The following is a 71459-nucleotide window of genomic DNA, read 5'->3' as shown; positions in this document are numbered from 1 at the left end:
TATCCACATTACTTGTTGTATGTGACTTCTTTTCATCTTCATAACCGCCACGATAAAGTCGATTTATAATCTGTGTTTTCAAATTGAACGTGTCATTGCTTTCTGCAGTCAGTAGGCTATTCTGCAGATTAAAGAGACATGGATATTCTCCAGCTGCTTACATTACTGTTACTGTAAGTCTGTAATGTATGTTTTCTTCTCCTCTTTCTCTGATTATGCTTTAGTTTCTTCATTATAATAAGATCAATTTAATTTTATGCTCAATTTTTAGGGTCATTCATCCAAATTTCCCAATCTTAAGTTACTCATTTCACTCAAATTATTTTTGTAATTAATAGTTTTTGAATTGAATGTATTTAGGGATATATTTGATTATAATGTAGGACCCATATGAGTTTTTACTATGCGGGATTTGTTTTTTCTTTTGCTTAAATGACTTCATTTTTATTTTATGAATATATATACCACTTAAGTAAATTGATCATATATCCTGATTTCAAATTTTTATACATTGCAATCTAATTTTCGTTTGGTCAACAAGCCAGCCACTTGCAAATAGATCTTATTTTATTTTATTTTGGTCCTAAGATGTTCCATGTAGATATTCTATTGGGAGAGGAAGAGTCAAATTAGAAGGTACGCATAACAATAATAATTATATTCATCTATTAATTAATGACATGTAAGAAATTTCTTGACGTATCCTAAAAGAGTCGAAGACTCAACAAAAGAGGAATTATTTTTTAAAGATAATTAAGATAAAAAAAAAAACGTTTAAGCAAGATAACCGAAGCTATAATATTAATATTGGCTGCAAATAGGACGCGTAGAAAGGATCCTTTGTATGATTTCAAGTAGGATGATGGAATATCACCGATTCACAATACTTGTATGTGACTTCTTTTCATCGATATATTTAGAATCTGTGTTTTCAAATTGAACGTGTTATTGCTTTTCGCAGCAGTCAGTAGGCTATTCTGCATATTAAAGCCACATAGATATTCTCCAGCTGCTTACATTACTTGAACCAGAGGCTGGAATTGCTTCAGAAGGTGATTGATTCTTCAATATTCAATCAACTTGTTTTCATCTTATTTCTTGTTTTCGTAATATGGTACGTATGTATATATGTATGTATTATCAAACTAACAGGAGAACATGGATCTGTTGGAAAAGGGTTGAAACACTGAAAAAAGAACTCGAAGGGGAGAAGCTTAAATGCAACTAAATAAATCGTTAAAGGCTTGTACACAATATTCATTCTTTTTTTTATCCCTAGAACAAAGGCGAGATGATTCATACGGACCCTAGTTATGTTGTGTTTTCATTCGAAGTAGATATCAAAGACGAGGAATCGGAGTCAATTAGAAGGTACTATAGGTATAAAGATATTCATCGATTAATTGCATCTTTTATTAACAATTAGAAGAGTCTGAAATGATGTCCCTGGTAACAATTTCAGGAAGGAGTCACAGGAAGTGATAATCAACGAATGGTAGTCTGGAGGGAATCTCGATCGACATGTAATGAAAAAGAATCATTTTCTACGTAACACTAATCCTCCTTTGAGCTGCACAATTATTTATATTTAAATGCAATATATTTAGTGTCCGATGTTTAATATTCTTAGCTATCTATTGTGTAGTTCAAACAAAACACAGACAAAAAAACCATATAATGCACTCTCTTAATCTAAATAAATCACTTTTAACATAAAATAAGTTTTTTTCCAAAATAAAATAAGAAGTTTTCAAATAAACATCAATTCAAATCAAGAAAGCAAATTTGGAAATATTGAAGAGTAAAAGTTGAGTAGGCAATATCATTCCGTTTTCATCTCATTGTTAGTCCTCTGTTTTCTCCTTTGGCTACTCTCTGCGTTTTCATCTCATTGTTTTATAATGAGAAGTATTTAGTGGAAGCAACGATTGGTTGGTGTGAACAAAAATATGTGAAAATTAATACATATCTGGAGAAGAAAAAGATTATGGATATTCTGGTCAATAATAGATCTGGTGCTTGTGTTGATAAAAAAACTATCTGTTCTACCCATGTCTCTTTCTAGTTGTAATAAAGTATATGGGAGAGATATGGAGAAGAAAAAGATTATTGATATTCTGGTCAATAATACATCTGGTGCTTGTGTTGATAAAAAACTATCTGTTCTACCCATTGTTGGAATTGGGGGTCTTGGTAAAACAACACTTGCCCAAACGGTCTTCAACGACAAGGAGATTGCTAAGCATTTTGAAACCCAAATCTGGGTTTGTGTTTCTAATGAATTTGATATTAAGCTAGTGATCAAAGCAATCTTAGAAGAAAAGGCAGAATCATGCTTAGAAGAATTGCAGAAAAAGGTTAGAAAAATATTGAGCGGAAAAAGATATTTGATTGTATTGGATGATGTTTGGAATGAAGACGTTAATGCATGGGATCAGTTGAGGTCTATTTTGGATTGTGGATCAAATGGTGCATTTGTCCTTACAACGACAAGTAAAAAAAATGTGGCAGAAATCATGGAAACAATTCAACATTTTGAATTATCATCGCTCTCTCAAGATGATTGTTGGTTATTATTCGAAGAGCGCGCATTTGTGCATGGAAAACATAAACCTCTGCACTTTATTAATATTGGTAAAGAAATAAGTAGAAAATGTAAGGGTGTTCCCTTAGTTACCAAAGTCTTGGGAAGTCAATTGCAATCCAATTGTGACGAAAAGGAATGATGCAGAATAAGAGACAGTGAGATATGAGAGATTTCACAAAATGAAAATTTAATCTTGTCTATTCTAAGATTGAGTTATTATGACCTCCCTTATCATTTGAGAAGATGCTTTGTGTTTTGTGCTATATTTCCCAAGGATGCTGAAATTGAAAAGGAGAGATTAATCCAATTGTGGATGGCCCATGATTTACTTCCTACAGTTAAAAACCAAGAAATAGAAGATATTGAGAATACAATTTGGAATGAGTTGTGTCGGAGATCCTTTTTTCAAGACGATCAGTCTGGAAATGAAATATGTAAGATGCACGATCTTTCCGAATCTGTTATGAAAGATGAATGTTATAAGTTGGATGCTAATAGCTCAAGTGATTGTTTAAAACGAAAAATTCGTCATGTAACGGTAATAGATGATGAATTTGTCAAAAACTCAGTTCGTTCCCTTAAGAAAATTGAAGGGTTGCAATCACTAATATTGCTCAATGTCACATCTATTGCTGATATGCAGATGTTTTTTAGGGTCTTGAAGAAACTTCCGACTTTACGTGTCCTTGAACTAACACTAAGATGGAATAATTGGTTTAAACAACTATTATACCAACATTTCGGTAAATACTCCAAAGAGATATTGGACATTAATAGATCTAAAAAGTATCTATATTTGTATAACTTGGAATGTCTAAAACATCTTAGATACTTAAAAATTTCCGGTAATGATCAGAAAACAACATTACCTGATAGTATTTGTAATCTCTTAAACTTACAAACTTTGAAACTCAATGGGTATTCTAAGCTTGAAAGTTTGCCGAGAAATACGAAAGACCTTATTAGTTTGCGGCATCTTTATTTGGAGAAATGTAAAGTATTAAAATATATGCCTAGAGGGATGGGGCAATTGAAACATCTGAAGACATTAAGCTTGTTTGTGATAAGCAACAAGGGAAGAGACTGCCAACTAGATGAATTAAAAGAATTAGATATCAGCGGATCTTTGAAAATTAAGAATATTGGAAGAGTTAGTGATGTATCAATGGAAAGAGGGATAAGTATGGCTAAAAGACGAGTATCAATGAATTGAAGTTGGAATGGAGATCTAATGATGAAGTTGATGATAATGAGAGCGAGAGTACTAGAGATGAGAAAATTGGAGAAGCTCTAGAGGTTTCAACTGAGAGGCTGAAGAAATTGAAAATGAGTGGTTACAAAGGTGTGAATCTCCCTAAATGGGTGGGAAAATCATATCTTTTTCTAACACGCCTTGAGCTTAAGCGCTTGGACAATATGAATACTATTGCTAGTAGTAGCGATGACAATGAAATGATAGTACTATTCCCTTTGTTAGAGGAACTGAATATACTTAGTATGAAGAATTTGAGGGAATTGGTGTCACCTAGATGTTGGAGTATTGGAGCATTCCCTAATCTATGCAAGTTGTTGATAGGTGATTGCCCAAAACTAGGGGCTTTGCCACCGCATCTCAAAACACTCAAAGATGTAAGAGTAGAATGTGAATGTTCGGATGAATTGTTATATATCATCTGGAATCTTAATGGTACTCTCACTATCTCAAAATTTTTAGATTGAATAATGATGTGGACCATGGAATATTCAGTGTCAACAACAACATCAATGGAATTGAAGTAGTGTTATTCCCTTTGTTAGAGGAACTTAAGATTGGTGGCATGAAGAATTTGAGGGAATTGGTGTCTCCTACTATTCCTAGTGTCGGAGCATTCCCTAATCTATGCACGTTGTTGATACATGATTGTCCAAAGCTAGGGGCCTTGCCACCGCATCTCAAATCACTCAAAGATGTAACTGTTTACAGTGAATGTTCGGATGAGTTGTGTTGGAGAAATCGAATAATAGCACCTGTTTAGCAATTCAGAAATAAACAAGCTACAACAAGGCCTAACAATTCTTTTTCCTTTTTGTGTAATCAAATAGGCAGCCAAAACAATTGAGCATCAAACAATCAAAAACAGAGAGCAGGACACCAAGATTTTACGTGGAAAACCCAAATTAGGTAAAAACCACGGGACACTTCGGCCACTTAAATCATCCACTATATCAAATGGGTATACAATGTAGTTCAATACAAGCCTAGAGGTAATATAACAAAAGTTATCAATTGACCTCATCCTAACTTGTCATTCACATACATTATCATCATCATTAAAGATGGCTAACCAAATGGAGAAGAGATAAAGGAAATCAGAAGAAGAACCTGCTGCTTCAATGGAGGAAGAACTGCTGGAAGAGAGAGAGAGAAAAACCAATCTAAAACTGCTGTGTTTTTTTTCCTTAATTAAATATGCCCTAATGGGCTTTATTAATTTGTTAGGCCCAGCTGCCAAATGAGCTGACCCAACAAATCTCCCCCGTCAGCGCAACTTCGCGGGCTCCAATAAACCCGCTCTCTCCCGACAATCTTCAAACTTGTCCTTAGACAAGGATTTTGTAAACATATCGGCACCATTCTCACTTGTATGAATCTTCTCCAAATTCAGCTCTTTTGCCTCAAGCACATCACGTATCCAATGATATCTCACGTCGATGTGTTTGGATCTCGAATGAAAAGCTGAATTCTTTGAGAGATGAATGACACTTTGACTGTCGCAAAACAAAGTAAACTTCTCTTGCTTTTGGCCCAACTCTTGTAGGAACTTCTTCATCCATAACACCTCTTTACATGCCTCAGTTGCTGCAATATACTCAGCTTCTGTAGTAGACAAAGCAACACACTTTTGTAACCTTGACTGCCACGAAACAGCACCGCCTGCAAAAGTAACCAAAAAACCTGATACAGATTTTCTTGAATCAACATCACCCGCCATATCAGAATCTGTAAAGCCTTCCAAAATAGGAGTATCACTTCCGAAACATAAACGTGCTTTCAAAGAGCCTCGAAGATATCTGAGAATCCACTTAACAGCCAACCAATGTTCTTCTCCCGGGTTGGAGAGATACCGACTAACAACACCAACTGCGTGTGCTATGTCCGGTCTTGTACATACCATGGCATACATAAGACTACCAACTGCAGAGGCATAAGGTACATTATTCATTTCATCTTTATCTTTCTCACTTGTAGGACATTGTTTAGAACTTAACTTAAAATGACCTGCAAGTGGAACTGAAACCGGTTTTGCATTTTTCATTGCAAACCTCTCGAGTACCTTCTCAATGTACTTCTCCTGTGATAGCCAAAGTGTTCTGTTCTTTCTGTCTCTTGTGATTTCCATGCCTAGGATCTGTTTCACTGAACCCAAATCCTTCATCGCAAAAGACTTGTTCAACTCTCTTTTGAGCTTCTCAATTTTCGCAATATCTTGCCCAACAATCAGCATATCATCAACATAGAGCAGAAGAATAACATAATCATCAACACCGTATCTCTTGATGAAAACACAATGATCTGAAGTAGTCTTACTGTACCCATTTACTTCCATGAAGGAGTCAAATTTCCTGTACCATTGTCTAGGCGCTTGTTTGAGCCCATACAAGCTTTTCCTCAACCTGCAGACAAGATCTTCTTTACCTTTAACTTTGAAACCCTCAAGTTGTTCCATATAGATCTCTTCCTCCAAGTCACCATGGAGAAATGCAGTCTTCACATCCAGTTGTTCAATTTCCAAATCTTGACTAGCAGCCAATGCTAACACAACTCTGATGGATGACCTCTTCACAACCGGTGAGAAGATCTCTTCAAAATCAATCCCCTTTTTCTGTCCAAAGCCCTTCACAACCAGTCTAGCTTTATATCGAGGTTGTGAGCTATTCTCTTGGTGCTTCAACTTGAATACCCACTTGTTCTTCAAAGTCTTCTTTCCTTTTGAAAGTTTCACCAAGTCATAAGTTTCGTTCTCTTGCAAGGAATTTATCTCTTCTTGCATTGCCACCGACCACTTGTTCTTGTTTTCATGAGACAATGCTTCTTGATAGGTTTCTGGTTCTCCGCCGTCAGTCAACATCACATACTCACTGGGAGGATACCTACTAGAAGGTTGTCGCTGCCTACTAGATCTTCTAATATGCTGATCATCAGGTGGCTCTAGAGAACTATCATCATCTTGTTCAGCTTCCTCTGTTGGCTCAGCATCAACTAAAGAAGTCTCATCAACCTCAACTTGGGCATTCTCCACATCATTGGGTTGTGATTGTGGTGTACGAATCCTACCATTGTCAAGCAATTCATTCTCTGTAGACTTCGGCTTTTCCTTTTTCTCAAAGTCTTCAATGGTCTGATCTTCAAAGAATACCACATCTCTGCTTCTAATGAGTTTCTTGTTAACCGGATCCCAACATCGGTACCCAAATTCTCCGTGGCCATACCCAATAAAGATACACTGTCTCGTCTTGCTATCAAGCTTAGCTCTCTCATCTCGAGGAACATGAACAAACACTTTACAACCAAAAACTCTCAAGTGATCATAAGAGACGTCTTTACCTCTCCAAACTCTTTCTGGAACGTCGCCATCTAAAGGAGTTGAGGGTGAAAGGTTTATCAGATCAACCGCTGTCTTCATTGCTTCTCCCCAAAAGGATTTTGGCAACTTAGCATGAGACAACATACACAAAATTCTCTCATTGATAGACCTGTTCATCCTCTCTGCAACTCCATTCTGTTGAGGTGTTTTTGGCACAGTCTTCATAAGATTGATCCCATGACTTTTACAGTATTCCACAAATGGTCCTCTGTATTCGCCACCATTGTCCGAACGAACACATTTCAACTTCTTCCCAGTTTCTCTCTCCACTTCAGTATGAAACAACTTGAAGTAATCCAATGCTTGATCCTTAGTCTTCAAGCAATATGCCCACACCTTCCTTGAGCAATCATCGATAAAAGCGATGTAATAATGAGCACCACCTAAAGTCAAGGAATCCATAAAACATATGTCTGTGTGAACCATATCTAGGATATTGGGCTTCCTAGATGGAGAGAAACTTTTGAAGGAAACCCTATGTTGCTTACCAACTAAGCAATCTGTGCATGTCTTCAAATCTGTGGACTTTAAGCCCTGGAGATCGATTGTCTTAGAGAGAACTCGCATGCCATTCTGACTTAAGTGACCAAGTCTCTTATGCCAAAGTTGTGCTGAACAATCATTAACTGCATTTGCTTCTCCCCCGTAAGACTTAGTTTCTGTCACATAAAGAGAACCGATCTTCTTTCCTTTAGCTATCACCAAAGATCCCTTAGTGAGTTTCCATTTTCCTTCACCAAAGTAACTATGATAGCCCTCATCATCAAGAATACCAGTAGAGATCAAATTCATCCGAATATCAGGAACATGTCGAACATTCTTCAAAAGTAGCTTGCACGAAGTGTTAGTATCCAAACAGACATCTCCTTTCCAACAATCTTACACGTAACATGGTTTCCCAACGTCACTGAACCAAACTGTCCACTAGTGTAAGAAGCAAATATATCACAACGATTGGTGACATGATAAGAAGCATCTGAGTCTACCACCCATTGTGTATCTTGAGAAACAAGGTTGATACTATCATTGTCGTAAACAATATCGATGTCGTTACCACCCACATCTGCAACCTTACTACTTTCATCTTGCTTATTCTCCTTTTGTTCCCGCTTCAAAGATCTGCACTGATACTTCTTGTGTCCTGGCTTGCCACAATGATAACATGTAATCTCTTTTCTCGAGCTGGATGTTCCCCGTGACCTGTCTGAACTACCACTGCGATTCTTTGGAGTTTTACTTTTACTTCTACCCCTTTTCTCAGTCACGAACACCTGACTTGGAGTCGAGAAGCCCTGTTCTTTTCTTCTAGCCTCTTCATTCAGCACGCTCTCTTTCATCATTTTCAAAGTGAGCTTACCTTGTGGACAGAATTGGTAATTGAAACAACAAGTGTTTCCCAACTATCAGGCAGAGAATTAATCAAACACATAGCATGAAGCTCATCATCAAATTTCATTCCTATCGCAGCCAACTCATTTAGAATCCCCTGAAAAGCATTTAGATGCTCAGACATAGAAGACCCATCTTGATATTTCAACGAGCAAAACTTCCTAAATAGAAATGCTCTGTTTTGAGTGTTGTTCTTCTCATACAGCTCACTCAAAATAGTCCACACCTTATAAGCATTAACTTCAGTAGCCACATGCTGATACACACTGTTGTCAACCCATTGCCTGATTTTACCAACTGCCTTTCTGTTCAGCTTCTTCCAATCTCCATCTGTCATAGCCTCTGGTTTGCCTTTATCACCCAATGTCTACATAATCATAATTACACAATAAGTCCTCCATCCGTGACTTCCAGATTGTGTAATTGGTAGCTGTGAGTTTGATCATCGTTCCATTACTGCTCAACGATTCTTCCATTTGAATTATACAAGAATCACCACCAAACGAACTCAGCTCTGATACCACTTGTTGGAAAAATCGAATAATAGCACCTGTTTAGCAATTCAAAAATAAACAAGCTACAACAAGGCCTAACAATTCTTTTTCCCTTTTGTGTAATCAAATAGGCAGCCAAAACAATTGAGCATCAAACAATCAAAAACAGAGAGTAGGACACCAAGATTTTACGTGGAAAACCCAAATTAGGTAAAAACCACGGGACACTTCGGCCACTTAAATCATCCACTATATCAAATGGGTATACAATGTAGTTCAATACAAGCCTAGAGGTAATCTAACAAAAGTTATCAATTGACCTCATCCTAACTTGTCATTCACATATATTATCATCATCATTAAAGATGACTAACCAAATGGAGAAGAGATAAAGGAAATCAGAAGAAGAACCTGCTGCTTCAATGGAGGAATTGTTGCTTCAATGGAGGAAGAACTGCTGGAAGAGAGAGAGAGAAAAACCAATCTAAAACTGCTGTGTTTTTTTTCTTAATTAAATATGCCCTAATGGGCTTTATTAATTTGTTAGGCCCAGCTGCCAAATGAGCTGACCCAACAAGTTGTTATATAGCATCTCAAATCTTAGTGCTCTCACTCATCTCGATTTACAAGGACTGAACGAAAGAAGTGTTTTATTTGGTGCTGGTTATATGACATTAATGTTTGCGGACAATAATAATGAAGCACAATTAGGAGGAGGAGTACACTCAACTTTCCAATCTCTTCAATATCTAAATATTTGGGTGTGCAAGAAGTTAAGGCGTTTGTTTGATGAGGGAATGAAAGAGATATCAAAGATTAGTGGCTGCCAGAACAAACACTTCATCAACTCTCTCACAGAATTGTGGATTCATGATTGTCCTGAGTTGATGATATGAGTTGAGGAATTTGTTGGAAACCTCAATATTAATAATAATTCACTACAGTATTTGAGTATCTGGGGCTGTCTAAGTTGGTGTCTTCAGAAGAAGCGGACGATGTTATCGCACTCCTGCGTTCCCTTCGAACCAGACTTAAAGTCTTGAAAGTAAATAATCTATTGGAAGAGGAATAGAAGAGTGAATTAGAAGTCACGTATAAAAATAATAATTATATTGCATCTATTATTATTAATTATTTTAATGAATTCTAATTAATATCTTGACATACAGTGATAACCTAATTAATTAAAGGAGGAGTAGAAGACTCAAGAAACAAGGAGCTGGTACGTACCTAAATAATTATATTCATTTCTTATTTACTTGAAGTTCAGAGGAGTAGATAGGTAATCTATTATTTGGTATGCAGAGATCTGTTTCTATGATTCTAACTTTTTATATACTATATGAATATGATAGAAAACTGTTTCAAACAAATTTTAATACAAGAAATAGACCAATTTAATGGCATATACATCTGGTCTTGTGTCAATCCAGTATTTGTTTTAATTTACAGCATTTTGAAGTACTGAAAATATAAAAATTGTAATTAATAATAATTATTATTATTATTATAATTCATCCAACTTTTTTCTATATGAATTATTTCATTTTGATATTTTACTCGTTTTGACAACTAGATGACTGCGAATTTGATAGAGATTTTATTTTTTTTAAATTATTATATATATTTCAATTTCAACTTAAGTCATTATTACAATTTACAATTGTCTTTTTTTTTTTATTATTATTATTATTATTACAATTGTTGTGGTACTAGCTATATTTAAAAATGATTTATAAGGACATTAAAATGTATAGAAAATTATTGAGTCTAGAGTTGGGCCAAAGTTAAAATGGCGGGCACCAAATCTATCTGATAATCCTATCCTTCATTCAGCGCGAAGAAGAAGAAAGTTTGGATTTGGAAGGAGATTTTTGAGTCATCTCGAATCCTAAGGTAAGAATGAAGAAAGAGAGAAGATTACTCTTCCTTTCATTCGCCGTGGTTATGGTTTTCGGTGTCGCCGCCGTCTACTTCAGGCTTTGGTCCGTTGATTACAGAATTTCTTCCGATGAAGCTCAACTTTTAAGGCAGGTTTCATTTTACATCCTCATTTCTCGCTTACACTCCGTTAGGTCTTCGATATTACTTGATTATTGAATCTTGCTGATGAATCTATTATATTTCTTGCTGAACTCTTTGCAGGCGGGAGTTTGATCTTGCTAACAGGGAAGCAATGGATGAATCTGCTGACTGGAGACGAATGTACGACCCAGAACTAGAAAGGCTTATATGTGCATTAAGAACTTAAATGTTGAGTTATGGAACCTACACTTATAATAAACTCTACATTGTTAATTAGAGTTTATTGAATTTTCTTTTTGGTTTTGGGCTTGGGTCCGACCAAAGTTATTTAGGTTTATTACCTGAATGTTTACCCTATAAATATGTAATTATTAAGTGTTTACATTGTTTAGACAGAATTCTAGAGAGATAAAGTGTGAGGCAAAAACTCTGTATTTCTTCTTCATAGTGAAATCTGGTGGTGGTTGAAGTGGATGTAGCTCAATTTGAGTGAATCACTATAAATCTGTGTGTTCTTGTGTTCTTTTTTCTTGTGTTTTTTACAAATTATATCAAGCTGGTTGGATTTGGGAGATACAAATCCTAACATTAAACAATGTGGGAATTAATCTTCTCAACTCCCATTGCTTGTTAGGTTATAATTAGTTAAACATATCATCCATTACTAGAGTATACAAATTCATGTTTTTGGCAGATGAAAAAGAACTCAACTGTTGTTACTTCACAGAGGATGATGGAGGAAAATGATGCAAATAACCTTAAAAACAAGAGGCTGGAATTGCTTCAGAAGGTGATTGATTCTTCAATATTCAATCAACTTGTTTTGATCATATTTGTTGTTTTTGTAATATGGTACGTATGTATGTATTATCAAACTAACAGGAGAACATGGATATGTTGGAAAAGGGTTGAAACACTGAAGAAAGAACTCGAAGGGGAGAAGCTTAAATGCAACTAAATAAACCGTTAAAGGCTTGTACACAATATTCATTCTTTTTTTATCCCTAAAACAAAGGCGAGATGATTCATTCGAACGCTAGTTATGTTATGTTTTCATTCGAAGTTCGATGTAAATATCATAAAGGAGGAATAGAAGAAGAAGAGTCAATTAGAAGGTACTGTATGTATAAAGATATTCATCCATTAATTGCATCTATTATATAATGGTCATACTCACAGCATAACATATGTTATATAATCTTTTTGCATCAGGAAAATTCAGGAATCTTCTGCGTGTAGAAAGTGGGGAAGTTATTGTTGATACGCCAAACTACTAAATATTGCAACATATGATTTGATCTAATATTCTTTGCACTTTTAATTTTATTGAAACTCTTCATTTATGATTGATAGCCATGAATCTCCCTCTTAGAAAATCTAAAAAATAAGACTGTTTATACTGTTAGGTCTTAAACTGTTTATACTGTTAGGTCTTAAGACTTTTAATGAATGAATATATCAGTGTTTCAGATATTCCTCTGGTAACTCAAGATGTTAACTTTCTTAATAATTCTTAGAGCTGTTTGAAATAGGTTTCCTTTTTTTTTAAATCTTTATTTGATGAAAAAAGGTAAATTATTTGGGTAAATGGATAGAGGATCTATTGCGGTATTTTAGTTAACGAAAGATGATATTAAAAGTTTGGATTTAGATCCTGAAACATATATTAAGTGTTTTGAAATAAGTTTGCCGTTTTGAAAATTATGTTATCTATATATATATATAATTATGCTTAATTTTTAAAGTGTCCGGATTGTCGGGTCGAGAGTTGTGGTTAATTTGGATATTTATGTGAGAGTAAATAGATATTTGGGTCGGATTGTGGGTTGACCCGCCCATAAACTTAAAACGGTTAAAAATAAATTTAAAAATTTTATTTTTAGGTTTCGAACTTGCAACCTAACAAAAACAAGTACAACCCTTTAACCAACTAGGCTAACAACACTTTATATTTAAGATTCAACACCAAATTTGATGAACGCGAGATATTTTAACAATAAAAGTTCAAATTTTGAACTAACTAATTTATATATATATATAATAATGCTTAATTTTTAAAGTGTCCAGATTGTCGGGTCGAGAGTTGTGGTTAACTTGGATATTTATGTGAGAGTAAATGAATACTTGGGTCGGATTGTGGGTTGACCCGCCCATAATCTTAAAACGGTTAAAAATAAATTTAAAAATGTTATTTGTAGGTTTCGAACTTGCAACCTAACAAAACAAGTACAACCTTTAACCAAATGTGATTGTGGTGTGGTTTTGATGCAGCATGCGTGGCTAGGATGAACCTTTATCAAGATTCGTTGATTCTTACGAATACCGAAAGTTGATAGATATTGAGGAAACCTCGTTTTTTGATTAATAATCTTTTTCTCTCCTTTTTTAACAAAGTGTTTTAAGATTCTTTAAATACTCAAACCTAGCTTGCAAAAGAAATAAACAACTTTTAATAAATTGCAAAAAACACCCGAAACTAATAAAAATGCGATTTTGAGCCCTTAAACGTCGTCAGATGGCCTTAAACCATCATACCTCATGGCAAAGCCATGACTTCTTCACAGCACCACGTTTCCGCCCGAAAACACTAGGCAATCGTCGAAATCTGACACTTGCGAGATATTTTCGGATGCTGCAACTTTCGCATAAACGCCTCTTCGACTCGCACCGCATCATTCCCCCTAGGGTAGAAAAGATTCGTCCTCGAATCTGGAACCGCATCATCCTCATCAGAAGAAGACTCACCCACAAAAGGAACAAGATGTTTCACATTGAACACATCATAGGTACGCACATGGCTGGGAAGGCGTAAACGATAAGCATTGGGGTTGATCTTCTCCACAATCTCAACAGGACCAATCTTCTTAGCAGCAAGCTTGCTATATTCATGAGCTGGAAAACGATCCTTAGTCAGAATAGCCCACACAAAGTCACCAACTTCAAAATCAACAGCATGCCTTCTCGAATCAGCCTTCTCCTTGTACTTGGCAGTAGCAGCAACCAAGCGGTCATGAGTGGTCTGATGAACCTGAGCCAACTGACCAACAAAATCCGCAGCAGTGGAATGAGGACGCACCTTGCTGGGCAGAGCTAACAAATCAAGAGGAGCACGCGGAGACAGCCCGTAAATCACATGGAAAGGACTGAAACCAGTGGAGCGATTAACAGCATGATTGTGAGCAAACTCGGCCTGAGGCAGCTTCAGATCCCAAGCCTTAGGATGATCCCCAACTAAACTGCGCAGAAGGTTCCCCAAAGACCTATTAACAACTTCAGTTTGGCCATCAGTTTGCGGGTGATAGGCACTACTAAAATTCAGTTGAGTATTAACCAAACGCCAAAGACTCCTCCAAAAGTGACTCACAAAGCGAGTGTCCCGATCAGAAACTATGGAGGCAGGAAGTCCATGAAGGCGATACACATCCCTGAAATAAAGCTGTGCAACAGCCACAGCATCAGAGGTTTTCTTGCAGGGAATGAAATGAACCATCTTCGAGAATCGGTCAACCACCACAAAAATCGAATCAGAACCACGCTGGGTACGTGGCAGCCCAAGGACAAAATCCATACTGACATCAGACCATGGTTGAGTGGGAATAGGAAGAGGCAAGTATAACCCGGCATTAGTCGAAGCGCCCTTAGCCAACTGACAAACACGACAGCGAGCAACAAAACGCCCCACCTCTTTGCGCATCGAAGGCCAGAAATAAGAAGCTGGAAGGTACGATCACGCCCAACATGGCCTTCTTTGTGGAGTTCCTGAATCATCCTCAAACGCAGGCTGCAATCTGGAATGCACAGTTGCACACCGCGGAAAAGGAACCCATCCTCCAAGACAAAGTCCCTTGAATCCCTCTGTTGGATGCGAATGAGGACCTGAGAAAAGAAATGATCATCACGATAGAGGTCCACAAACGAATCAAAGCCGGGTACATGGACACGCATCTCCGCCAACAGCCCATGACGACGACTCAAAGCATCAGCCACGCGATTAGACACACCAGCCTTGTGTTTAATCACAAAAGTAAACTGCTGTAAATAAGAGACCCACGAAGCATGACGATGAGAAATCTTGTCCTGACCACCAAGATGCTTGAGGGAATCATGATCCGTATATAAGACAAACTCCCGCTGAAATAAATAATGACGCCAGTGTTTGACTGCCTAGACAATAGCATAGAACTCAATATCATAGGTACTGAAACGAAGTTTAGCGCTAGACAGTTTCTCACTAAAATAAGCAACAGGACGCCCAGATTGGCTAAGTACAGCCCCAATACCCAATTTCGAAGCATCACAATGTAGTTCAAATGGCTGGGAAAAATCAGGAAGAACCAAAATAGGGGCTGAAGTGAGTCGGTGCTTGATCTCAACAAAGGCAGCCTCGGCATCATCCGTCCAGAAGAACTTAACCCCCTTCATACAATCAGTGATAGGAGCCGTAACACTGCTGAAGTGAGGAATAAAACGCCGATAGAAGGAAGCCAAGCCATGAAAACTGCGAACTTCAGTGATCGAAGAGGGGCGGGGCCACTGATTGACAGCCAGTACCTTACTCGGGTCCACTTTCAGGCCCTCCCGAGACACCACATAACCGAGGAACTGGGTAGAATCAGTAAGAAATGTGCACTTCGAGGAAGCAGCATAGAACTTGTCACGCCGGAGAACAGATAACACCTCACAAAGATGGGAGAGGTGTGCTACCTCGCTGTCACTGTAAATCAAGATGTCGTCGAAGTAAACGACTACAAACTTCCCAATGAAAGGGCGAAGAGCCTGGTTCATCACACGCATAAAGGTGCTAGGAGCATTCGACAGACCAAACGGCATAACCAACCACTCATATAAGCCCTCACGAGTCTTAAAGGCAGTCTTCCACTCATCACCCATGCGAATACGAATCTGATGGTATCCACTCTTGAGATCCAGTTTGCTAAACACAGAAGCACCACCCAACTGATCCAACAAGTCATCCAACCGGGGAATAGGAAACCGATAACGCACTGTAATCTTGTTGATAGCACGACTATCAATGCACATACGCCAAGACCCATCCTTTTTTGGGGTAAGAAGGGCCGGGACAGCACAGGGACTAAGGCTCTCTCGAATGTGTCCCTTAGCCAGCAAGTCCTCCACCTGTCTACGCAACTCTTCATGTTCTTTGGGACTCATGCGGTAATGAGGACGGTTGGGTAGGGCAGTACCTGGAACCAAGTCAATGTGATGCTGGATATCACGCAAAGGAGGCAAGGCACAAGGCAGATTCTCAGGAAAAACATCTGCAAACTCCTGTAACAGCGGCTGCACTGGAATAGGCACCTCAGAACTAGCACCACAGGTAATCAGCGAACAAAATAGAGCAAACACCATGCCAGATTCGACCATGGCGGTCTGAAAAGGACCCCGAGACAACAAGGTGGCAGGGGGGACGCATGATGAGTGGGGGCAGCACCCTTCTTGGGCTGATTTGGCATCAACACAATCTTGGTACCATGAAATAAGAACGTGTAGGTATTAGCACGCCCATCATGTATAACAGAATGATCAAACTGCCAAGGGCGACCAAGTAAAAGGTGAAAAGCATCCATAGGAACCACATCACAATATACAGCATCACGATAATGGGAACCAATGGAAAAATTAACAAGTACGCGCTTGGAAACTGTAACATCCGTACCTTGACTCAGCTAGGACAGGCGATAAGGCTTGGGGTGAGGTTCAGTGGACAGACCCAGCTTCGAAACTGCAACCTCAGAAATCACATTCTCACAACTCCCAGCATCAATGATGAAGGTGCAAACTTTGCCACCGATGGTACAAGTGGAATGGAACAGATTATTGCGTAACCACTCGTTGTCAGGAGCACGAGGGGTTAAACATGATCAACGAATCACCAAAAGGGGGCCAACATCACCAGAAACATACTCCTCCGCTGCCTCATCATCATAAACATCATACACTGGGGCTGAATCTGAAGGAAGAGCAGAGTCAGGATCATCCACCTCAGTAAAAAGACCACGATTGGTGGACTTTGGGTTGCGACACTCTGCTTGGCGATGGCCAACTTCACCACAATTGAAACAACGCAAGCCACCGGGACGTCCCTGCGGGGGGGCTGTAGTGCCGCGAGAGGGGGCTGGGGTGGGATGGGCCGGTTGGGAAGAAGAACCAATGCCACTAGTGGGGACAACCTGTTTTCCAAAGCTACCCGAACCGCACCTGGCTAGCTGTTTCTCAGCCTGTGAAGCACGCTGATGTGCCTCAGAAACAGTCAAGGGATCAAACATATTCAAAATATCCTGCAACTGGAGGCGAAGGCCACCAATATAGCGAGAAACCAACTGGAGAGGGGACTCAGACAGGTCAACACGAGCCACAAAGGTGTAAAACTCAGTGGAATAGTCATCCACGGAACGAGAACCCTGACGAAGATTCTGGAAACGCTGGTACAGGTTACGTTCGTAATTATATGGTAGAAACGCAGCCCTAATATGCTTCCTGAATTTGTCCCAATTCGTGAGCTTTGCCTTACCATGACGAACACGTGTCTGTTTCAACTGCTGCCACCATGCTTGTGCACAACCATGTAAGCGGATCGTAACAAGGGGTACACGACGATCTGCAGGAAGTTCCTTGAAATCCAGAATCTCTTCAACCTGAGAAAGCCAATCAATAAACTCTTCCGGTGGTAGACTACCATCGAACTTAGGGATGTCCACCCTGAAAGCCTGCTCCCAGCGATGATTGGGGCGTTCAGGGGATCGATTCCGAAGACCACCGAGAGGGTTTTCATCTGTCACCGTAACATCATCTTCAGGGTGGTGCATGTGCATAGATGCATCCATCCGTTGCGTCAACCATTCAACCTGCCGCCTCAAATCGTCGTTATCACGGCGAAACTCAACGTTTTCACGTCGCAACTCAGCAAGGTCACCATCATCAGCACCAGGGGTAGGGTTGCGCGGCTGTCTTCGGGGCGGCATACCTCAGGGTCGACTGGAAACTGATACCAACTGATGCAGCGTGCGTGGCTAGGATGAACCTTTATCAAGATTCGTTGATTCTTACGAATACCGAAAGTTGATAGATATTGAGGAAACCTCGTTTTCTGATTAATAATCTTTTTCTCTCCTTTTTTAACAAAGTGTTTTAAGATTCTTTAAATACTCAAACCCTAGCTTGCAAAAGAAATAAACAACTTTTAATAAATTGCAAAAAACACCCGAAACTAATAAAAATGCGATTTTGAGCCCCTAAACGTCGTCAGATGGCCTTAAACTATCATACCTTATGGCAAAGCCATGACTTCTTCACAGCACCACGTTTCCGCCCGAAAAACACTAGACAATCGTCGAAATCTGACACTTGCGAGATATTTTCGGATGCTGCAACTTTCGCATAAACGCCTCTTCGACTCGCACCGCATCAGGTTTGTCGATGAATAATAAACCGGTATCATTTAAAAGTGGTTAAAGAAATATGAATTAAATATTTAATTGACCAAAGTGTGAGGTCACGATGCTAATTATTAAAAAATATGAATCAAATATTTGATTGACAAAGTAAAAGTGTAAAGTCACGAAATGAGAGATTCATTCGAAAAAAATATGTGATGAAACATGTGAGAAAATAAGTTGTTTTATCGAAGTGAATAAAATGTGAAATGAGAGCGTTATATTTTTTATTTTAATAATTTTAAACATTGAATAAATATTATTATAATTTTTTAAATTTATTTTATTTTTATCTTTATCCGTGTGCGATCAGAAATTTTCCTAGTTGTTAGAATATAATATAAAGTCTTCAATTCTTGCACTTTTCTCTTTTCAATATCATATATATATATATACATTCAAATCTAACCTAATTGTTCAGCTTATTTGCGCAGAAAACACCATTATGGTCAAGAACAATTTCAAATTTCTGAAAATTCCAAATCTTTTAGTCTTAATAATAATAGAAATTACAATGAAAAGGAAAAAAAAGTATGGAGAATACGTAAGATATATTTTAATGTGAAATCTAAGATGAGTTAAAGATTTTGAAACTCTAAAGTGAGATGTCATTGCTAGCCAATTCATTCTAATTCAAAGTTACACATATTTTAAGTATGCAATAGTAAACTGTACCCAAAGGCAAATATTTCCTAAATTGCTTTCATGGCAGAAATCCACCTCCCTCCAATAACAACACAAATTCTGAATTCAGACTCAATCCCTCAAATCTTGGTTATAGTTGTTTAACCCACAATATTTTTATTTTTTTCAAATAAGTATATAATAACAAGTAATATTAGACTCCGGTAGATAATTTATATAATTATTCAAAATTTAACTTACAAAATATATATACACATACACAAATTATAAAATTATTTAACAATTATAAGGGGTCTAGCGGATAAAGTGTTAAAATTTTATATTAAATATTAGGGTTCAAATCCCTCTATAAGAAGTAATTATTATATGAGTGCGCAAACATTGATAGATAAAGCGGAAGCGAGAATGTTGGCTTGAGAAAACGTAAGGGTGTGTTTGATAACCCTGGAACTGGCATTAGAATTGGAGGGTCCAATTTCAATTCTTATGTTTGTTAGACACTTTAATATTAAGAATTGGAATTGGAATTAGAATTCCAATGGAATTCAGTATAGTGTAATTTGAGAGTTCTCAATTCCAATCTTTTTAGGTCGGAATTGTAATTCCAAATTAACACATTTTTCATGTTTTTGACATTTTAACACGTTTTTCACACATTAAACACGTTTAACACGTTTAACACGTTTTTCACACGTTTAACATATTTTCATATTTTGGCACGTTTAACAAGTTTTTGGCACGTTTAACACATTTTTGACATATTTAACATGTTTTTCACGTCCTTGACACGTTTAACACGTTTAACACGTTTTTGGCACGTTTAACACGTTTTTGACACGTTTAACATGTTTTGACACATTTAACACGTTTTTCACGTCCTTCACACGTCTAACACGTTTTTGACACATTTAACACGTTTTTCACGTCTTTGACACGTTTAACACGTCCTTGACACGTTAAACACATTTTTGACACGTTTAACATGATTTTCACGTTTTTAACACGTTTGACACGTTTTTGACACGTTTAACATGTTTTGACACATTTGACACATTTAACACATTTTTCACGTTCTTGACACGTTTAACACGTTTTTGACACATTTAACACGTTTTTCACGTCCTTGACACGTTAAACACGTTTTTGACACGTTTAACATGATTTTCATATTTTTGACTTGTTTAACACGTTTTTCACGTCCTTGACACGTTAAACACGTTTTTGACACGTTTAACATGATTTTCATGTTTTTGACTTGTTTAACACGTTTTTCACGTTGACACATTTAACACGTTTTTGACACATTTAACACGTTTTTCACGTCATTGACACGTTTAACACGTCTTTGACATGTTTAACATGTTTTTGACACGTTTAACACGATTTTCACGTTTTTAACATATTTTTGACACGTTTAACACGTTTTTGGCACGTTTAACACGTTTTTGACACGTTTAACACGTTTTAACACATTTAACACGTTTTTCACGTCCTTGACACGTTTAACACGTCTTTGACACGTTTAACACGTTTAACATGATTTCACGTTTTTAACACGTTTAACACGTTTTTTACATTTTGGCACATTTTGCACGTTTTGACACGTTTAACAAGGTTTTGACATATTTAACACGTTTTTGACACATTTAACATGTTTTCACGTTTTTGACACATTTACACATTTTTTTACGTTTTTGATACGTTTAACACGTTTTCACGTTTTTGACACATTTAACATGTTTGTTTACGTTTTTGACACGTTTACCACATTTTTTACACGTTTAACACATTTTTCACGTTTTGGTACATTTAACAAGTTTTTCACATGTTTAGAACATTTAACACATTTTTAACACGTTTTCATTTATACATTTTGACACGTTTTGGCACGTTTAACAAGTTTTTCACATATTTAACATGTTTTTTTACACGTTTAACATGATTTTCATGTTTTTGACATATTTAACACGTTTTTGATATATTTAACACATTTGTTTACGTTTTTGACACATTTAACATATATTTTTACGTTTTTGACACATTTGCCTCATTTTGACACGTTTTTGACCATATAACACGTTTTTTTACGTTTTTAACACGTTTTCACGTTTTTGACACCTTTAACACATTTTTTTTACGCTTTTGACACATTTACTCCATTTTTTACACATTTAACACGTTTTGGCACATTTTCACATTTTGGCATGTTTGACAAATTTTTTACATGTTTGAAACATGTTAAATGTGCCCAAAATATGTGGAAAACGTGAAAAACGTGAAAAATATGTTAAAACGTGTGAAAACGTGAAAAACGTGTAAAAACATGTTAAACGTGCCAAAACGTGAAAAACATGTCAAAATGTGTAAAACGTGTGAAAAACGTGTTAGACATGCCAAAAATGTGTTTAACGTGCCAAAAACGTGAAACACATGTTAAATTTGTGAAAAACGTGTTAAACGTGTGAAAAACGTGAAAAACGTATTAAAACGTGTGAAAACGTTTTAAAACGTGTGAAAAACATGTGAAAAACGTGAAAATCGTGTGAAAAACGTGTGAAAACGTGAAAAACGTGTTAAACGTGTCAAAACGTGAAAAACCTGGCAAACATGTCAAAAATGTGTAAAACGTGTGAAAAACTTGTTAGACATGCCAAAAACGTGAAAAACATGTTTAACGTGTGAAAAACGTGTTAAATGTGAAAAATATGCTAAACGTGTGAAAAACGTGTTAAATGTGCCAAAACGTGAAAAAACATGTTAAACGTGTCAAAAATATGTAAAACGTGTTAGACATGTCAAAAACGTGTTAAACGTGATAAACATGTTAAACGTGTGAAAAACGTATTGAACATATTAAAAACGTGCCCAAAACGTGTTAAACTTGTTAAAACGTGAGGGAAAATGTTAAACGTATTAAAAATGTTAAAAACGTGTTAAGCATACCAAAAACGTGAAAAACATGTTAAACGTGTGAAAATGTGTTTTAAGTGTAAAAATGTATTAAACATGTCAAAAACGTGTTTGAACGTGCCAAAAACGTGTAAAAATGTGTTAAACATGTCAAAAAAGTGTTAAAAATGTCAAAAACGTATTAAACGTGCCAAAAACGTAAAAACATATTTAAAAAGTTAATATTTTGAACCGATATTTAATTTACAAACATAGTAATTAGAATTGAATTACAATTCTATCATTTTCCCAAACATAGGAATTGAAATTGAATTATAATTCTATAATATTTTCAAACATAGGAATTGAATTGTAATTCAATGCCAATTCTCATTGAATTGGAATTAGAATTCCAATGTCAATTCCAATTCCAATTCCCCCTCATTAAACACCCATATAATTTTTCAAAACATAAGAATTGAATTGTAATTCAATGCTAATTCTCATGGAATTGGAATTGAGATTTCAATACCAATTTCAATTCCAATCCCAATCCATTGATCCAAACATACCTTTAAAAGTGGATGTTTTTGAGACGTCAAGAAAGAAGTTAGGGATTGATTAAAGTTACTAAAGGAAACTGAAATAAATAATAGAGAGAGTTAATATTATATTAATTCTTCAATTATGATTTGATTTGAATGAATAAGTTAATGCAATTTAAAATCAATAATTAACGGTTACTTTTGATTTTGCAATAATGGAGTTAATATCCTTAATTTCCTGTATTTTGTTTAGGATTTTATAAAGTTGTTAGTAATAAAATGAGATAAATGATAAATTTAGGAATACTCGTTAGGAGAATTTAGTCAAATTTATGACTTAAATTTTTGTCATTTCAAAAATAATTGTTACAATATTTTCTTATATCTAAGAGTACCCATTAACACCACCTTAATTTATTTATTTAAGGTTTGTTTGCACATCTTTCTTCTTCCACACAACCCTTCCTTCTCCATATAGTGAGGGGAAGAAAGTAATGGATTTGATGAATGATTATTCTCTTATATCAAATTTTGGACGTGATTCATTCACAATATATCAATATTATTATAATAATCTTCTTCATTTCTACAAAGTTGGAGATTTTGTCTATAAAACAAACATATTCAAATTTTGTTCAATTCTTTGTTTCCATGTGGAGACCAGTGTAGCTAATTCCGTATGTTCCTCTGTTTCTGCAATGCTATCTAGAAGAGCATCTTGAATCCAAAAGGAGAGATTAACGATCTTTTCATAGTTATAACGGATGTTCGATTCAAACTTCTGGGCTTGTATTGGCACGTCTCCTCCACAATCAAACGTATGTTCTGGAATCTCAAAGTCGGGTAAATCGAAACTGAGGTTTCGAAGGCTTCCAACTTCCAAGGATAATGTTAATCATCAAAAACATCATATTCTTCTAGATTTGCATATCCATCGTGCACTTCAAATTCATGAATATTTCCTCCAAAGGCAAATGAGTCATTCCTTATACGACAATCATTTGGATTATTTTTTTCAAAGATTTCCTCCCAAAAGATTGTTTGTTATCTACAGAACCGGTATCAAGGTGAAGTAGGGATAATAACTAGGGTAAGTCGTTCATCCAATTTGCACGCGGAGATTGAATTAAATTCCTATTGAGCCAAGTATATACACAAAAAAACATAAATAAAAATGTATATGGCATGAGGAGTTAAAGAAAATTCGATTGCAATATATAAGAATTTGAAATCCTGGACTACATATGGTCAATTTACTTACTTTTCTAAGTAAAAGGAAATGGTAAATGCATAAAATAAAATAAAAATTAAAATGAGTTTGCTTAATCATAAAAACATGACATGAAATAAATAGAAAAAAAAAACACAGGCACACAACAAACTAGTTAGAAAATATAAATGTTCTTTTAGTTTGGGATCAATAATGATCCAAATGATGGAGAATAAAAGATATCAATAAAGGAGAGATATGTCATATGAGAAAATAAAAAATAATATATGCTTATCTAAAAGATAAGTTATTATGATCTCCTTTATCAAAAGTTAGGTAATTTCTAAATGATGCATTTTTTTTAGAAAAAAAAATAAAATAATTTCATTAATATGTTGTCATGAAAAATAAGACTTGGTGAGGGAATATTTCACTATAATAAAGTAAATTAGATGGAATAAACAAAATCACTATATTTCACTTTTACAAGATCACAAATTGTTAATAGTGAATTAGTCTCCGCTCAAATGAGATTTTGTTTCTTAATAATTCTAAGATGACTCTGTATTAGAGCTTGTTTAATATAGGTTTTCCTTTTTCGAAAATCTTTTTTTGATGAAAAAAAGTAGATAATTTGGGTAAATGGATAAAGTATCTATTGTATTAAGCATTTTGAAATGGGGTTGCTTTCTGAAATTTCAGTTATCATATATAGTCTTCAAATTTCTGAAAAATCCATAATCTGTCAAGTCTTTTTATTTTTATTACAATTCAAATTCAGGAAAAGAATAAATAAATACACAGAACACTAAATATTTACAATTAAATACAAATTTATAATTTCAATTAATAACATTGTAATTTTAAGATATCAATTCAAACAATTATGATTAATCAACAATAACAGTCAACTAAAAACTCGAAGGCAATTTCTCGAAAGAAGAAGCTGTTCTTTTGTTGAAGGTGGGGGTTGCTTTGTTTTCAAGAAACCTCGACTAGACGGCCTCAAATGTCGATTGCGTTAAAATGTTGGGAAATGATTTCAATATGACTAATGTTGAGATTCTTAGTCCAGGACTTGTTTCTGATTTAGCAAATGTTAAGATTGGAGGGAAAAAACTGTTTAATCATAGCTTGGGTGGCTCTACTAGTGTTAGCTCGGCTAGTCGTGATTTTTTGTTCTTATGATAACACCAATAAAGCCTTCTTCTTTTTCAATTTCCATGTTTCACTGGTTTGATGTGTTAGAATCCAAACCACAATAAAAGAGAATAAAAGCGATAAAGAAGAACGAACACCAAGATTACGTGGAAAACCCTTTACGGGTGAAAAACCACGGGCAGAAGAGAAGTTTCACTATATCGAAGATTGTACAAATTTTGGTGAACAGCGTAATAAACTAAATGAGAGAAAAGACGGCTGCATTCTCTATATATTGTCTAACCCTAGAATATGATGTGAATTAAAAGGGGTCAGACCCATTAAGACTATAGGTCCATACAGTGCGGGCAAAGCCCGCTGACCCAACAAGAATTCAGGCCACAAACTCTAACAATCTCCACCTTGAAACGAATTCCAATCATTGATAGCATAACCACAAAATTAAACCTCTTCCACCAAAAGCCCCTAAGGGCATAACTCAGCAATGAAGACCAACCAAGTTCAAGCAATGCTCAAACTTGGTAATAGGAAGTGACTTGGTCATCATATCTGCAGGATTATTGTGTGTACTCACCTTGCTCACAATAATATCACCACGAGCAATCACATCACGCACAAAATGATATCGTACATCAATGTGCTTAGTCCTCTCGTGAAACATCTGATCCTTTGTTAGAAAATAGCACTCTGGCTATCACAAAAGATTGTAGAAATCTGTAAATCATCACTAAGTTCGCCAAACAAGCCTTTCATCCAAATTGCTTCTTTGCAAGCTTCTGTAATCTCCATGTACTCTGCCTCTGTAGTAAACAAAGCAACTGTAGCCTACAACATAGCCTTCCAACTAATAGCGCAACCACCAACACAAAAAATGTAACCAGACAATGATCTTCTCTTATCAAGATCTCCAGCGTAATCTGAATCAACGTAACCAACAACTCCATCTCTACTTTTCCCAAACTGTAAACAAACATCAGTAGAACAACATAAGTATCTGAGAATCCACCGAACTGCTTTCCAATGTTCCTTACCAGGGTTTTCCATATATCTACTAACAACACTAACTGCATATGCTAAGTCAGGTCGTGAACAAACCATAGCATACATAAGGGAGCCAACGGCACTAGAGTATGGCACTCTACATATAATCATCATCACTATCTGACTGTGGTGACAAAGAAGACGAAAGTCTAAAATGAGCAGCTAGTGGAGTACTTACCGGCTTGGCACTTTGCATGTTAAACCTACTAAGGACTTTCTCGATGTACCTCTTTTGACTTATGTACAATTTACCTGTCGGTCGATCTCTAAGAATCTCCATTACAAGCATCTTCTTTGCTGCACCTAAATCTTTCATCTCAAACTCGCTACTCAACTGTGCTTTCACCTTTCTGACCTCTCTTTGATCTTTAGCGGCAATTAGCATATCGTCAACATACAATAACAGGTAAACGAACGACCCATCATCACATACTTTAAAGTAGACACAACTATCGTAACTGCTCCTCCTGAAATCATGAGTGGTCATAAATGTATCAAATCTCTTGTACCATTGCCTCAGTGACTGTTTCAAACCATAAAGAGACTTTTTCAGCTGACATACATAGTCCTCCTTTCCTAAGGCTACGAATCCCTCTAGTTGCTGCATGTAGATGTCTTCCTCAAGTTCTCCGTGTAAGAATGGAATTTTTACATCTAACTGCTCAAGCTCAAGATCGTGGTATGCCACAATACCTAGTAAAGCCCGAATAGAACTATGTTTCACAACTGGAGAAAATACATCAGTAAAATCAACACCTGGAGTTTGACTATATCCTTTTGCAACAAGCCTGGCTTTATACCTGGCTTCTTCAACTCCCAGTGTACCTTCCTTTCTCTTATACACCCATTTGCAGCGAACAGCCTTCTTGCTCTTTGGTAACTTCACTAGATCCCATGTAGCATTCTTGTGAAGCGATTCTATCTCTTCCTGCATAGCGATCATCCACATACCAGAGTTTTCGCAGGTAATCGCCTCTGAATATGTCACAAGTTATTCTTCTAAATCAATCTCTTCAGGCACATTTAATGCATACGCAACTAAATCAGCCTCTGCATATCTCTGAGGGCGTTTAATTTCTCTACGAGGCCTATTTTTAGCAATTGAATGTTGTGGAGGTGCTTCTGAGGAGCTAGCACCATCCATAGAAACTGGAATAGGGCCTGGAATTTGCTCTGGTGTAGGTTTCAACCCAATCTCAAGCTCCACCTCAATACTTGACTTTTGTTGATTTCCCTCGGAGGGAGTTGAAGATGGAGACCCCTGAAGCATGCTAGTCTCATCAAAAACAACATCTCTATTGATGATGACTTTACTAGTCTCAGGACACCACAACTTATATCCCTTCACACCTTGCTTGAACCCTATGAACACACACTTCACCGAACGAGGCTCTAACTTGCCATTATCCACATGAGCATACGCAGGACATTCAAAAAATTTTAAATCAGAATAACTAGCAGGAGAACCAGTCCATACCTCTTGTAGAGTTTTCTTATCAATAGCAGTTGAAGGAGAGCGATTAACGAGATGACATGCATACGCAGCGGTCTCAGCCCAAAACGACATTGGCAGCCCAACATTAAGGCTCATACAACGCACCTTCTCCATCAAAGTCCTATTCATCCTCTCTGCAACTCCATTCTGTTGAGGATTATGTCGAACTGTATGATGCCTCACAATACCTTCAGTTCTACATAAAGTATTAAACTCATTAGAACAAAACTCCAAACCGTTATCAGTTCGGAGATGCTTCACTTGCCTCCCTGTCTGCTTCTCAATCATTAACTTCCACTCTTTAAAAGTAGAAAATACGTCACTCTTTTGTTTCAAAAAGAATGCCCAAACCTTCCTGGAGAAATCATCTATAATAGTCAACATATAGAACGCACCACCTTTAGATGGTACTCTAGAAGGCCCCCACAAATCAGAATGAATGTAGTCTAGCGTCCCCTTCGTAATATGAATACCAGTAGAGAACCTAACTCTTTTCTTCTTACCAAAAACGCAGTGTTCATAAAACTTTAGCTTTGTAATACCCTGCACGTCAAGAATCCCTCTTTTGTTCAATTCGACCATTCCATTCTCACTCATGTGACCTAGACGCATGTGCCATAATCTTGTAGCATCAAAATCAGACATAGACGAACTAGCAACATCAACATCACCTGCAATCGTAGAGCCTTGCAGAACATATAAATTGACAGTTTTCCTAAGTCCCTTCATCACAACAAGAGACCCATTGCTGACCTTCACAACTCCACCTTCACCGGTGTATTTGTACCCTTTAGAATCAAGAATACTCAATGAGATCAGATTTCTCTTCATGTCAGGAACGTGCCTTACATCACCAAGTGTTCGAATAGTGCCATCAAACATCTTAACTCTAACCGTACCAATACCAGCAATTCTGCAAGATGCATTATTACCCATCACAACGGTACCTCTAGAGACCACTTCATATGTAGAGAACTAGTCCCGATTAGGACACATATGAAACGTGCATCCAGAATCAAGAATCCATTTGTCGCTCTGTTTCGAATCAATATCAGACGTAACGAGGAGTTCTCCATCATTGTACTTTTCAGCAACATCAGCTTCTCCATATTTCTCTGGTTGATTGCTCTTATGATCCTCACCAGCCCTCTTATTCTTATTCTGTAACTTATAACACTCAACAACAATATGACCTTTCTTCTTACAGTACCTACACGTCTTATCCCTGTTCTTGGATTTTGACCTACCACGGTTATTGCTGCTAGAATACCTCTCCTGCTGTCTTCCTCGTGCAACAAGGCCTTCAGCCATGTTATCTGAACCAACAAGTTTATGAATCTTCTCTTTCGAGAAGAGTGCATCATAAACCTCATCTAGAGTCAAAGTCTCACGACTATAGAGAATGGTATCTCTAAAATTAGCATACGAAGGAGGTAGTGAACACAATAATATGAGCCCTAAATCTTCTTCATCGTACTTAACCTCCATAGATTCCAAATCAGAGACTATTTCTTTAAAAACAGTTAAGTGATTTTCTAAAGACGTACCGTCAGACATACGTTGGGAATACAAGCGTTGCTTCAAGTGTAGCTTGTTAATCAGCGTTTTCGTCATACATAATTGCTCCAATCTTAGCTAGAGTGCAGTAGCTGTTTTTTCCTTCAAACAGTCTTGAAGAATCTGATTCGACAGATGTAGATAAATCTGCGATAGAGCCTTACGATCTGCTCGTTGCTTCTCTTCATCAGTCCACGAAGACGGCATCTTGTCAGCGCCATATAGCGCATCTTCCAGATCCATCTGTGCCAAAATAGCTTGCATCTTCACTTTCCATAACGCAAATCTTTTTTTTTCGTTCTCAAAAAAAAATCGGGTGTTACGATCCAGCAGCGGAATATCGTATTTCATCGTGGTCATGACCAAAAATAAAACAAACAAATTTGGCTCTGATACCAATTTGTTAGAATCCAAACCACAATAAAAGAGAATAAAAGCGATAAAGAAGAACGAACACCAAGATTACGTGGAAAACCCTTTACGGGTGAAAAACCACGGGCAGAAGAGAAGTTTCACTATATCGAAGATTGTACAAATTTTGGTGAACAGCGTAATAAACTGGATGAGAGAAAAGACGGCCGCATTCTCTATATATTGCCTAACCCTAGAATATGATGTGAATTAAAAGGGGTCAGACCCATTAAAACTATAGGTCCATACAGTGCGGGCAAAGCCCGCTGACCCAACAAGAATTCGGGCCACAAACTCTAACATGATGATTGATTACTATGGCTTTGTATATATATATAGAGAAAAATAGGCCATCCGAGATTGAATTAATAAAGAACAAGAGATTGAAAGAATGAGGAGTTTTTCTTAAAAACAAAAACAGGGCAGGAAAAGGGGGCTTTTGAATGTCATGTGTGTTTTAAATCTGATTTCATTAGTTAATTGATATAGTCAAGAATAAATAGAGATAAGTATAAAAAATATAGTTTTTATTAATAAAAATGGTCCACACATAATTATTTGATCAAAATATAGTTTGTTTAAGTCTAACTACAAAATAACTTAGACTAATTCATTAGGTTCTTTATGTGTTTAGTATGAGGATCAATTAAGTTGATGTATAGAAGTGCATCACTAATATTATCAACCACAAGATGAGGAACTCACAATTCATTAAGGAATGATTCGAGGGAAACAAAGTTCCGCAATTACATGACTAAGAGTCTGATATTCACACTCAATAGTATTGAAACGTGCCACCATATGTTGTTATTGCTTGTTGTAGAGTCGATAATCAGATTACAGCCCTATTTGCATTTAAATTCAATGTAAGATTGAGATATGTATGTAAAGTAGAGGGTATATCAAAATTTCAACCAAATTCGTCAAAATCGGATGGACAAAAAATTGGGGATCAATCTACAAACTTCACACAAATAGTACACGATCTATGTTAAAGAAGAAATTGAAACAATGAAGGACCGGTCTTCTGGAAATGGAAAGGTAGTTCTGTGATTCAAATACCTATAGGGGGAGGGGAACTTCCGGTATAATCAGGAAAATGCTTTATAGAGGACTAGCCAGAAAAATCCCCGAATAGAAAGGAAGTGAGTTAGACAAAAAGAAGTTGAATGATGGAGACCAAACAATTAATAAAAATTGTGCAATCGAACAAAATGGTTGAGGCTATATGCAATGCTTGTAGAATTTTTGTACCCCATCTTTGTCCTTTACAAACACAGATGACCCACAACTAATAAAACAAAGACAAATTGGTCTATTATATGCCAATTAGAAAAAACAAATTATCTTCAAAGTATCTAATACCATTATAAATAATGAGAAGAAAGAAAAACTATTCAAAATGATATTTGAATTTTGAAGTATATTAAGAATATTAATAATTCTTATATAAAAGTACAATAAATAAATAATGCATAAATCTAATGGATCTAACACATCTTCACACCTTCAAATATTGTTAGGATAACATCCATCAAAAGAGATACATTAAAGCTATGCAAATATTGTTAGTTAATTTGCATAGCTTCCAAGCATGCCATCCAATAAGACCACCAAATTACAGTGGCACTTCGCCGAATGGCATTCATGGAGCCAGACATGCATATAGTTAGTTATAGCTAGCTAAAGAATTCGATTCTCGCTAACCCGATTGGAATTAGCGAGCCATTCAACATAATTATTGAAGTTGGAGTCCTCAATCTTCAATGCCCATTCATTTCATGCATCCTCCCTTTTATTCTAAAGAAAAAATTAATACGGCATTCATTTATCTACACTTTACACTTTAAAGTAAGATATTTTTTTTATTTAAAATCAAACATGAGAATTCTCAGTTCAATTTAGGGTGGGTGTTATGGGAATCAAACAATATAGAAGTTCAATTATATAAGATGCAACTTTTTGATATTTTACAATCATTACATATAAGTTTGAAATGTCAAAACTTGTATATGAAAAAATAACAATTTGACAAAATCAAATATAAAATAACAAGTAGCTAGGTTTTTGTTGGAGCATTTTCATAGTCATTCTTCCCAGCCAGTTACCAAGAAGAATTCTTAGAAAATGCCCATTTTCTCTCAAGAAACCCCACGATTCTTATTCTTTTACTATTCGGAATCCTACTTTTTTAGAGCGGGTTGAGGGGTAGGGATTATTGGTAGAGAGGAAGCCCCAAATTGGGGTTTATCAGGACCAATGCTCCGAGTTTCTAGAATACAGTGGGATCTCCGCAAAGTTGACCATTATGAGTGTTATGATGAATTTGATTGGGAAGTCCAATGGCAAAAAGAAGGGGTTGATTAGCTCGTTATTTAGTACGAATTAAAGAGTCCATTAATTGAAGGAAAAATTATAGGTTTAATTGATATTGACTAAAATCCACTTATAAAATTGGTTTTTGTTCGAGACTTTTTTCTACAAAATCTTTGTCAAGTTTTGTAGGAGGTATCCCGAACCCCGACCCTTAATAAGTTTGAAAAGATGTTTCCTCGCTTATCAGTTGGCCTCTTGGGGGTCAAAGAGTTTTATAAAACGTTTTAGGTGGAAAAAAACGTGAATGAAAGACCCCACTAAATTGAATTGGTTCCACGAATCTAATAAATAGTGAGAATTCTTGATCTCTCAATTTGAAAATCCAGGATTTGAATTGATGTCCTTTCATTGATTTCTCCTAAATTGCATTGATTTATCCGAAAGATTTGATTTCAATTGGAATTTGGTTATTCACCATATACGAGGATTCCCGCTAAGCATCCATCCCCAATTCTTCATTCAACCAACTATGGTCACCTGGGAATGTAGTATGTTCCAAGGGTTGGGTTGTTCGCCCATTAAAGCGGTACGTGAGCTAGGTTCAGAACGTCGTGAGATAGTTCGGTCTATATCTGGTGTGGGTGTTAGAGCATTGATAGGACATTTCCCTAGTACGAGAAGACCGGGAAGGACGCACCTCTGGTGTACCAGTTATCGTGCCCACGGTAAACGCTGGGTAGCCAAGTGCGGAGCAGATAACTGCTGAAAGCATCTAAGTAGTAATCACATCCCAAGCTCTCCTATTCCGACGTCCAGAGCCTCCGGTAGCACAGCTGAAACAGCGACCCGTAAGCTTTGCCATGGGAGTACATTAGAGGAGTTAGTTTGAGAATAAAAAATCTTTCGATAAAGGAATGCATCAACAAAACAGCCCTTCCATATACCTTTACTTGACAGATTCATCCAATTGAACCCACACGGAGGACCCTCGGGGCTCGACAAACCAGAAAGTAACAACAGGGAAGCATAAAGAAAAAGAGAGCCCTAATAGTACTTTTTTATTTTCTAAAGGATATGCATCAATATAATTAATATTGGTAGATAGTTCAATATTAAAAAAGTGGAGTAATGAGACTGGCTATTAAAAGGTAATATAGATTTTAATATGATTTTAATTTATAATATCATAATCTAAAGAAGATATGTTATGATAGTAACACTACACCAAAACATAATTTTTGCGACTCTTAAAAAGACATTTTCCGGCGTATAATTGCGTGGTCGAAAATGTCACTGACGCTTAATGATTTATCGCCAAAAGCAGGGTCAGCTTATGTTATAGTGACACTTATATAAGCACCCATAATATTAACTTAAGCGTCACCATATGTATTTTATTTTTTAACAATTTTATATTAACAATTTGTTTTAGGATTTTGTAAGAAAAATCTAGATCATGTATTCGAAACAAAATTTGATTATATATTCATTTGATATCTAAAACATAATAATAATAATACAAATTAATTAAAGTAAATTTAATATTTATATGAAATAAAAAAAATTATAATATTCATATAGAAGAAAGACTAACAATCAAAATTACAAATTTATTTATATATATATATATATATATATATATATAATAAGATTACAAATGTCTTATTGTATAGTTCTTACAAATATGTGACTAAATAATTTAGGAAGTGATTTGTTAAGTTAGACATCAGAAAACCACCTTATGACCACATCAATTAAGAGTTATGACCACATCAATTAAGAGTTTTTGTTTGATGTCATGGACATAAAGAGAATGAGTGTGAAATGGATTGACTGAATTAGATTTTTTTTTCTGTCATTGTAAATGAGAGTTCTTAGTGATTTTTCGAGAGCTCCCGAGAGATTAGACATGGTGATCTACTCTCTCATTTCTTATTCTTCATTGTTATAGAAGCTCTCTAAAAAATTATGGTCTTCGCAGAAAATTTGAGACTCATCCGTAAAGTGAGTTTGTGGGACAAAGGAGGTATCCTTTTGACATATCATATTTGTTTTTCCTCGATAACACGCTATGCATGATTCATGTCATCCACGAGAATTTTAAGTATCTTTGGGATATTTTATGATTATCCGGTGATTGTTCCGGTCTACGAGTTAATTTGAATAAATTAGACATTTTTATATCATATTCCATTTCGAATAGGAGAAGGATGGTGTTGACAAATGTTTTGGGATTTAGAATTTATGCTCTTGTGTCAATCTATCTTGGTATGTCATTGGGTGCTAAATTATGATCCAAAGTCTCTTGAGATCCGATTATCACTAAAATGGAATGTAAACAATCTAGATGGAAAAAAAATCTCAAGAATGGGTCGATTAATCCTCATTAAGAGTGTTTGTACTCTATTACCATATATGATGTCTTTATTCCTTCTCTCCAAGAGTATGACTATGAAAATGAAGAGAATAATGTATAAATTTCTATGGGAATCTTCTAACTCATGTTTTTTCATATAGTTAGTTGAGATAAGGTTAAATGTTTTAGAGATCAAAAGGTCTAAATATTCGAGATCTTGTTTCTTGTAATAAGGCTCTACTATTGAAATTTTGTAGTAGATTTTCAATGGAGTCGAATAGTATTTGGGAATCGATGATCAGATGTATCTATGGTCAAAATTGGTCTGGTTAATTCACCAAAATATATTTATTTATCTAACGTGTTATAACAAATAGAGAAACTTATTCTATTGGAAAACATTTAGTGTGCAATCCAGATTCATTGTAGAGAATGGTGTTGGAAAAAATGTATATTTATTTCCCTATTTATTGAAAAACTTAAGAGAAAATAAAGTACAAATAAAAGCGAAAGTAAATAACACAATGAACACACAATATTTTACGTGAAAAATTAATCTCCTCAAATTAAGGAGTAAAAACCACAAGAATTTATTTCTAATTCAAACTACACTATAATCAGAGGTCAGAAATATAATCAAGGTATAACAACCTTTTAATAACGTAGAAAGATAAAATGACATAACAAAAAATATACAAAGTGTTTGGTCCTAAACAAGGCAAATAAACTCAAACTATGTAGAAACTTTAAACCCCATAAAATTAAACTTTGAGATGTCCAACACTTGTTCCGACCATTGAAAATATATAGGAATGAATTACCAACCTTTTGAAAAAATCTCAACTTAATCGGACTCCGTTTAAATCTCCAATCGTCTGTTTGATGAACCTTGTGCGACTATAGGCGCAAGTCTATTGTTAGAATTTCTCTTTCTACCTCTCTTTTAATTTTTAACCTCTCTTTCTTAATGATGTTGCTCTATTAAATATTAGATCTATTAGGGATATATCACAACCATTTAAAATACTATATTACTTGAACCACTTTTGAACCTTTTTCATAGTTGAGAGCCCAAACAAAAAATCCAACAAATTGATTTTCGATTAGTTTTTGAGACGATATTTGGTGTAGTGTTAAAAGTCTAGTTGCGATGTATAATGAGATAGCTTCCATTGATATTTGCAAAAATACTACAGTTAAGGAGATTCTCGGTGTAGTGGTTTCATTAGCCGAATTAAATATAGAAGGAGTTTAAATATTAGTGAGTGTTCTTCCCATAATAGAGTTTACTTTTGGTGGGACAAAAACAAGTGTCCTTGTCTGAACAATACATTATGCATTCTGATGGACTATCTAGTTAGAGAAAAATCGTCGAACCTTCAATGATCGTAGTCATTTGATGTGTATCATTATAATTTATTATTATAACATTTTCTGAGATTCGTTCCGAAAAATTGGTGGAGTCGGTTGGGGAGTTAATTGCTTTTCTCGAGAACCTACGAGCTCGATAACCTATTGAGTAACGTGGTTGATTATATTTTTCTTGTTTTTTATTTTATTTTTATTTTCTCATTTCATGTTTTTTCATTGTGTTTAACCGGTTTTTATTATTTTTAATATACATAAAATATTTAAAAATAAATTGTTCTTATAAATGTACCAATTGCTTAAAAATAAAAAACTATATGCTACCAGCTTTTTTAATCCTCTTTATTCAATTTGATAGTTTTTCACTCCTTCTAAGTACCTGTGTAATTCCTGCAATATTAATATTACAAATTATAATTTACCACTCACAATTTAGACTATGAGTATATCAGTTCTAAAATTAAATCTCTATCAAATAAGCATCCATTTGTTTGAGATCAACATATTTACATACATAACTAAACTTTCTCAGCAAAACAACAATGATGGGTCATAAAAATGGTAAAAGTGGCCAACCACAACAATTAAACAATTTGGTAAGGGTTTTAGAGTGAGTTTTTCTCTATAAATTTTCTGAAACTTTTTTCCATAACTTTCCTGCAACTTTTTTTTGACAATATATTGACTACCATCTGGACTTCCATCATTTACTACTATTATTTAAAATTCACTAATCTATACAAGGAAAAAATATAACAAAAACAAAAACAACATGATGAAAGGATATAACCAAATCATCCATCCATGAACTCGCCAAAAGTTCATATAAGATTGCTAAGTGAAGAATAAGATTATCTCGACATGCATATTTACTATAACATGCTACAAGTAGGCTAAAATATTGGTAGATGATATCAATATCATGAAATTTTATTCGAATTAACCAAACGCCAACAATACCATATTACTAATGCAAAAAATTATCCGTAAAAAAAGTTGTAATATTTGTACTAGTTATATTTAAAATTGCTAAAATTGGTTACCAAAGGACTATTTGTAAATGTGCATGGTCCCTAAAATCCAATGCAATTTGATACCCACAATTCACTATAAAATATTTTTGAGATAATTATACAAGTTTAGTGGAAAAATTAAGTTAAACATAAATGTACACTGAAAGAATATTGTCTTACTGATGGGATTGGTATACCTAATTAAATTTTAAAGGTCAACAAAGACAAAGAGGTGCTCTTAAATTCCTAATATGACAAAACATAAAGAAAAAAAAAAGTAAAATAAGTATATGACCGGTTAACAATAATATATAAATTAGTGTTATATATTTTTTAACTTAAATTTAACATCATTTATTATCTCCAACAAAATCGGAATTAGTGGTTAGTTTAGCGAGCATTTGACAGTGTGAGATCACGAGATGGATGTCGGGTGGTGGGTGGTTTGTCGAATGTGAGGTCAAAATTAGTGGTTGGTTTGACGAGCATTTGATGGTGTGAGGTCACAGGATGAAGGTCGGATGGTGGTTAATGGTTGGTTTGACGTTGGATAAGAGGTCTGTGATCAATTGAGGTTGGTTGTTGATTTGTTGAAGTGAGAGTAATTAAAAGAGAGGTCAACTAAGATTGATTAGTGGTTTGTCGATGAATAAAGAGACGTATGAAAAAGTGTGAGTCACAATATTATAGTTAGTAGGTGGTTTGTCGAGGGGATAAAGAGGCATATGAAAAATTGTGAGTCACAAGATGAGTGTCAATAGGGGGAGAGTTAGTGGTTGAGTTTGATGAGAGATAAGAGATGTGTCATCAATTGAGGTCGACTAAGATTGGTTGGTGCTTTGCCGAGCAATTAAAAGTGTGAGGTTACGAGATGGAGGTCAATTGAGGGGTTAAGTGGGGTGTCGAGAGGATAAAATATATGTTAACATTAAGTTTTTAAGATTAAACTTAATTTTTACAAATTAAAACCACCTTTAAATTAATTAAATTTGAATAATATTTAATTTTATCTAAAATATTTATAAATAAATACTATTTTATATATATTTTATGCACGGAATTCATGCTAATTCTTTTAGTTTTGGATCCATAATTGATCCAAATAAAAGATATCCCATATGAAAAAATAAAAATAATAACTTTGCCTATCTAAATATTAAGTTATTATGATATCCCTTATTAAAAGTTTGTTTATGTTATAAACAAGACTTCATCGAGATAATATTTCACAATAATAATGTAAATCAATTTTTTTTATTCAAACTTGGATACATGACCTATAGTTTAATTCCTACCACAAAAAAACAGCAAGTAGAAGAAGTTGGAAACACAACTTGAATTGAAGATATTTTTTCAAGATCACAACTAGACTTAAAATCTCTCCACCGATTAGATTTGATTCACAGATATTTTGCAAAGTTTTCATTTTGTTTCAAAAGATTCTTATATTGGCTCATTTATATCACCCATCAAATAATATAAAGAGATGATTATCCATTTTTTAGCAATGTATATCATTGCAAACAAGGATGGATTTATCAAACTCTTACACATTTCAATTTATTTTTTATAAAGATGGTTGTCCATTTCTTGGTCCACACACGGCATGTGCTTGTGGTTGTATTAAATTGAGGGAAAAGTACCATTAAAGATCTTTTATAATTCAAGCCCCTAAACATTGTTTTTATATTCAGTTAGACCTTCAAAACTTATTGAAAATTAGAAAACTTTGATTTAAAATAATATTTGTCTTGGACAAACACTTTATATATTGCAATTTAATTTAATTTTTTTATAAAGAATTGTTATTTTTGTAGTCCACACTATTAGATTTCTTGTCTTTAAATTACAAAAATATATAAGAGAACGATATTACAAATAAATCATAGAAAATAGAAAATACGAAAAAATGAAATCACCGATTTGAGATGTTGATTCGAGGCATGTACTTAACACATTTTCTCTTAAAACAGTTTCATCGTCTCCCGTTTATGTTGGAGCTTATAGCAGATAACTGTCTCTCAGGGTACAACAAATCTAGTAGTAATTCTGCACTGAAATCACTACGCATCGAACTTGACTAGCGTCGATGATTACTCACAAAATAAGGAGAGAACTTTTGGAATTCTAGAGTGAGAAGTGATAAGACGAGATCTTGTTAGAATTAGATAGAAGGACTATTTATATTGTTGAAATAATAAAACCAACTATTAATCATTGATGAAACGGATGACATTAATTGTCTCTTCATTGCCCTTTCTATTTCCTCTCCATTAGAAAATATACTTTACATGACTTTTTTTCTAATTGTTAATAAATTGATAGAAATAATCTCATGATGACAATTAACAAAATTGAATTAATTCAATTTTTTAATTTCTTCTTAAATCATTAAATAATGTTAATTAAACAATTAACAAATTAATTATAATAATAATTATTTGTATCAAATTTCACTTTAATTCAGTTTGAATTTGTTTAAATTTCGTTTGAATTTCATTTAATTTTATCTACCCAAATTCTTATTTTCATTCGTTAATAAAATTTATGATTTAGTTTAAAATTCCAACAATCATCACATATCGTTGCATTGAATCGAGAGAAAACTATTTGATTCAAATAAGTATTTTTTATTATATAAGTTCCTAAATTTTATTTGTGTATTTATAAGTTCTTCAAGTTTTATGGTGGGTTAGAGAAGTTTGATTTAGACTCATAAATTTCTGAGATTTCTAACACTTTATACAATGCAATTTTTTTTTTTACAAAGAGTTTTTTACATTGAATGGAGGTAAAACTATATATAAGTGTTTTTTTACTATACATTCCTAAACTTTGTTTTTATACTCAGTTAGATACTTAATACTTTATTGTGAATTAAAAAAACCTTAGTTTAGATTAATTTTTGTCTACATAAAGAATAAAAGAGCTAGAGTAAAATAAAAATAAAAGATGATGAGAGAAGACTCTAGTTAGAGCACAAAAACTAGTTTTACATGAAAAACTAGTTTTACATGTAAAACTAAACCCGGACCATTTTATACAAATATATATATGGTTGTAAAGAAAAGTTGTAAAATTTGTACTAGTTCTATTTGTTAAAACCGGTTGTGAAATGACTAATCATACTCATTTAAATTCGGTCCCTAAAATTCATTACAATTTGATGCGCACAATTCACTACATATTAGGAACATGACGTTGTAAGTTGCTAAAAAAGGTTGTAACATTAATTACAAATATATTGTAATATTCTTAGTTATTTGGTTGTTACCAGTCACTTATATTCATTTATTGTTATGTAAACTATAATTTTTATTTGGTTAGATACTATCAAGGTAAAAAATGAAACAATTAATAAAAGATGAATTTAATATATGATTATGAAATTTTTTATGTCATGTTTTTATGGTGGTGCTTAAACGATTTTTTATTAAATTAATCATTTTAAAAATATATATATTATTGTAAAATATTTTCTTTGTGAAAATAAGTTATTTGAGACAATTACACAAGTTTAGTGGACAAATTGAGCTAAGCATAAATGTATTTTTTTGACATAGACTTTTTTATTTAAATGAATAATGAAATTGTGACTTGGTTATATCTCTTAATTATAATGAAATTTAGACTTTGTTTTTTTTTTGCATTATAAGTTGGTGAGATTTGGTATGAAATAAAATTATAAACCAATGTTAACTTATACTTAATTTTCATGTGAGAATAGATTATAACTTGAACACTAATATTAAGTAACTTTATTATCTTAAAATTGCCAATCATTCATTTTCAGAAATTACAAAAGAAAATTGTGGTTTATATTATTGTATCAATGGTCCACCCGGAAAGGAAAGTGTGGTCCATTTTGTATGTGATTAATTTCAATTTATGTAATTTTGTAGGGGTCCTAATTTATATTAGATGCCACTTTTTAATTAGATAATCATTTCATATTAGTTGAAATGTCAAAACTTGTATATGAAAATAAGTCAATAACATGACAATCAAATATAAAATAATAAGTAGCTAACTAGGTTTTTGTTGGAGCATTTTCATCATCATTCTTAGCATATGACCATTTTCCCTCAAAAGGATATGTATCATTATAAAGGATAAGTAGCTAGGTTTTTGTTCACTATTATTGTAGTTTTCTATTTTCTAAAGGACATGTATCATTATAATTAATATTAGGTAGATAGTTGAGTATTATAAAAATGGACTAATTAGACTGGCTATTAAAAGGTAATATATTTTGTATTTCAATTATTCTTTGCAAGATGCAGTTTCATCGTGTTAATAGAGAAGCAATGGATGAATCTTCTGAATGGAGACAAATGTACGATAAAGAAGTCGAAAGAGGTACACCATGTGTATTAAGGAATTGACCGAGGTTTGGATAATCTCTTTAGTGATAAACTCCTAATTGTTTTTTCTTTGATGTTGGGATATTCCATTTCATAAAAAAATAAAAGGAGATTCTTAGTGTAAAAAGTATTTTTGACTCGTTTTAGTCTTTCAGAAAAGAAACTTAGTATTTCAAAATTTATATTTTTGCTAACACACTTGAGTTTTTTTTTGTTTACATTGGCTTAAATAAACGAATATTTGTTTTTTTTTTATCAAAATAAAAAGCAAAGTTATTATGATTTCCCTTATTAAAAGTTGGTTTATGTTGTTAAATTTCCAAAGGATACCAAATTTTTTATGAAAAATATAAACAATATCATTAACATGTTATTGCAAAATAAAAATGAAAAAGAAAGATTATCCAAATGTGAATACATCACCTATGGTTTAATTCCTACCAGCAAATAGAAGATGTTGGAACTTGAATGGAAGATATTTTTTCAAAATCACAATAAGACTTAGTTAACATTTATTATTTTTTTTGCAATGTATATCATCATTATACACAAGGACGGTACATTGCAATTTAATTTTTCAATAAAGATGGTTGTACATTTCTTGGTCCACACTGACACACTCCATGTGCTTGTGGTTGTATTGAAATGAGGAAAAATACTATCCCCTAAAATTTTTGTTTGTTTGTATATTCAGTTAGGTCTTTAAAACTTTTTTTTTTAGAATTAGAAAACTTTACGTGGGTTAGAATAAAGTAGAAATGAAAGATGATGAGAGAAGCCTATTAGTATTATGCCCACAAGTTCATGGGTTCAAAATAGCTCCACACTCAACCGTAAAGAAAAATTGTAAAATCCGTACTTGTTATATTTAAAATTGCTAAAACGGGTTGCCAAAAGACTATTCATCCTAATTGAAGTTTGGTACCTAAAATCCATTTCAATTTGATATGCACAATCCATTATGAAATATCCTATTTGTGAAAAGAAGTTATTTGAGACAATTACACCACTTTAGTGGACAAATTAAGTTAAACATAAATGTAGTATTTATTGGAAAAAAAAAAAAATAGATGTCTTATGAGGCCATTATATACGTAATTAAATTTGAAAGGTCAACAAAGAGGTGTTCCTAAATTCCTAATATGAAAAAAAGGATAAATTAAGTATTTGACCGGTTAACAATAATATATAAATTAGTGTTATATATTTTTTAACTTAAATTTTAACATTTTCAATATGTGAAGATCATCTAATATTTCCAACAGAATTGGAATATAAAAATTTAGTACATGAACTTTTATTTAAATGAATAATGAAACTGAGATTTGGTACGAAATAAAATTATATAGCAATATTAATTTATAGTTAATTTTTCAGGTGAGAATAGATTATAACTTGAATAGTAATAATAAAGTAACTTTATTCTCTTAAGATTGCCAATAATTCATTTTCAGATATTTCAAGAGAAATTGTGGTTTATATTATTGTATGGTCCACAGTCCACACGAAAAGAAAAGTCCATTTTGTAAGTGATTAATTTCAATGATTGTTCTTCAGTAGACACAAGATAACATTTGTGAGAAGATAACATTCATCATCGAGAGAGAGAAACCACCATGGCTGATGCAGCTCTAATCAGTGGATTGCTTTCAAACTTGGCACCTCTGATTAAGGATAAATTCTCGTTGTTTTGGAGTTTTAAGGAGGAGGTTCAAAAGCTATCCAGCACGCTATCTTCGATTAGTGCCGTACTTGAGGATGCAGAGAGAAAGAACGTGCAAGAGAAGGACAAACAAACGGAAGATTGGCTGCGGAAACTGAAAGATGTGGCGTACGAGGTTCGAGACATCATGGATGAATGCACCTTTGAAGATCTTCGTCTTCAAGTCAACAGGCGTAATGCCTCCTCTTCAACCCTGATCCAGGTAACCAACTCAATAACCCGTCCTTTTAGCATTCCTATGACACGTCTAAAAGTTGGTCACAAAATTAAGGATGTTCAAAAGAAGCTTGACCAAATTTCTTCAGAGCGCCACAAGTTTCATTTGCGTGAATCTATTCCTGACAAGTTTGCTAGTAGTTGGCGTGAATCCATGTCTCTTTCTAGTTGTAAGCAAGTATATGGGAGAGAGGAGGAGAAGAAAAAGATTATTGATATTCTGGTCAATAATACATCTGGTGCTTGTGTTGATAAAAAACTATCTGTTCTACCCATTGTTGGAATTGGGGGTCTTGGTAAAACAACACTCGCCCAAACGGTCTTCAACGATGAGGAGATTGATAAGCATTTTGAAACCAAAATCTGGGTTTGTGTTTCTGATGAATTTGATATTAAGCTAGTGATCAAAGCCATCTTAGAAGAAAAGGCAGAATCATGCTTGGAAGAATTGCAGAAAAAAGTTAGAAAAAGATTGAGCGGAAAAAAATATTTGATTGTATTGGATGATGTTTGGAATGAAGACGTTAATGCATGGGATCAATTGAGGTCTATTTTGGATTGTGGATCAAATGGTGCATTTGTCCTTACAACGACACGTAAAAAAAATGTGGCAGAAATCATGGAAACAATTCCACATTTTGAATTATCATCGCTCTCTCAAGATGATGGTTGGTTATTATTCGAAGAGCGCGCATTTGTGCATGGAAAACAAAAACCTCCACACTTTATTAATATTGGTAAAGAAATAAGTAGAAAATGTAAGGGTGTTCCCTTAGTTACCAAAGTCTTGGGAAGTCAATTGCAATCCAATTGTGACGAAAATGAATGGTACAGAATAAGAGACAGTGAGATATGGGAGATTTCACAAAATGAAAATTTAATCTTGTCTATTCTAAGATTGAGTTATTATGACCTCCCTTATCATTTGAGAAGATGCTTTGTGTTTTGTGCTATATTTCCCAGGAATGCTGAAATTGAAAAGGAGAGATTAATCCAATTGTGGATGGCCCATGATTTACTTCCTACAGTTAAAAACCAAGAAATGGAAGATATTGGGAATACAATTTGGAATGAGTTGTGTCGGAGATCCTTTTTTCAAGACGAGAAATTCGATCAGTCTGGAAATGAAATATGTAAGATGCACGATTTTATGCACGATCTTTCCGAATCTGTTATGAAAGATGAATGTTATAAGTTGGATGCTAATAGCTCAAGTGATGGTTTAAAACGAAAAATTCGTCATGTAACGGTAATGGATGATGAATTTGTCAAAAACTCAGTTCGTTCCCTTAAGAAAATTGAAGGGTTGCAATCGCTAATATTTCTCAATGTCACATCTGCTACTGATATGCAGATATTTTTGAGGGCCTTGAAGGAACTTCCGACTTTACGTGTCCTTGAACTAACACTAATACGGGATAATCGGTTTTCACAACTATTAGACCTACAATTGGGTGATCAATACTCCAAAGTGATATCCAAACAGATATTGGACATGAATAGATCGAAAAAGTATCTATATTTGTATAACTTGGAATGTCTAAAACATCTTAGATATTTAGAAATTTCCGGTAATGATCAGAAAACAACATTACCTGATAGTATTTGTAATCTCTTAAACTTACAAACTTTGAAACTCAATGGGTATTCTAAGCTTGAAAGTTTACCGAGAAATATGAAAAACCTTATTAGTCTACGGCATCTTTATTTGGAGAAATGTAAGGGATTAAAATATATGCCTAGAGGGATGGGGCAATTGAAACATCTGAAGACATTAAGCTTGTTTGTAATAAGCAACAAGGGAAGAAACTGCCAACTAGATGAATTAAAAGAATTGGATATCCGCGGATCTTTGAAAATTAAGAACCTGGGAAGAGTTAGTGACGCATCTATGGAAAGAGGGATAAGTATGGCTAAAAAGACGAGTATCAATGAATTGAAGTTGAAATGGAGATCTATAGTTGAAGATGATGAAGTTGATAATAATGAGAGCAAGAGTACTAGAGATGAGAAAATTGGTGAAGCTCTAGAGGTTTCAACTGCAAAGCTGAAGATATTGAAAATGATTGGTTACAAAGGTGTAAATCTCCCTAAATGGGTAGGAAAATCATATCCTTCTCTAACACGCCTTGAGCTTAGTACTACTATTGCTAGTAGCAGCGTTGACAATGAAATGATTGTACTATTCCCTTTGTTAGAGAAACTTGTTATTAAAGAAATGAAGAATTTGAGGGAATTGGTGTCTCCTACTATTCCTAGTGCCAGAGCATTCCCTAATCTATCCAGGTTGGTTATACATGATTGTCCAAAGCTAGGGGCCTTGCCACCTCATCTCAAATCACTCAAACGTGTAAATGTTAAGGGTGAATGTTCGGATGAATTGTTATATAGCATCTGGAATCTTAATGGTACTCTCACTCATCTGAAACTTAGTGGATTGAATAATGATGTGGAGCATGGAATATTCAGCGTCAACAACAACATGAATGGAATTGAAGTAGTGTTATTCCCTTTGTTAAAGATACTTAGTATTGGTAACATGAAGAATTTGAGGGAATTGGTGTCTCCTACTATTCCTAGTGTCGGAGCATTCCCTAATTTGAGGGAATTGAGTATATTTGATTGTCCAAAGCTAGGGGCCTTGCCACCGCATCTCAAATCACTCAAAGAGGTATATATTTGGGGTGAATGTTCGGATGAATTGTTATATAGCATCTCAAATCTCAGTGCTCTCACTTGTCTCTCTCTTGGTTTTATGAATGAAAGAAGTGTTTTATTTGGAGCTGGTTATATGGCATTAATGTTAGATGATGAAGCACAATTAGGAGGAGTAGGACGCTCAACTTTCCAATCTCTTCAAACTCTGTATATTCGTGGCTGCAAGAAGTTAAGGCGTTTGTTTGATGAGAGAATGATATCAAAGATTAGTGGCTGCCAGAACAAACACTTCATCAACTCTCTCACGGAATTGAGTATCTGGTATTGCACGGAGTTGATGATATCAGTTGAGGAATTTGTTGGAAACCTCAATATTAATAATAATTCACTACAGATATTGAGGATTGTAAAATGTCCAAAGTTGGTGTCTTCAGAAGAAGCGGACGATGTTATCGCACTCCTGCGTTCCCTTCGAACCAGACTTAAAGTCTTCAGAGTAGATAATCTATTGGAAGTGGAATAGAAGAGTGAATTAGAAGGTACGTATAAAAATAATAATTATATTGCATCTATTATTATTAATTATTTTAATGAATTCTAATTAATTTTTTGACATACAGTGATAACCTAATTAAAGGAGGAGTAGAAGACTCAACAAACAAGGAGCTGGTACGTACCTAAATACTTCTGGTTAGTATAGTGGTTAGGGCATTGAATTCTAAATCCAGTATTTGTTTCAATTTACATCATTTTGAAGTGAAAATGTAAAAATTGCAATTTATAATAATTATTATTATAATTCATCCAACTTTTTTCAATATGAATTATAATATTTTACTTGATTTGAAAAGTAGTTGACTGCGAATTGGATAGAGATTTTATTTTTTTAAAATTATTATATATATTTCAATTTTAACTTAAGTCATTATTATAATTTATCTTCTTTTTTTTATTATTATTTATGTTGTGTAATAGCTATATTTAAAAATGATTTATAATGTATAGAAATTATTGAGTCTAGAGTTGGGCCAAAGTTAAAATGGCGGGCACCAAATCTATCTGATATTCCTATCCTTCATTCAGCGCGAACAAGTAGATTTGGATTTGGAAGGAGATTTTTGAGTCATCTCGAATCCTAAGGTAAGAATGAAGAAAGAGAGAAGATTACTCTTCCTTTCATTCGCCGTGGTTATGGTTTTCGGTGTCCGCCGTCTACTTCAGGCTCTGGTCTGTTCATTACTGAATTTCTGACTTGAGACGAATGTACGACCAGGAACTAGAAAGGGCTTCTATGTGCATCAAGGATTTAAACAATGTGAGAATTAATTTATCTTCTCAATTTAGCCCTAATTCTTCTGTTCATTTCATTATCTCATTACTATTGCTTGTTAGTTTATTAGTTAAACATATCATCCATTACTAGTTCAAGCTGAATAGAGTATACAAATTCATGTTTTGGCAGATGAAAAAGAGGATGATGGAGGAAAATGGTGCAAATAAATAACTACTTGAACAAGAGGCTGGAATTGCTTCAGAAGGTGATTGATTCTTCAATATTCAATCAACTTGTTTTCATCTTATTTCTTGTTTTCGTAATATGGTATGTATGTATGTATGTATTATCAAACTAACAGGAGAACATGGATCTGTTGGAAAGGGTTGAAACACTGAAGCAAGAACTCGAATGGGAGAAGCTTAAATGCAACTAAACAAATCATTAAAGGCTTGTACACAAAATTCCTTCTTTTTTTAACCCTAGAACAAAGGCGAGATGATTCATTCGAACCCTAGTTATGTTGTGTTTTCTTTTGTTGAATAACAATTTAATTTTTCTAAAGCTTGAGAAAACTTCGATAGTTTCCTTAGAAACACATTTTTTGTTTTGAAATATAACATGTATTCATAAATTTGTTGACATTTTCTTGTCCAAACCCGAAAGTGTGTTACTAAATTGTATGCTCGAATGAGCTCAGATTAACATGGAGCTGGAAGTTCTTTTCATGATCAGACTTTGCTCCTTTCAGGCTGGCTAATCTTGTTGGGATCCTTTTACTCACGCTCCATTCTAGATGCTTGAAACATTTTCAACTATTTTGGTAATTGTGATAAATATTGTCAAATACTAATATCATAAATAATATATGTATATATAAATAATGCATATATTTATATGCTTGAATTCCTATAGAAGCGCATCTGTTGTTACTATTAGCTTCACATCACCTATTCCTTCTCCTTTAGACTAGGAACCAATCTCCTTCCTTCCTTCTCAGGCCAAATTTGTTGTTATTCAGCTCCATGTTCAGAAAATAATTGCAGATAATACATGGCATTTCTGAGAATCGGTTCTAAATCTGATGCATTTCATCGCCAAGGCAAGATATGGTAAGAAGATCGAATTCATATCTTTACTTTTCTTCTTAATCTCAAATTGATCTCTTTCACCAGGCAATGCACTACAGGCTTACCCAGTGACATTACTATCGAAATCGGGGATGTCTCCTTTCAACTTCACAAGGTATATTATTATTATTATTATCATACATGTTGGTTTTATTCGAAAATGTGGTCAATTTTCTCGACCTTTTCTGCATGCAGTTTCCTTTGCTTTCTCGAAGTGGGCTTCTCGCTAAGAGAATTAACGGAGAGGACGATTCAAACCAACCAATCACTGTTCTTCAACTCACTGATGTCCCGGGTGGGGCGAAAGCGTTTGAGTTCGTCGCTAGATTCTGCTACGGTGTTAAAATAGAGCTGAACGCTCTCAATGTTGTCAGTGTTCGTTGCGCGGCGGATTATCTTCAAATGAATGAGGAGTTCGGGGAGGGGAATTTAGTCGCGAAAACGGAATCCTTTCTGAGCGAGATCTTTGCGAACTGGACTGACTCGATGAACGCACTTGAATCGTGTCAGGAAGTTTTACCCTATGCGGAGAAGATTCAAATTGTCTCGAGATGCATTAATTCGTTGTCGATAAAAGCCTGCGCTGATTCTTCTCTTCTTAGCTGGCCAGTCTCTGTTCCTGATAGTAATGAAAAGACGAGAACCACTTCAAATGAAACCGGAACTGTTTTATGGAACGGGATATCGGTTCCCTCCGGCGACGATTGGTGGTACGACGATGTCTCGGTTTTACGATTACCACTTTACAAGCAACTTATAAGAACGGTGGAAATTGGAGGAATGAAGCCAGAAAGAATCTCAGGTTCCATCATGTATTATTCGATAAGACATTTACAAATTATAAACAATTTATCGAATTCGACTAAAGATTCTTTATCACATCCACCCGAGGCGGAACAAAGGGCTCTTCTGGAAGAGATCGTGGAGTTACTCCCGGTTCAAAAGGGTGCAACGGATAGTCGGTTTCTCCTAAAACTCCTTCGAGTGGCCATGATATTGCAGGCTAGTTTGCCATGCAGAGAAAACTTGGAGAAGAAGGTTGGATTTCAGTTGGACATGGCCACCCTCGAGGATTTATTGATACCGAATATGGGATATTCGGGCGAGACATTATACGACGTGGAATGTTTCCAAAGGATTCTCGATCATTTCATGTCAACCGATTTGGCGATCTCTGCTTCCCCTTGTATATTTGAAGAGGATCAAGTGATAGATGGTGCCCCGCCTTTGATGTCGTTGACTATGGTTGCGAATCTTGTCGACGCGTATCTGGCTGATGTAGCGCCCGATGTTAATTTGAAATTTCCGAAGTTTCTTGCACTTGCAGGCGCCATTCCTGATTACGCTAGGCCGGTTGCTGATGCGATTTATCGAGCAATTGATATATACTTGAAGGTAAATCGAGACTGAATACTGAATACTGAATTTTAAGTATTACATGAGAATGATAATAAAGTACAAGCATATAAGAAGACAATTTTAATCCTTGGACTTGTGCTCTTGCAGGCACACTCATGGCTAACGGATTTAGAAAGGGAGCAAGTCTGTCGTCTGATGAATTGCCAGAAACTTTCATTGGAGGCGAGCACACACGCAGCCCAAAACGAGCGTTTGCCATTACGTGTGATAGTTCAGGTGCTGTTCTTCGAACAGCTTCGGCTACGAACATCGATATCAGGTTGGTTCTTTGTTTCGGAAGGACTTGAGAATCCACAAAGCCTGAACCTTCCTCTTGGTTCACAAGAGCGAGTTGGAAGTATTGATGATGTTAGGGAACGAGTATCGGAGCTTGAGAAGCATTGCGAGAGCATGAAGGAGGAAATTCAGAAACTAGTGAAGACGAAGAAACCGTGGAGTATCTTTTGGAGGAGAAAGTCTACATGTAAACAACCTCCCAATAATGAGACTACTACTCATCTTCCGGCTGCGGTCGAAGGGAAGACGACTACGATCACGACGAAGAAATGAAGAAAATTTCACAATTGATAGGGGGATTTATGTGTTTAAAATAAGATGACAATCATGTTCTAGTTTGAAAATGATGGATTTATTTTTGGGTTAGGCAAATTTCTGTTTTCTTGTAAATCATTATACCCATATTTTGAAAACTTGTGAGTTGTGTCTACATAGGTTATGGAAAATCTAAGATTTGTTTGAACTTCTTGGATAGTCTTTGTTTGGACTAAGATGCATTGTTTTACGGAATTGAGTTTGAGTTAAAAAAAAAAACAGCATATTAAATTTGATTCAAATAAAATAATAATGTTTTTTTTTATATTCAAATTCAACTATGAATTTAGGTGTTTTTAAATAGAATTGTGATAGAATCTTTGTTTAAATAGATACATGGTAATGCCTAGGATGAAATTTTCTGTCCCAATTTTCATGTACTAATATGTTCCAAAGGTTAAAATAGTGTCGTTTTAACTTAATTAATCCGCCCCGATCTAACGGAATTTAAATATAACAATTAATCCGTCCCGATATAAGGAAATTTAAATATAACAATTTTTGCCCTGATTGGGGATGGGATTTCTCGCTGTGCTCCGAAAAACAGTTTAAATTTAGAATATAAATAATTAAATAAAATAATTAATGTCTTTATAGTTATAAATTATCAAAAAAAAATAGTATCAAATACTAAACAAAAATAACATTTAATATTAATAATTTGAAAATATTAAATACTCAAATTATTGTATTAAATAAAAAAAATAAAGAATTTTTTTTTAGTAATTTTTTTTTTATTAAATAAGTATATATATTAATTATTTTAAACAACTATAATTGCATATTTTTTCAGTTTAGGGATGGGTGCCTACACGTAAATATTTTGAGTTTTTCGGATAAAGTCGAAAAAAATCATACCAATCCATTCATTTCGATTCAGATTAATCGTGAGCTAATTTTAAATGGTCATATGTACCCCTAAAATATTACTTTGGTGAGTGTTGTCTTGTTTAGTTAATGAATTATTTAAATAAGGGTGATTGATTGTGACTTTGATAAGGTTAGATTTTTGGATAAAAAAATTTAAAAATTATTAATATAAAATAATATATATTTTAAATAAAAAAATTTAATTAATAAATTTTATAATCTAATTAATTGTTAATTAGACAATGAATATAGTAATATTTTATCATATTTGAATTTAAAAAAATAAAACTATAATTTATTTAGTTTATGATGTCTGAATAAATTTAATTTAGTATTTGATATATTAGTTATTCTGTATTTATAAAATATGTGATTGTTTTATAAATATTTTATTAATTATCTAACCACTTTAAACAATCGTTTTGTGACAACTTGGACAAAAAAAAAATCTAATTTGTTTGAATATAAGATTTAATAAAAAAAAGTTAAAACTTAAGCTTGTTTGGCTGTCATTTATTTAAAAATATTTATGATATTGATTTTGAAAGATAATTTTTTTTAGGAGTAATAAAGGGGGAATTTGGGAGAAGGAATGGGGAGGGAATTTGAGAGAGAAAATGGGGGAGAGAATGATGTGTCACTTATATCACTAGTTGAAAAAAAAATTAAATGTGGAAAGAGAGAAAAGAGAGAAATTTTGTTATTTTTTTTACTTGCATAATTCCTTTTAAAATTTTCTCTCTTAATTATTTCTCAATTTTTTTTAAATAAAAAAATATTAATATATAATAATAAAATAAGTTTTAAAAATAAATAATATTTTATCTAATTAATTAAATTGAATTTGTGCATATTATTTTTAAGAGAAATGATTGAGAGAGGGAATTTGAGGAAGGAATGGAACAATTTAATTATCATTCTCTTCTCGTTCTCTCCCCTATCACTCCTCTATTTTTAATTTAGTTCCAATTTATTTATAAGTGTAACATTATTATTGGGTATTGATTTAAAATAATATTTTGAGTTTTTTTATAATTATATATATTAACAAAATAATGTGTTTCCAAATAGATGCAATCATGGAATATGTTTAATTAGGTTAAATTTTTGTAAGAATAAACAACCTATAATATGTTATTTAGACAATTCTCATTCTCTCTCTTTCTTTCTCTTTCTCTCTCTAGTTCCATTGTTCATACGTGCTGATATTCGATTGCTGCTAGTCAGCGAAAACGCTAATGGCTTCTCAGATCATCAAACGCGTCCTTCGAAGCCGTACGTCGTCTCCCGTTGTTGCTAGGGATCTCCCTCGCACTTTTCGGAGTTTCTTCTCTTCTTCCGCATCTGATTCCAATCTAATCCGTGCCACTCTCTTCCCCGGAGATGGAATCGGTCCCGAAATTGCTGAATCTGTCAAACAGGTACGTTTTCTATCTCGATCTTCCTTGATTGTCATATCTTTATTCATATTCACCGTGTTTTAGGTTGAAACTGCTTATATGTGTTGCCCTAGGGTTGAACTTAAGATTTGTTTGATCAAATTTTGTTTAATTTATTGGAAGAGGATCTATATGTTCCTAATTATGATTTTGTTGTCATGTGGATCTTGTTCATCTGTTGCTAATTGCTAGAAATTCTTTTTCCTAACTGCAGCTTTATATAATAATTTTGAATTGTAAATTGAACTAATAAGAACATTGAGTAGTATCATTCAGATGTGGATTAGGCTTAGCATGAGGTATGAACTATTCCTTGCAGCACAATAGGCTCTATTTTGGCTTTTTAGTGTCCTCATGTTCTATAGAATCGATCCCGAGCTTCCTTTTGATAATGGTTAATCTATTGGTCTGTTTTGATTTGGGATTGCGTAAAAGAGAGAATAGTATATGGGTTTAATGGAAACACTTATAATTTTTGTTTTTGTATCTGGATTCAGACGATAGACAACCATTTATGGGTGATTAAGTTTAGTTTCCAAACATTATATCGTCAAGATATGTTTCTTGATCCAGGATTTTTGTATTCAGGTGTTTATTAATGGGAGTGGGGAAGACTTTTGAAACTGAGAGTCGTTTCTTTTCTTATTTATTTTATTCAGGTTTTTACAGCAGCTGATGTTCCTATAGAATGGGAAGAACACTTTGTTGGCACAGAAGTTGATCCAAGGACTCAAAGCTTCCTAACATGGGAAAGTTTGGAATCGGTGCGAATAAACAAGGTTGGCTTAAAAGGACCAATGGCTACACCAATTGGAAAGGGACATAGGTCATTGAACCTTACTTTGAGGAAAGAACTTAATTTGTACGCAAATGTTAGACCTTGCTACAGTCTCCCTGGATACAAGACACGATATGATGATGTAAATCTCATCACCATACGTGAAAACACAGAAGGAGAATACAGTGGCCTCGAACATCAAGTAAGTCTTCAGAAAGAAAATAAAAATGGCACACAAATCATATTGTTCCATTATCAAACTGATTTTTGTGAAATTTTCTTGCGAATGATGTTTTTTAGGTGGTGAAGGGTGTGGTTGAGAGTCTGAAAATCATTACTCGTCAAGCAAGTTTAAGAGTGGCTGAGTATGCTTTCTATTATGCCAAGGCCCATGGAAGGGGAAGAGTGTCGGCTATTCACAAAGCCAACATCATGCAGAAGACTGATGGTCTCTTTCTCAAGGTTGATCTCTCGGAAGAAAAAGTCTTGGGAATATTAATTTCAAATAACCCACTATCTAATCAACAATCTTTACTCATTGCTCACATTAGTTCAAATTAGCAACCGAAAAACCCTCTATTTTTCTTTTACAAACAAACAGAAATCATTTAGTATTTAACCCCTAATGTCATTTTACCCAAATAACCCCATTTTCAATAAGAGCTTGTTTGATGTGGGGTTATTTGGAAAAAAAAAATCTAGGATTTGAAATCAAAATTTTGTTTGATGAAAAATGGTACCTGCATTTGTTTTTGTTTGTATCTATTCAAGTAACCCAATATCAAACAAGGCCTGATATCTGCATTTGCTTTTGCTGATAATTATCGCTGTTAGATGTACTAAACAAGATTGTGCACTATTTTGTTGTGTTAATGCAGTGTTGCCGCGAGGTTGCAGCAAAGTACCCTGAAATAACATACGAAGAAGTTGTCATTGATAACTGTTGCATGATGGTATAGTTATTTCGCCATTACTAACTTCTATTAAAAAGGGATAAATTCTAATCGGTTGAATTTTCCTATCCAGCTTGTGAAAAACCCGGCTCTTTTTGACGTATTAGTGATGCCTAATTTGTATGGAGATATTATTAGTGATCTTTGTGCTGGTCTCATTGGTGGGTTAGGTCTAACACCAAGGTATACTCTCTTTTTTTCTCCATTTGATATTGTATGGCTGATCGATTCTCACAAAAAGAAAACTGTATCGGTTTTTCTTGATCAGCTGTAACATTGGCGAGGGAGGTATTGCTCTTGCAGAGGCTGTCCATGGTTCCGCCCCTGACATCGCTGGAAAGGTTGGCGTTCTTGTCATTTTGAAAACAGCTATGATAAAACTGAAAATTATGCCATGAAAAAAAGTACTTAAAGACAAGTCTACCCTTAAACTAATTAATTTTGCTGATACTATGTGGCAGAATTTGGCAAACCCGACAGCTTTGCTTCTGAGTTCGGTTACAATGCTTCGTCATTTGGAGTTACACGATAAGGCTGATCGGATTCAGAATGCTGTAATCGGTACTATATCGGAAGGAAAATACAGAACCGCGGATCTTGGTGGATCTTCATCAACTTCAGATTTCACCAAGGCAATCATTGATCATCTTTGAGGAATGAATAATGTTTGTGTGTGTGCTCTTACCACAAAATTGATTAGAGCTACATGAATAAATTGCTTATGATTAAATTCTTTTTTATTTTTTCTATATTAACAATGTTTGATTGTTAATGTTTTCTTTTTTCTTGTCATGTAAAAAATAAATGAGTGGTGGATGGAGAATTGAGAGATCTCTCTCAAACTATTTTGGATATTTTTTAACAGATTGTAGTTTTTGAAGATACTTTTTAATTAAGCTTATCAATTTGGAAACCTTTTAATTTTGGGTATAGATGAGAAAATGTCACATCAATTTAATTGAAAATAAGATGGGGGTTGAGTTTTTAATTCATTATTTAATGACATTGTTGTGAAGTTAGTTAAAATATCGTGTTACAATAGTTGACTTGTATTTATTATATGTAGTTGTTGATTAATTGGTTAGGGAGAGTAAAATCTTGTTCATTTTTTTTTTATACATGTATATCTTTAAAAAATTGTAATTTAAAAAATGCTGACTATATTATTGTCAACCCAATTAGAATTTACTTAAAATTGTTTAAATAGTAAAATATGAGTATTATTATATGTATAATAAGTATAAAATTAATTAAAAATAATAATAAACAAATAATATTAATAAGAAATCAGGTTTATAAAATCAATTATATAAATTTATTTATTTAAATTAATAATAAATTTTTGGATCATATTTGATTCATCCCGATCATGTTTGATCAAAATATAAATTTTCATAAAAAAAATGAAAATTTTAAACTCTTGAATTGATCAAAACGAACAATCACCCAAGCAATCATTGTTCATGTTTTGGTACCAATCTCAATCATATTAAATATAAAGAAACTATTGACAAGCTCTTTACACTTCATTCAAATTTAAAAACCAAAAACTCAATATTTTGTCTCAAAATTGTTTTGAACGAATTGAACATCACCCAAGTTAAATGATACATTGGGATGATGTTCATAATGATCCTGAGAGCTTTGTGAAAGCAACCCAGGCCCTGGATCGAATAATCCATGCCTTAATCAAAATTGCAAAACCTGCAATTTTGATGTTCTTGAGGATCGAGAGGTCTGACCAGGACCGAAAGGTCCGACCGAGAATTTTGACATCCGATCAAGGATTCTAACCTAGTCACGAGGAGTCTTGCACCCGATCGAGAACTCTCGAATCTAGGACCGATGAAGTTAACCCCATGTTATCCTAGGACCAATGATTTCCACATCTGACCGAGGGACTTCAGTACCCCAACCGAGGATCTCTGACCCCGATTGAGGGACTTTCGACCCGACCGATAAAAGCATACCTAGGACCGAGGACACCGGTCCTAAGGTCTATTTGGTTGTATTTTTCAATTTTCAAAATTAATTTTGTAATTTGGGATCCTAAATCATTTTCTAAAAATCCCAAAAAATAGAAAATGATTTCAAAATATTTTTAGAATATTTTCTAAAACATATTTCGATAAGGGTTCGTTTGGGATTTATTTTTAAATCTTAATGTCTTTCAAACTGATATTCTTCAAGTATATTCATCCATAGTTATCATCATCAATAGGTACTAGAATTTAAATATTAATGATACAAATTTAAATACACAAAACTTGTGCATGTCTAGGACCGGAAGAATGATTTGTTAAAATAAAACATTATACAACAAATTTTCAAATGACAAGATTTTATAAAGTAGAGACCGTTTTTAAAACGGGTACAGAGAATAAAGCGTAAAAACTCTTTCTCGAGTATCACCAAACTACGAACCAAATAAAACTCTGTTAAAAAAAATTCATTTGTACACGTATATTTTTTATTGATTTTAAATTGAAAATTAATTGACGACTCTATTTCAAATAATCTTTTAAATTAATTATTTTAAATTAATTTAAATAAAAATCAAATTTTAATTTGATTATTTAAAATTTAAAAGATTATTTAAATTTGAACTCAAATTAATTATTTTTAAAATTAATTTCAAACTTTCAGGATTTGTTTAAAATCTTTTAAAATAATGTTAAAATTTTTCGAACTCAAACTTTTTCGGATAAAAAATTTTCGGGGGTTACAGTTAGTATTAGAATTTTTTTTAAAATTATTGTTAATTCTAATAATGAATTACAAATAATACAAAATAACATTTAAAAATTAAAAAAACTAAATGAGAATTTATATATTAAATAATATAACAAATTTGTAAAAATAAAATTTCAATTGAGAACATCCAACAATTTTCAAAACAAATAGGCAGATTCTAAATACAATCTCGTTTGAGTTTCACAAAGATGAGTGAAAAAATAGAGCAAACCAAACAAACTAATAATACGAAGTCGGAAAAATCTCTATAAAAAATTCTAAACGCCGATCAAATGTGTCCATGACCAAGAGTTGGTAAATAACGTAAAAAAAGAAAAATCATGTTATGTGATAACTGGTCATCTACCCCTGTAGAGTCAAAATAAAGAGAAATTCGTACAAATAAAATATATATATATATATATATATATATATATATATATATAATAGACCCTCCAAATGAAAGATCAACTTCAACACAAAAATATATATATATATATATTTTGAAACTCGTATAAATAAAAGAAAAGAATATTTATAATAGACCCTGCAAATGAAAGATTTACTTGAAAAAACAAATATTGAAACTCCTACAAATAAAAAAAAAATTTGTAATAGACTCACCTCCAAATGAAAGATCAACTTAAAAAAAAATATTGAAACTCATACAAATAAGAAAAAGAATATTTGTAATAGACCCTCTAAACGAAAAATTTACTTAAAAGAAATATTGAAACTCGTACAAATAAGAAAAAGAATATTTGTAATAGACCCTCTAAACAAAAGATTTACTTAAAAAAAAAATTATTTGTAATAGACCCTCTAAATGAAAGATCAACTCCAAACAAAATATTGAACAAAAGAGAAACAACTACATATTTAACAGATTTCTCTTATTTGATACTAGAGAAAGCTTTACCAAAATAATTTATAGGTATGGGTAGCAAACGATCCATCAAAAACATGAAAATATTTATCGGATTATAAATTTTTGAGACGAAAAATCTGATCCGACTAAAGAAGATGTTAGACGGAACAAAATAGAACACCAACTCAATTCTGAATAATGAATAGAAAAACGAGACACCCTCCTAACCGGAGGAAAAACAAAATAATTTTTTTGATATTTAGACTATGTTTTTTCCATACCGGGCCAAAAACAAAATATTTTTTTTTTACATTTAGACTATTTTTTCCATAGAGGTCCTAACCAATTTACATATTCTTTACCCTTAATATTGAGAAATATGATTTATTTATTTTTTTGTTAAAATTATTAAGAAATATGCTAAAGAAAAAATATATATTTTTATGAATAATTTAATGATAATATAACAATTAAATAATTATAATCATCAATTAAACCTTGATCTCGATGAATGATTTATTTAATGACCCAATAAATGACATTGTTAGTATTACATAAAAGTAAAGTTGAGAAGCTAAATTGAGATAGAATATAAGTTTAAGGACTAATATAAATAATTAGTTTACCGCAATACCGCTGTACAAGAACTCGTTTTCATGGCTAATAGAAAAAGCACGGTTTTTGTTTCAACATTTTTTCCCCAAATTCTTGCCTCTCGATTTCATCATCACAAAAACAAAATCCAGATAGAGAGAGAAACGATCAAAGCTGGGTATTGATCAATTTCACTTCGATTCATACAAAAAAGATTACTTTGAAAGAATCCGGCGATGAACCACAATCATCCGCCATCTCCATCTCCATCGCCATCGGCGGACCTCGACTTAAGAACAGCGTTTCAAGTAATCAAACAAGCCGGTTCGATCTACTTATCTCACATCTTCACATTTCTCTTGCTTTCCTTTTTGATTCTTACTTTCCGTTGTAATGTCGAAAACGGGACCCACCTTCTGACCGGCTTTATCGATCGAGACCCATCTTTCCGATCACTTCTCTCCCGTCTTGACATTTCCGGTAGAAACGTATACTCCTCCGACGAGGGTCATACACTAAACAACCAACATCAACACCGACATCACAGACGCCGACATCGGAGACCGTTTCTTCATCTTACTCGTGTAGGAACAATCGACGATGATTTCTTCTCCGGTGATGAAGAAAACGATCGTTTTCTATTTGGGTCTCATTCGAAGGTTCAGATGAATGATAGCTTTATAATCTTCAGTAGTTTAGATTCTCGATTAGGGTTCTCAACTCATGTTACTGATAATGGAATTAAGTTTCCTGAAACTGTTCGTCGTGGGTTATCTTTCAAGCTAATTGAAGAGTCCTTGTTATCTAAGGAACTTGATCTTGAAAATGAAACGGTTGATTCAACAATCAAAACAGAGAAAAAAAGGGATGGAGAGAAAATGGATTTGCAATTTCTCTTTAAGGGTTTGGACCTCAGTCGAAGTGATGTATCCGCCTTAATTTTTCTTGTTTTCTTATTATCCATGGCTTATGCTTATGTGATTATAGGGTTTCTCGTCACTTATTCATGGGTTCTTGGAACTGTGTTTTCAATCGTTGTTAATCATTTGATTGGAAGGTATCGTTCTTGGACTGGAATTTTATGGGATGGTTCAACTTTAGGTTTGAAAAGATTGTCTGGTTTCATTCTTATGAGATGGGCATTAAGAGATGCTTTAACCCAGCTTCTAGGAATCTGGTTCTTTGGTGAAATTGAAGATCAATATTCATTCTTCAAGATTTGTGTTAGGTTAAAACTAATGCCATTCTCGATTAATTCGCCATGGGTTAGAGGGTTCGAGAAAGAAACATCAGGGTTTCTGTTTTCATGGGTATTATCCGATATAATCGTGGAGTTCATTTTAGCTGTTGATTGTTGGGTTGCTATTGTGGATTCGAGAAAGAGTGGTAGAGAAATTGTGAAGGAAGGTTTATATTTGTTGTGTACTATGTTTAAGCAGGCTTTTACGATTAAGTGTTTGGAATCATTACTATGTGGTTCTTTTACTAAATTCGCGATGACACGATATGTTGGGAAATTGTTTGCAACTGGTTTTCAATCGGTAATGGAGGTTTACTTTATGGTTGCTTGGCTGATATTATATTTGTCGATGAGGAAAAAAGATGCGATCTTCCTTGGGAAGACGTTTGGGCAGAGAGAATTGGAAGGTATTATTCATGGATTGAGATGATATAGTGTTAGTAGAGAGACATATATAGTCTTTTGTTTTGACTGCTGAAAAGCGGTAAAAAAAACTGAACAAAAAATTCCTGTGTTTTCTATTTTTACATGCGGTCATTGTGAAATTCAAGAATTGGCATTGTTTTTAGTTGATATTGCAGAACAATGAAGCGTATTCCATGTAATCGAGACACGTGTAACATTTTGTATACTCGAAATGGGGAATGTCTCTTGTGTATAATATCATTTGCTACGAATTATGTAGTTGAGATTCATAATGAAGGAGGGTAGAGAGCTATGAATTTCTTACAATTTGAGTTTTTTACTTTTGTTTGCAGTTGAAATACATAAAATCTGTCTTATTTTCTCTGTTGATAGTAGCTCTCTCTTTACGAAAGGAAATTATTAGGGCTAATACTCTAGGGTTTGAAATTGTGACGGTTTCAAAACAAACTGCTATTTCAACTCTAGGGAATTAACCCTAACCCTTTCCTCTATTAACATTTACACTTATGAGATTGGCACAAATATGTTAAGTTCGAACATTGGTTTTATTCTATTATTGGTGGTATAAATAGAAAAGAAGATTTTGAAAACATGTTGGGTTTTGGGTTATGCCAATTTGATACTCTTTATCAACTTTATGAACTTGTTTAAAGTTGCTTCAATAGACACTAGTGTAAAATAGCTGCACATTTCAATTTACTTATTTATTTTCAGTTCACCTCCTTTCTAAAGCATACATGTAAACATAATCAAGATACAAAAAGTGCTATGCCCATAGTTTACCACAAATTATTGATGATGCATAAAAAAAGGGTCGCCCTTTTAACTAGATTCAAGAGAAACAGGATAGTTTTGTTGGGGAATTGGAAGAGTGCTGGACAATATCGAGGAAAACATTCTCGTCGCAAGGAATGCAGATTTTGGAAGCGGGTATGAAATCGTACTCTTCACTTGCTCGATCTAACAACTCTTGAAAGAGAGGATCGTTGAGAAGGGAAATGTTAATGATGTATCTTTTCGATTGTTTGCCAACATATACTACAATGTGACCTTTTGGGACATCTCTCGGAATGAACATCTTTTCCTTGTTGTGAATTGAGAATGAAGACCACAAACTCCAACAGCAGATGCAGCAGCAATAATGCTCACATGGTGGAGAAGATTTGGTTGTTCTTTTACTACTAATACCCATTCTCTTCCATTTCTTGAAGAATGCCTTCAGAAACTCCATCTTTCAATAAGAGAGTGGGTGGGGGAGGAGAATGAGAGTTGAAGTGGGATACTAATAATACATTATATATATATATAAAATGTATGTTTGTAGGGTTAGATGAGATCTAGAAATGTGCATTATTGTTGTATTTGTAGATTATGTCTACCTTTTGTGATCACCATTTGGCATCAATATGCAAATTATATTTTCATGGTCGAGATCGAGTCTTTACACCCGGACCACGTAAAAATAAGAGTTAGAATTTGATCTCGTTCGAAAATAAAACAAAATTATACACTACAAATGATACCCTAAACAAACAAAGGAAATTAGAAGTGATTTGAGAAATTGAGCTTTATTGAGCCATAGTTAAAATTTTTATTTTATAAAGCAAATTTTACACTCTTAGTGATAGTTGGTATAATTGATATTTGTTTTCAAATAACAAACATATATACTTTAATCAAATAAGACTTATTTCTTGGGAATTGAGTTAAATCTGTGACTCTGACTAAATCAGAATGCCATGTAAATAAATGATTGGATGTCATAAATAAAGAAAAAGCATTTCTTCTTCATTCATCCCCTGGAGACACTTCTTGTGTATATTTTAGTATGAAAAAACATGACACATATCTCTATTCTACATTAACAATTCAAAACAATACAAATATTTCACTTTGTCCCAAATTTTGTCTTTCTGAAAAAAATAAAATGTATTCTTCATTTAGTAGTTACATAAAACCAAGCCAGAATAAATCAACACTAGAGACTTTTATCCACTTGGGTAAATATAAAGCAAAAAAAAGGAGTAATGTAATAGCTTCATTTGGAAACAATTTTTTAGCCAATATAAGATCACATTTGGTAGATTCCAAATGAATTTAGTCATACAACATTACTTCACAGTTTCTGATTTAGATCCAGACGAAAAAAAAGCGTTTACAAAATAAGGCCCCAATGTTTACCTTTGTCTGAATCGATTAAAAACTAGAGATATACCTAAAAGATGCACTTCATTTGAAAGACGACGAGACCATGTGCTGTGTAAGAGACAGGTAACAGTGGTTAGTAATTGAAAGGAAACTATAGGCATGGGTAACAACTAACAACAAAGTAAAAAACGCGAACATGATTGGAAAGAGAAAAAAGCGACAAAATTTATGCACACGTTGATGCATGAACATTTATTGAGTAGCTGTCAATCATGATATTGATAACCATATCTTTACATTTCTCTTATTTTACTTATCACAACCACCAGTTCCCATTCCTCCCCATTCATTGTTTCTTACCCATTCTTTTCTCTCCTGCACCAATTGTTAACCTTCAAGAATCTACTAGAGTAAATTCACAACCAGTTATATTTAGCTGTAATAAAACTTAACTATGGGAAGTCTGCTAATGCTAAGATTAAACATAGTGGAAGTATGAAAATGATTAGATCTATTTCAGATGTTATCCACGATGCATATAGTTAGAAACGTAGCTGATTAGGCTAGATTTACACTAACTCTATCGAACTTAAATTGAAAAGGGTGTAATTGGATATAGTTAAAATGTAATCAAAATATGGTTTTGGGGGATGGAATGTTCATAATTTCCCTCTAGACCTAGCTGCAATTAATAAAAGAAGAGTTTGAATCAAGATTTCCAGATCTTTCGTAATTTCTTTTGGAAATGAGAACCGAATATGTTCAAATTTTGTAAATCATTTTAAAGAAACAAAAACATAGTGATGACAAGTTAATAGACAACTTTAACTAGTTTTACCTATCATTGACCATGTGTTGTTCCCTGATCTCCCGTTGCATCGCCAGTTTTGGTCAAGCCTCTGATTTTAACATCGTAGTGAACTTCTTCAACTCTTCGCAAGTCATATTTCATTCCTGTCAGTCGTACAAAAAAAACTTATATAGATTTTTTAGCAACATATTTTAAGACTAGTGGATTAAAAAGTGCAAAAAGTATTACCGTCAAACTTTTTGCGCAGGAAATCATTGCGTAAATTAAGCATACGGAATGCAGCGTGAAGTTCTGTCAAGAACTTCAACACCTTTCTTGGACAGTCATAATCTCCAGCTGTGACTTGGTTCACTACATACCTTGGCTGTAAAATAATAGCACAGCGTTTAATATTGATCATTAAGGATGCCTTTTCAACAGGTGGAATTGTGTAATATTTATAAGGCTTTTAACTAGCTTAGTGAATCGATTGTTAGTTCACTGTTAAACCATGCATATACAAAAAAAAAATAAGCACCATCATCTTTTCAGACAGGTAATGTAAGGTTAAACTTTATATCACTGTAGTAGTCCTTCACAGATTCGCTCACTATAATGGCAAGGATATATTTGATAATATGTTTTTAAGGCATTATTATAATGACAATAATGTTAAAATAATCATTTTCTGCAATATTATTACATCTTAACCATAAAGCAATAATAAGAGTTACAGTCCTTACCATGTCATTAGACATGAAACAGATACCTGCAACACAATGAGATGTGTTAGTGTGTTGATTGAGCTAGGCATTTTTAATCATGTTTGAATTTCACAAGATAGTAATTTTAAGAAAATCAATTCTGGTAGTTTCAAATTCACAAAACTATTCTTTCCGATATGATGGAATTTCCATAATTTACCAGTAAGATAGTCTTCAATGTCTAGACAAAAGTGTGAGCTCTTCACTGCGTAATGAAAACATCCAAACGTTAGAATATTAGAAACTCTCTTAAGGATCTAAATCTAACAACTACACAAACCTATACAGTACATTTTGATGCAAAGGAATCTGGAAAGAAGATGAAAGAAATAAAGATGAAAACACAAAATTCTCCAATATGTCTTTATTCATTAAAAAATGAAATTAAACAAAAAGACAAGTAGACAAGAAATCTTTCAAAAATTTGGTCTGCAAAACAGGCTGGAAAAATATCACTTCGCCGATAAGAACAAGTTCACATATTATCTTTTTAGTAAAATTACTAGAGAAGATGGAATTTATCAAGAGGATCATGCCTACTCTAATTCTACTGTGAAATCAACTATAGGCAAGGGTGTCCAGTTTCATCCCTAAATAGAGAGAGACGGGTTGTTTGGTAGCTTCCTTGCTCGTAAGATATAATAACAACCAAAGGAAGGAATGAAGACATTAACTGATTAAGCAATAGAAGTCTTGGGTGCATGCAAGGGAAATATTGACAATCAAGAGATTAGTGTGAGCAATGATAATGGTGAGCTCTTGCAAATTTCTTCATTAAAAATTCATCCTCAACATAACTAAGACAAATCATGGTGGATTTCTTTGGAAGATTGAAAAAGGGAGCAAGAGGAACAGACCAAAGGTAAGATTGTTATCATACCTGAGTTATGTTCTACTTTTGGATTAATTGTAGAAGGTATGCGGATAATTGAGATTTAAATAAAACCTTAACAAAAAGAGGATGAAAAATGAGTAAGAGAAACTAATAATCTTGATAATCCTAGTTGTTTTGATTATTAATGAATGCCTCCTGAAATTCATGAGGCTGTGGATGTTCAAGCTTTTGGTTTCTTTGGAGGTTGGTGCTTCCATTGAGTTAATTCAAGGTTTGCGGTTTACTTTTGGCTTGAGTATGCTTTTTCAAACTATTAAGATGCATGTAAATTGTAATAGCTTCTTGGTTGAAGGATGGAGTGTACTACAGTAGTGCTATATCTTTTGGTTTCTTTGATGATCCAGTCAAGCAGCTTGGATATTTCTCTATGCTTTATCCATTAAAACTTATTCTTTTTTGGTTTTTATTCTCACTTCTTTTTTCCTTCACACCTGCAAATTTTGTGTCTCTGCCTTTCAAATATAAAAATAGATACTAATACAACAAGAGTCCTAATTGTATATCTTTTCTCATCAGCACTTTTCCGTCGTACAGATTAGTGTGTTAGAAGGGACAAACACAGATGTGATGCTTTACATCTTCTAGTTATCATGTTCTCAAAACAAACCCAAATGGAAAAAAGTTTTCAAACAGTCAAAAACAAAATAAACAGACAAAAATAGATTATGCAGCACATAACTTGAGTAGACAAAGAGGGTCTGATCCTAAATCTTGTAGATAACTCTAAGATGAAGAAGATATAAGAATGGAAAAAGAGAATCTTAATACCAACTCTCCCTATTAAACCGTAGAAAATTGTTTCTAAGACTTAACCAAAACTTGTACATTGATTTAAGGTCTACTTATATCATAATTCAGCCTTACAAGTTATAGTATCAGATAGATAAAATTGGACCTAGAGGAAATAATTAAGTACATAAGCAAATCAAAGGCACATTATACATTCAAACATATTTTCAAAAGGATAATAAAACAAAGATGTACATACAATCAAGTTTCTCCTCCAATTCAGTATGCATAAGAAGATTTCCAGTCTCGAGCCACTGCAGAAAAGCAAGCAGAGACACTACTGTTTGTGTTTCATTCTTCCAATCACCATGAAATCTGTAAAGTAAACCATAAAGAAGAAAACATAGTGCTAAGTGTTAACACTTGAACAAAAAAAAAGAACATATCAAAGCAAAACAACTCAAACATTTCTACTAACCTATAATACTGATCAGAGCCTTTGAGAATTTCAGCAAGCTGATGATAAAGCTCCTTCAACACAGGAATCTGAGCATTAGCCTTCTCCAATACCTCTACAGTAAAATAGAACAAAACTTTGTAATATTCCTTCTCCAACAGTTCATAATATTCGCATATATAGAATCTAACAAATCACCTCAAATACAATTAACCTCATCAATCATCAAGCTATAATCATCATAATTCATAACATATGCCTAATATATACTGAAAACAAAAAATAAACTAGTACGACAAGCAGAACTCTCCGTTTCATCACTTAAAACGAAAAAAGTACCAGGAATGGGGCGAGACTGGTAAACTAAAAGAATGCAGGAATGCATTGTCCTTGTAGTTGATTCAATCTCCATTACGACGGCTCGAATGCGTTCACGTAAGCTCCCTGACTCGTCGAGTTGGTGGCGAAGATGATCGAACTGTTTCTCCAGAGTTGTGGAGGAATTAGACGCGTCGGACATGGTAAAAGATGATGATGAAGATGAACAGAAGGTAGGAGGAAAGCAGATTGGAGCCTGAAGAGTGACGGTTCGAGAGAGAGAAAATGGAAGCGGGAGAGTTGTGGTTAGAGAGATAGAGAGAGTTTTCATCTTCTTCCAGGGTTTTAGGTTTTGTTTGACACCATTATTTTCTCTTCTTCTTTCATTTTTTCTTTTCAATTTCTTTTCTTTTCTTTTCTTTTCTTTTCTTTTAAATATGGTCAATTTTACAATTTTAATTAGCAAAATATAAATTTATGACTATAAGATAGTTGGTCCAAACTATAGATTGGAATTATGGACGTCAACTTTAATTTTTTTTTTTTCTTCAATTTGGTCGGTAATTGGTCGAGAATATGTTATAATGGTACCGATAGGGATTCTTCTAAAAACAAATGGGCAAGAATGGTAGTAAAAGATATCCCAAAATAGAATTGAACGGACGATAAATACATTCTTTTACTTAATCCGCATCATTGTCATCCATAATGGTATGCATCTAAACAACCTTTGAGTAATTTGTTTTATTAACGTCCTTATCTTATTTGGAGAAATCTCTGCATAATATCGTTTATATCATATTTTTAAAATAAATATTTTTATGATAAATTATATAAATGATATTTTATATAATATATTAAAAAATTATATTATAATGAATAAATAAAGTTATAACTCTTCTAAAATATTAACAATGAATATATTTAATTTTTTTATTTATATTTTGGAACAGATAATTAGACTGTAACACAAATACTATATAGTCTTATAATTAGGCATGTAAAAGACTTACTCATGAGCTATTCGAATTTTGGCTCGACAAAAGGTTCGTTCGAAATTGTTTGTTCTTAACGAGCTAGGCTCAGGCTCGTTTAAAAGCGCAAAAATTTAAACGAGCCAAGTTTGAAGTTCTCGATATTCGGTTCGTAAGTTCGCGTATATGTTCGTTTATAGACTCACTTATGGGCTCGCGAATATGTTCGTTTATAGGCTCACGGACACGTTCATTTATAATATTGTTTATATAATTTATAAATCATTAAAAAAATATTTAAGTAATTTATAAATATATATTTTACAGTAATTAATATTATTATATGATTATATATATATTAATATAATAATAACCTATAATAAAACTTAAGGTTAATAAATTGATAATTTTTTAATTTCATTGATAAGTATATTTATAATTCTAATTCTAATTTCAATATTTCATTCATTACATAGTTGAATTTACAAATTAACTTTTATACAATCATGTAACAATCTTTCACTAGACGAGCTCTAGGGGAGTTCGAGTTTTTTAAAGGAGCTATAAGCGAGCTTTCTAAACAAGTCGAGTTTGAGCTTCTCGATATTTAACTCGTAAGCTTGCGAACATGTTCGTTTATAAACTCGCTTATGGTCTTGCAAATATGTATGTTTATAAACACGTTCATTTATAATATCGTTTAAAAATCATTAAAAAAATATTTAAGTAATTTATAAATATATATTTTAAAATAATTAACATTATTACTAGGGGTGGGTCGTTACGGTATACCTTAGTGTTTTATCCATATCTTATACCTTATCTAAAATTTCGGTATGCAAAAAATGCATACATTTACCTTACCTTAATTTTGGTATATCTTGATTTCGATATACCTTAATTTCGGTATACAAAAAATGCATACATTTACCTTACCTTACCTTGATTTCGGTATACCTTAATTTCGGCACGGTATCGATATTATACTTTTGATACCTAAAAAACATATTAACTTAAAAAAAAAATCAATTTCATGGATAAGGTAGAGATTGCATGTATTGAATAATATTTCAGTATAATTATATTTTGATATTATTAAAAAATTATATTTTTATAATTAAATTAATATCAAATATATTTAATTATTTCCTTATAAGTATTATATATATTTTAACTTATAAATATTATTTCGGTATATCTCGATATACCAAAATTTTAAAAATTTTATACTTTTACCGTACCAATAATTTCGGTATGGTATTTTTTCGGTATACCTTAAAAATCGATATTTTCGATATATTACAGTACGGTATTTTCGATATACCTTTAATATCGGTAATTTTTCTCACCCCTAATTATTACATGATTATATATATATTAATAATAACCTATAATAAAACTTAGGGTTAGGGTTAATAAATAGATAATTTTTTAAGTTCATTTGTAAGTATATTTATAATTTTAATTTGAACATTTCATTCACTTTATCGTTGAATTTATAAATTAATTTTTTATACAACCATGTAAACAATCTTTCACTATATGAGCTCTAGAAGAAGAGTTCGAGCTTTCTAAAGTAGCTTTAAACGAGTCGAACACGAGAACCTCGTGAACTCAACTAAATTTATACGTGCCGAGCTCGAGCTCGATTATAAAAACTCAAAACGAACTTGAGCTCGAGTCTGACACAGTTTAGTTCGGTTCAACTCGCCTCAATTACATCCTAAGATTAAAAAAAAAAAAAAACTTTCATAAATGAGCGATTAAGATTATAATTGTTATTTTTATTTGTGGAATTATTAGACTATGCAAGATTAAAATTAATATTACCTTTTTCCTTTTTTAGAAAAACATGGTCAATGAATAAATACAAAATAAAGGTCTGCCAAACTAAAATAGTATTATTTAATTTCCATTTCATTTTAATAAATCATACAATGATTCAAATCAACTAAGAAAACAATACAATAGTTTAATTAAAGGTGATCTCTCGTATTAAAATAATTTCTTTTACATTACAATGACTTTTATTAGAATGATAAGATCATTACAAAAAAACAAGACAAATTCATAGAATAAACCCAACAAACAATAAAAAAACAGCTATAAAAACATTACAATTCTTTAATTGCATTACCATATTAAAATTAAATTTCATTTTTTTCTTGTCTCTTTTTCTTGTGATCCATAAACTCTCCAATCAAATCATCTATGCTATCCCAAGATGAACCTCCTTTTATAACCGCGGCCTTTCCCAACTTCGAGAGTTCCTTTGCCCGCTCACGCATCTCCTCGACTACATCCCCACCACTCATCAACCTATTCACCGCATACGCAACTTGGTCTCGCTTCACTTGTGCCCCGAGCTTGTCCTCAACTCCCCACTCCATTCCCGTGTCAACTCCAATTCCAAACGCCATTTTGAGACGTTCAATTACCAATATCTCGTTGTAAAATTGATCCGCAAAGAGTGGCCATGTAAGCATCGGCTTGCCGAAACAAATCCCTTCCAAAGTCGAGTTCCATCCGCAATGTGTTAAGAAACCTCCGACGGATGAATGGTCGAGGATCATGGCTTGGGGAGCCCACCCCTTGATTATAAGGCCACGACCTCTTACCCTTTCTTCTAGTGCCAATATATCCGGCCCGACTTTGTTGTCGTTCCTAAGAGCCCAAACAAAGGGATGGTTGGACTCCTCTAGCCCCAACCCGAGCTCGAGGAGTTGGGCTTCATTGAAAACGCATAGACTTCCAAAGGCAACGTAGATGACCGAGTTGGGCTTTTGCGAGTCCAACCATGTTAAGCATTCGTTCTTATTAATGTTGGAAACTTGTCCTCGGTTGGTCATGTCGGTTTGTTCCTTGTTGTAGAGCAAGTATGGTCCAAGTGCCCATGCCTATAAAACAATTACATTTGTAACTCATTAAAACAATTCATAAAATGAAATTTTGTGGCACCGGTTGTAGTAAGTTATACCTTCTTTCCCGAGGTACGTTTGTAGTGGTCTAGATACATGGGCTCGAGCTCACGAAAAGTGTTGAAGATTATACCATTGGTGTTCCTTTCAGCCTCGGCCACCTTCATGAAGAACTCCATAGCATCGAGATTCTTAAAGAACCGGCTCGGATTCTGCGCCATGGTCACGAACACATCATCCGGCAACCCCGGGACGAGGAACCGCTCGGTCGTGGGCTCCACAAACCGGCCGGTTCCATACAACAAGTCTAGCACGCCGTTTGTAACCGCCATGGCAAAACAAGAAGACACATTGAACCCTACTCGTGGGATCCCATATTTGCGGGCTATGTTATCGGTCCAAGGGACATACAAGTCGGAGATGATCACGTCCGGTCTATGAACTCGGACGAGGTCATCGGCTTGAGCCTCGAGGAGCATGACCGCGTCGAGGAAGTTTCCACATACGTCGCGGTCCACGGAGTCGAAGTTGTCGGAGGTCCCTTTTGGAAGGCCGGCAGCCTCCGAGGGGAAATCGAGGACATGGAGATCGATGTTAAGACCTCGGGCACCTCCGGAAATATCGGAACGGAAACGGGTGAGGTTTTGGGTTGTGGTGACCATGCTGACCTTGATATTGGGTCGGGCGGCTAAGAGTTTAGCCATGTCCAACATAGGGATTTGATGGCCCGGGGCTAAGAATGGGAATATGAAAATGTGAAGGTTATCGTAATTGGTCATTTTGATCTAGATCACAAATTAAACCAAACAAATTAGTCTAATATTGGATTGTAATCGTAATGATATTAATGGGATCAATTGTGCATGTATTTATATACAAACAATTGAAATGTGGTCAAAATTGTTACTAAAATATTATAATAATTGATTCAATCCTTAATTATAATATTAAAACATAAAATAGTGAATGAGCCTATTTAAAAATATATATAATTATCAGTCCAAATTAACAGCAAAAAAACGTTTAGATGCAAATTTTTAAAAATTATAATTATACTATCCATCATCATGGAGTTTAAGAATCAATGAGTAAGTTTTGATGTCATGGTGAATCCCAAATTTGTTATCTCCAATTATTTTTCTTTTTCCTTTTTTTTCTTCTTATTATTTTACTTTTAAAATAAAATTTTAATTCAATTTAACGTATTTGAAATTGAAATCGTGATATTTCATTTCTTAAATAGTTACCCTTATTAATTGAATTACTATTAGGTTAATAGTTCACTTTCTTATTTTAATTTGTTTTGATGAATTAATAATGAACAATAACCTACTAAGTTAATTAGTTCAAATGATAAGGGTTAGTGTCTAATATATTAAAAGTTGGGTATTTGTTCCTGCTAAAATTTCGAGTTGACTCTTAAAATCTTACGATTTCATATAAGGTTAACAAATCTGATTTTAAGTCAACTATAAAATATGTAAACTCTTGCGATTTTAAATTTAGGATAATAAGATTTTACGCGTTTATAAATAATTTTGATTTTATATGATTTTACGTTTAAGAAAATAAATTTATATTTAAAAATTAAAGAAAATATCATATACCGA

The 71459-nt window shown here is 33.7% G+C and overlaps 8 protein-coding genes across 11 annotated transcripts; 5 read left to right on the top strand and 3 right to left on the bottom strand.

Annotated features, from left to right (window-relative positions):
* The first annotated feature begins 42544 nt into the window (after positions 1-42544).
* On the top strand, positions 42545-44459 carry LOC124943091 (putative disease resistance protein RGA3). Its single transcript, XM_047483649.1, has 2 exons — positions 42545-44355; positions 44439-44459. The coding sequence occupies exons 1-2, from the start codon at positions 42562-42564 to the stop codon at positions 44457-44459; spliced, it is 1815 nt and encodes a 604-aa protein (XP_047339605.1). The 5' UTR covers positions 42545-42561.
* Positions 44460-44489: 30 nt separating this feature from the next.
* Positions 44490-47559, top strand: LOC124941355 (disease resistance protein RGA2-like). Of its 3 annotated transcripts, none has more exons than XM_047481664.1 (5): positions 44490-46081; positions 46163-46211; positions 46626-46857; positions 47005-47080; positions 47177-47559. In XM_047481664.1, the coding sequence occupies exon 1, from the start codon at positions 44560-44562 to the stop codon at positions 46063-46065; it is 1506 nt and encodes a 501-aa protein (XP_047337620.1). In that variant the 5' UTR covers positions 44490-44559; the 3' UTR covers positions 46066-46081; positions 46163-46211; positions 46626-46857; positions 47005-47080; positions 47177-47559. The 3 variants fall into 3 exon arrangements, with proteins under 3 accessions (XP_047337620.1, XP_047337619.1, XP_047337621.1); XM_047481663.1 differs by having other exon boundaries at positions 46548-46857; XM_047481665.1 differs by having other exon boundaries at positions 46163-46232.
* A 13-nt stretch (positions 47560-47572) lies between these two features.
* Positions 47573-50123, top strand: LOC124941353 (BTB/POZ domain-containing protein At5g03250). Of its 2 annotated transcripts, XM_047481662.1 has the most exons (5): positions 47593-47638; positions 47816-47927; positions 47991-48060; positions 48141-49340; positions 49452-50123. In XM_047481662.1, the coding sequence occupies exons 2-5, from the start codon at positions 47869-47871 to the stop codon at positions 49911-49913; spliced, it is 1791 nt and encodes a 596-aa protein (XP_047337618.1). In that variant the 5' UTR covers positions 47593-47638; positions 47816-47868; the 3' UTR covers positions 49914-50123. The 2 variants fall into 2 exon arrangements, with proteins under 2 accessions (XP_047337617.1, XP_047337618.1); XM_047481661.1 differs by having other exon boundaries at positions 47573-47927.
* Positions 50124-51978: 1855 nt separating this feature from the next.
* On the top strand, positions 51979-54873 carry LOC124942216 (3-isopropylmalate dehydrogenase, chloroplastic-like). Its single transcript, XM_047482674.1, has 7 exons — positions 51979-52246; positions 52924-53244; positions 53343-53504; positions 53921-53995; positions 54069-54178; positions 54264-54336; positions 54457-54873. The coding sequence occupies exons 1-7, from the start codon at positions 52064-52066 to the stop codon at positions 54646-54648; spliced, it is 1116 nt and encodes a 371-aa protein (XP_047338630.1). The 5' UTR covers positions 51979-52063; the 3' UTR covers positions 54649-54873.
* Positions 54874-58281: 3408 nt separating this feature from the next.
* LOC124942455 lies at positions 58282-60144 on the top strand. Its single transcript, XM_047482967.1, has one exon. It carries the CDS (start codon positions 58427-58429, stop codon positions 59858-59860), a length of 1434 nt encoding a protein of 477 aa, XP_047338923.1. The 5' UTR covers positions 58282-58426; the 3' UTR covers positions 59861-60144.
* A 544-nt stretch (positions 60145-60688) lies between these two features.
* LOC124943090 (auxin-responsive protein SAUR50-like) lies at positions 60689-61087 on the bottom strand. Its single transcript, XM_047483648.1, has one exon. It carries the CDS (start codon positions 61085-61087, stop codon positions 60689-60691), a length of 399 nt encoding a protein of 132 aa, XP_047339604.1.
* A 661-nt stretch (positions 61088-61748) lies between these two features.
* Positions 61749-66341, bottom strand: LOC124942085 (translin). The gene is made up of 8 exons (XM_047482500.1): positions 65979-66341; positions 65661-65754; positions 65442-65557; positions 63719-63763; positions 63538-63563; positions 63044-63179; positions 62843-62958; positions 61749-62112 (listed from the first exon to the last, which is right to left on the bottom strand). The coding sequence occupies exons 1-7, from the start codon at positions 66286-66288 to the stop codon at positions 62846-62848; spliced, it is 840 nt and encodes a 279-aa protein (XP_047338456.1). The 5' UTR covers positions 66289-66341; the 3' UTR covers positions 61749-62112; positions 62843-62845.
* A 2737-nt stretch (positions 66342-69078) lies between these two features.
* On the bottom strand, positions 69079-70643 carry LOC124943089 (UDP-glycosyltransferase 73C12-like). The gene is made up of 2 exons (XM_047483647.1): positions 69909-70643; positions 69079-69828 (listed from the first exon to the last, which is right to left on the bottom strand). The coding sequence occupies exons 1-2, from the start codon at positions 70626-70628 to the stop codon at positions 69079-69081; spliced, it is 1470 nt and encodes a 489-aa protein (XP_047339603.1). The 5' UTR covers positions 70629-70643.
* Positions 70644-71459: the final 816 nt, after the last annotated feature.

This window comes from Impatiens glandulifera, chromosome 6, assembly GCF_907164915.1.
Source record: "Impatiens glandulifera chromosome 6, dImpGla2.1, whole genome shotgun sequence".
NCBI lineage: Eukaryota > Viridiplantae > Streptophyta > Magnoliopsida > Ericales > Balsaminaceae > Impatiens > Impatiens glandulifera.
The sequence above is the reverse complement of the archived record's forward strand: the minus strand, read 5'-3'. Positions and strand labels throughout refer to the sequence as shown.

Bases quoted from the DNA above. Each gene is read 5' to 3' on its own strand.
- LOC124943091 (XM_047483649.1), top strand. From the start codon at position 42,562: ATGGCTGATGCAGCTCTAATCAGTGGATTGCTTTCAAACTTGGCACCT. The intron at 44,356-44,438 runs GTGATATCCAAA...AAAACATCTTAG, and splicing joins TGGGTGATCAATACTCCAAA to ATATTTAGAAATTTCCGGTA.
- LOC124941355 (XM_047481664.1), top strand. From the start codon at position 44,560: ATGAAAAACCTTATTAGTCTACGGCATCTTTATTTGGAGAAATGTAAG.
- LOC124941353 (XM_047481661.1), top strand. From the start codon at position 47,869: ATGGCATTTCTGAGAATCGGTTCTAAATCTGATGCATTTCATCGCCAA. The intron at 47,928-47,990 runs GTAAGAAGATCG...CTCTTTCACCAG, and splicing joins CATCGCCAAGGCAAGATATG to GCAATGCACTACAGGCTTAC. The intron at 48,061-48,140 runs GTATATTATTAT...TTCTGCATGCAG, and splicing joins TCTCCTTTCAACTTCACAAG to TTTCCTTTGCTTTCTCGAAG.
- LOC124942216 (XM_047482674.1), top strand. From the start codon at position 52,064: ATGGCTTCTCAGATCATCAAACGCGTCCTTCGAAGCCGTACGTCGTCT. The intron at 53,245-53,342 runs GTAAGTCTTCAG...GATGTTTTTTAG, and splicing joins ACAGTGGCCTCGAACATCAA to GTGGTGAAGGGTGTGGTTGA. The intron at 54,337-54,456 runs GTTGGCGTTCTT...ACTATGTGGCAG, and splicing joins CCCCTGACATCGCTGGAAAG to AATTTGGCAAACCCGACAGC.
- LOC124942455 (XM_047482967.1), top strand. From the start codon at position 58,427: ATGAACCACAATCATCCGCCATCTCCATCTCCATCGCCATCGGCGGAC.
- LOC124943090 (XM_047483648.1), bottom strand. From the start codon at position 61,087: ATGGAGTTTCTGAAGGCATTCTTCAAGAAATGGAAGAGAATGGGTATT.
- LOC124942085 (XM_047482500.1), bottom strand. From the start codon at position 66,288: ATGAAAACTCTCTCTATCTCTCTAACCACAACTCTCCCGCTTCCATTT. The intron at 63,764-65,441 runs GTATGTACATCT...TTCATTACGCAG, and splicing joins ATTGGAGGAGAAACTTGATT to TGAAGAGCTCACACTTTTGT. The intron at 63,564-63,718 runs GTAAATTATGGA...ATTGTGTTGCAG, and splicing joins CATTGAAGACTATCTTACTG to GTATCTGTTTCATGTCTAAT.
- LOC124943089 (XM_047483647.1), bottom strand. From the start codon at position 70,628: ATGACCAATTACGATAACCTTCACATTTTCATATTCCCATTCTTAGCC. The intron at 69,829-69,908 runs GTATAACTTACT...ATTGTTTTATAG, and splicing joins AACGTACCTCGGGAAAGAAG to GCATGGGCACTTGGACCATA.